This window comes from Balaenoptera physalus, assembly GCF_965194825.1.
Source record: "Balaenoptera physalus genome assembly, chromosome: 10".
Classification (NCBI taxonomy): Eukaryota; Metazoa; Chordata; class Mammalia; order Artiodactyla; family Balaenopteridae; genus Balaenoptera; species Balaenoptera physalus.
Window position 1 is genome coordinate 21,628,256 of NC_138889.1, and position 72,089 is coordinate 21,700,344.

The following is a 72,089-nucleotide window of genomic DNA, read 5'->3' on the forward strand; positions in this document are numbered from 1 at the left end:
AGTCTCCCGTGGACCCACACAAAGGGGCTGGTGACACACTATGTAATAGTTACCCAGCTTGTTGACACATCCCTCTGAGCAGTTTATCTCCCAAAAAGACTGAAAGAGAAAAATGATGGATTGTTTTTAGAATGCTTAAAGCAGACATATTTCCCCACATGGAGGGGAAAAATCAGGTTGAACAACATTTTTCAAATGCTAAATTATATCTGTTTCTTCGTTTATTTAATAATTATTTATTGAGCTCCTACTATATGCTAGGCACTATAGAGAGTACAGACAAGACAATGCCTCTGCCTTCATGGAGCCACACTAGCAAACTCTGTGTATAACTAGTTGTAAACTAAATGGAAATATACAGTAGGCTGTGAGACCCCCAGAAACTCAAACTATGATTGGGCAATATAACAAGTCCTTGAAAGACTCAATGTCAAAAAACACTGGTGTGAACCATAAGTGTTAAGAGAAGGTCAGAGAAAGCTCAGGTTGGTGGGAAATGGAGCAGCAAGGAAGACCTCATTGGGAGATGTGGCTTGATCTGGACTTTGAAGAGTGGGCATCACTTGGACAGAGAAGAGAGGGAAGGTCATTTAAGACAAGAAGGAAACAGTAAGGACACTGAGTGGGGAATGAACATTGTTTGGAGGACAGGAAGGAAATGAGGTAGCTGAAATGTAGGGTGGAGTATTAGATGAGGGTGGATGAGCAAGGCAGTACCCAAAAAAGAGAGGCCTTAGTGCTGTGCTCACACTTGTGGACTTACTTGGTCATTGGCAATGGGGAACCACTGAGTTTTAATCACAAATGGAGTCTTTATATATACTCTATATTTTTCCCTGCTTTGTGAAAACAACATTTTTTTTTTTTTATTTCTAAGTAATGACTTCAGACTAAAGTAGAGAAAGCATTAAAAAGTTAAATCAACCATACTCACTCTGGTATGAAAAATGTAAGAAGGAAAAAGTCTGAAAACAATGGCTAAATTGACATGGATTTTAACGAAATTCTATCTCCCTTGTGTTCATTAATATCTGTTTTTATAAATAGGTGGGCACAATTCAACCAGAGAATAGCTATGAGCTTCTATAGAAATATTGTAGAGTACAATTTGATTAAATTTCCACCCACCACAACTCCCCACTCTTCTATTAATGAATTCTGGGCTCCTCCATACTGGTGTTTCTTAGTACAAAAAGAAAACAGAAATGAAATATTAGAGTTTGAACGAAAAAGAATTGAACATCCTGAAATTAGTCTAGGTAAGTCCAAGAAGGTGAGTTTAAGCACTTTACTTTATTATCAAGACTGACAATGTGATTGTTTTAGAGCGAGTATCTTGGAGGGGAGGCAGGCTCCTGATGGCTAGAAAAATATTTACTTTTTTACTGATTCATTGTTATGTTTTCTCATTTAATTCTGATATTTTGCATGAGCTATTTGACTTAAACAATAAAAGTTTCATTAAACTCAACTTGGTAGAATTATGCCATATTGCTTTACTTGTTGGTTGATAGTAATGATATTAACATTAATAATAGCTACCTTTTATTGAAACTTTACCAAATTCCAGCTGCTCCAAGCACTTTATATGCATTATCTCATTTAACTCTCACAATATTCCTATGAGTTATCCTCTTTCATTTCACAGACAGAGAAACTGAAGTTTAGAGAAGTTAAGAATAGGCAGTTGCCACTTTGCACCCTAGTTTGGGGTCATAAAAATGACCATATAAGAAATCTTGCAAAACAATCTTAATAATCAATGGAACATATTACTCTTATTTTGTAAACTTTAAAAATGTTTTTCAAAACATTAAGAACTCTATAACTGTCTGTTATAAATGTATAGCAAAATGAAAAATAGTAAAACAATATTTATTTAAGACACTGTAATTTAAGAGAATTAAAGTGTTTAGTTTCTTCAAAAAATGTATCAAGAGTAGTTTGAACAGTGCTTACCCTCTTGTTATATAACTTATGATACAGAGTGAGCATCTTTTCTATTCCTTGTAAATTGTCATACTCTGTTTCTGTTTGGATGACCTTCTAACATTTCACCTTTTCCTCATTTTGTGTTGTGAAATATCTCCAAGAACTCCTTTAATGTAAAGTTTATTGCTGACATCATGTCCTCTGGGATATCTTTATCCTTTTCATCACCACCAATTTCCTCATTTTTGTCCGTAAGCTCATCTTCACTAAGTTCCTTGGACTGTATGTCTGGAGTCTCTTGAATAGTGGCAGTGTCAGTATTCTCAAGGTCAGCTGTTTCTTTAATAATTCCATTTATGCTCAGTTCAAGATTTCATTTCCAGAAATATCATTTTATTTCTTTGCTGCACTTTCATCTTTCTTGGTCAGTTTCCTCTTTTGCTTATTCATTTTTGTAAAAACTCATGTTGGTTTATCACTAGAACACAAGAAGTCAACACAACTACTTGATTTGTAGTCTGAGAAGCTAGTAGTGAATTTTATAAGTTATGCAATTACTCACAGTCAATATACTGAAGTAACTTAAATTTGAACCATGTTGTTGAAGGACTAGTAGTATTAAACTAAACTGTAGGAATTTAAATTTATGCATATCAGAACTGAGCAAAGTAAGGACTTCCTGCAATTGCTTAGATTGATACAACTGGTAGAGACAAGGCCAAGATTTGAATTCTAGTTGGCTTAGCTCCTAAGACCATGCTTTGACTAATGCCTTACCATTGATTTAGAAATGCATGTCTCTCCAGAGAGAGACAAAATTTATTTTTTCTGGAGGAGGCATGGGTGAAGAAGAGGTAGAGGGAGGGAGGTTGGCGGAAGAAAGCAGTGCTGACAGAGGCAGAAGGAAGAAGAATAAAGAGGGAGGGAAAGATAAAAAGCAGGAAGGCGGGGAAAAGGGAAAGAATGAGGAAGAGAAAGCAAGCCAAAGAGCATGCAAGAGCAGGAGAACAAAAAGAACAGGCAAGAGCAAATGAGAGTGACAAAAAGAAAAGGAAATAGAAACCAGAGGAGAACAGAGTTCAGTTTCCCATCATAGTGACTCAGTGGTCAGTGTGAAATACCAGAAAATTGTTATGTAGAAACTGTTCCCTGACCTCCTTCCTCACTTAAACTCTGAGCTCCTTAATGACCAAAATGAGACCATTTTCATTTCCTTGTGCCTAGAACACTACCTGACTCAACAGTGCATATTATCAAATAAGCTTCAAAAATATAATACTTCCAACAGGGCATTTTAAATGATCTTTTGTTATTTAATAATTGATGTAAGAATAAAAGTACATAATATGAAGTAATCATCTCACCCCTTTACCACAATAAATTCTACGTGATGAGACAACTATAAAATTTTGATCAAAGAAAATCAACAGACTATAGGATTAAAAATATTATGTCCATTTTTAGAGAAATGACAATTGTAAACAATAAATAATCTACAGATTCAATTGCATAAATATTTAACTCCCTGGTACAATAAAGAATAACATAACTAAAATATGAAAGAAAACAAAAGACTAAGAAAATATTTGCAGCAAACATGAACGCTCATAAAATTTGACACAAAATGTACCTATACCCAATGAGTAAACAAAGGATATGAAAAGCTAGTTCACACAAGAGGAAAGACAATTGCTAAGCAAACATTTAATAGTCTCTGAAACCACCAAAAATACCAAGAGAAACAGGGTATTCTTTTTCACATGGTACATTAACAAATATTTTAAGTAAAAATCCATAATCCTGACCAACATATTTTTAACTATATACACCAATAGGGGCAATTTAATTTGTTCAACCCTCTTGAAAAGTAATTTGGAAATGTACTTTATGAGGTTAAAAAAATGTCATACAATTTGACCCAATAAAATTACTCATAGGAATATCTTAATAAAAGAATAAATTATATGAAAAACACATAGGCATAAATATTTCCATTGCAGTATTATTTACAAGATGAAAATGGAAGGGACAACTATAGAATTGTATGAAATATTATACTGTCATAAAATTAATATAAAAACAAGAAAATGTGATAAAATGATAAAAGAATAAAACAAAATACATTTTATGAATGTCATTCTAAATATGTATTCTAAACAAATATGACATTCTAAATATGAAGACATAGAATATGTACACATAGAAATAAAATCCAGAAAACAATATGGCAAAATTGATTTGAGGTCAGTGGAATTTAGATATTTTTTTTAATATCTCATAAATATCTCATAATTTTTTAATATCTCAAAAATATCTCATAATTTTTATAATTATTTTGCTCAATGCATTAGAAAATGGTATATCTTGACATCATACATCTTGGTGAGCTCATTCTTGCCAGAAGCTGACAGTAGCCACTTATTGAGTAATATGAACTGAGAAAATGATCAAAAAAATATTTCTCAAGGTAAAAGTGTAGCCACAAAGACAAATCCATGATTAAAAGTTCTCTTTTCCTATGCCTTATCATAATAATCTGAATACCAAAAGACAAGGACCTAAGTTAGATTTCCCCTACCCCCCAAAAAAAGGGATACTCTGTTTTTGAAACTTCCTAAGAGGGCACAATATTAAAAATACCCCCAAAGAACATTATTTTCAATGACCATATTTAAGCCGTTTAAAACCCAAGCTCCGTATTTTTAATCAGTGAGTTAGTCATTTCAAACAGATTTTCTTCATTTTGCCTCAAATTAACCTCTGTTGTTAACAACCAATCAAACTATTTCTTCTGGATAATCATGTAAACACTAAATAAAGATGGTTATATGGTTTGATGAGGTGATGCCCAAATCACCTACTTGCTGGCTTAGTTATGAATGGAAATGAAATGCATGGAACTACCACATAAAAATATTCTGAAACACGTTATGTTTTCAATCAATTGTTTTATTATCCCCAAGGCCTTAGAGTTTCATGTTATTAATACCAATATATTTTCATCAGTTGCATCAATAAGGCTGTGGTATAATGAATGTTTCATGCTCAGTCTTGAGGATAATAGAAAAACTGACAGATTGAAAAACGACTGGAATTTCCTTCTGCTCTAATCTAAGTCATTATGGTAGCTACAGGGTTGTTATCCAGGCAGCTCTCCCATCCTTTCACAGCTCAGTGGCATTTATTGCTTCCTACAACTTCACAGGCTCTCACATGACAGTCATTGCAAGACGGTAGACAAAGCTCAGCTTTTCTGGAGATTGGATGGCTGAGCCCTGGCAGAGTCCCTGTAAAGGAGCTCCTTGGCCACAGAAGAAGAAGGCAGCTCTCCCTGTCCCATGGGAAGGAGAAGACATTGTCTCCTCCTATCTGCAGAGTAATGGAGCTCTTCTCATGGCCTCTTCCTGGGGAAATGGTTCAGAGACAAGTATAGCCAAGCACCAGAAAGCCTGTCTGTGTGTTGCTCAGCTGGAGAAACAGAAAACTGCTGTACAATGTAGTGAGTGCCATGATAAGGATTGGAAATGGTGTTTCATGAACCCATAGAAAACATACCTAGAGAAGATTTCCCAAAAGATGTGAATAATAAATTAACTGACTTATTAAGAATGAGAAGGAGTTAGGCAGAAGAAAAAGAGAAAGGAAAGATCTAGGGAGAGATGAAACTGTACGAATCATTCATACAGTGGTAGGTAAAGCATACAAATTCTCTGCCCATTTGGATACTAGCTAAGAGTGTGTGTGGGAGAGAAGATACATATATATATATATATATATATATATATATCTACAATGTATATTTAAGAAATATGTGCTTGAAAGGTCATTTTGTACCAACCACATGCCAGACCTCTGGCACCAAACTGTTCATTTATTTAACAAGTAGTTATCAAGAATTTTAGTGGTCATTTTAAATAAGTTAATACACAGAGAAAGCTTAAAGGATAGCTTGACATATAGCAAGTACTCAAGATAAGTTAGCTATTATTATTACAGTCAAGAGGTACTAAGGTATTGGGGGTTTAGTAAAAAGGCCCACCAGGGCACCTGACAACACCCCTCCCTGAAAAGTCATTGACCCACTCAAAACATAATAACCAAATATTCCCCTTAAAGCTTATATTTTAGTTAAGACTGCCAGGAAACTACATTTAGTGCAAAAACCCAAAACTACTGCTGAAACCCGGGATTGAACCAGGGACCTTTAGATCTTCAGTCTAACACTCTCCCAACTGAGCTATTTCAGCTTGTTCAGGTGACTTCTCCTGAATAACTATAATGGAATAATACTTGTTTTATAATAATAAAAAAAAAATCAATACTCAGAGTCAGCTGGAGGTAGGCATTTAAAAAATCATACTCAGTGGTGAAAGCTGAAAGCTTTTTTGCTAAAATCAGGAATAAGACTTGTATGCCCACTCTCACCACTTCTAGTTAACATAGTATTGGAAGTCCTAGCCACAGCAATCATACAAGAAAAAAATAAAAGGCATCCAAGTGGGAAATGAAGAGATAAAACTGTCACTATTTGCAGATGACATGATACTATATATAAAAAACACTTGGGGGCTTCCTTGGTGGCGCAGTGGTTGGGAGTCTGCCTGCCAATGCAGGGGACACGGGTTCGAGCCCTGGTCTGGGAAGATCCCACATGCCGCGGAGCAACTGGGCCCCGTGAGCCACAACTGCTGAGCCTGCGTGTCTGGAGCCTGTGCTCTGCAACAAGAGAGGCCACGACAGTGAGAGGCCCACGCACCGCGATGAAGAGTGGCCCCCACTTGCCGCAACTAGAGAAAGCCCTCGCACAGGAACGAAGACCCAACACAGCCAAAAAATAAATTAATTAATTAAAAAAAAAAAAAAAACACTTAAATCTCCACAAAAAGCTATTAGAACCAAGAAATGAATTCGGTAAAGTTGCAGGATACAAGATTAATATACAGAAATCTGTTGCTTTTGTATACATTAATAATGAACCATCAGAAAGAGAAAAAAAGAAATTTAAAATTATGTCAAAAAGAATAAGATACCTTAGAATAAACCTAAGCCAGGTGGTGAAATACCTTTTCATTAAAAACTATAAAACATTGATGAAGGAATTTGAAAATGATACAAAGAAATGGAAAGATATGTTGTGTTCTTTGATTGGAAGAATTAATATTGTTAAAATGTCCATGCTACACAAAGTATACTACAGATATAATGCAATCCCTGTCAAAAGACCCATGACATTTTTCACAAAACTAAAACAAATAACCCTAAAATTTTTATGGAGCTATGAAAGACCCTGAGTAGCCAGAAGAATCTTGAGCAAGAAGAACAAAACTTGAGGTATCATGCTCCCTGATTTCAAACTATACTACAAAACTACAGTAATCAAAACAGAATGGTATTGGCACAAAATCAGACACATAGATCAATGGAACAGAATAGAGAGCTGAGAAATAAACCTGCACACCTATGGTCAATTACTTTATGACAAAGGGGGCTAGAATATATCAACACAACAGAGAAAAGACAGTCTCTTCAGTAAGTGGTGCTGGGAAAACTGGATGGCTATATGTAAAACAATGAGATTAGAATATATTCTCACACCAAATACAAAAATAAACTCAAAATGGATTAAAGACCTAAATGTAAAACCTGAAAAGCTAAGACTCTAGAAGAAAACATAAGCAAAACACTCTTTGACATAAATCATAGCAATATTTTTTGGATCTATCTCCTGGACAAAATAAATAAAAGCAAAAATAAACAAATGGTACCTAATTAAACTTAAAAGCTTTTGCACAACAAAGGAAACCACTGACAAAATGAAAAGACAACCTACTGAATGGAGAAAATATTTGCAAATGATGTGACCAATAAAGGGTTAATATCCAAAATATATAAATAGCTCATAAAACTGAATATCAAAAAATCAACCCAATTTAAAAAATAGGCAGAAGCGCTGAATAGACATGTTTTCCAAAGACGAAATGCAGATGACCAACAGGCACATGAAAAGATGTTCAATATCTCTAATTATTAGAGAAATGCAAATGAAAACCACAATGAGATATCACCTCACACTTGTCAGAATGGGTACAGGAAGCCTACAAATAACAAATGTTGGCAAGTATATGGAGAAAAGAGAACCTTTGTATACTGTTGGTGGGAATGTAAATTCTATATATTCACACATGCAATGGAATATTAATCAACCATAAAAGAGAATGACATTCTGCCATTTGCAATGACATGAATGGACCTAGAGAGTATTATGCTTAGTGAGGTAAGTCCGACAGAGAAAGAAAAATACTCTATGTTAACACTTATAGGCGGGACCTAAAAATAAAACAAATGAGTGTATATAACAAAACAGAAACAGACTCACAGATATAAAGAACAAACTGATGGTTACCAAGAGGGAGAGGGGCAAGATAGGGATATGGGATTAAGAAATACAAACTACTATGTATAAAATAGATAAGCAACAAGGATATATTTTACAGCACAGGGAAATATAGCCATTGTTTTTTAGTAACTTTAAACGGAAGACAATTTATAAAAATATTGAATCACTATGTTGTACACTTGAAACTAATATCATATTGTAAGTCAACTATACTCCTATTAAAAATACAATAACATAAAAATAAAATAAAATAAAATATTGTGAGTGAAGTGTGTTCCAGGCTGAGGGAACAGAAAGCACTGTTCTGAGGCAGGAGCATACTTGATGTGTTGGAGGAATAGCATGAAGACCAATGTGGTTGAAATGGAGGTAGGAAAGGTAGCCTGGATCTGGATTACATAGGGTTTTATAGACATTGGTAAAAACTTGAAAAAGATAGCTTTTGTTGCTGTGTAAAGCAAAGAATGTGGTGCTCAGGACATATAAGAAGATGAGAAGGCAAGCTTGGAAGTGATCGAAGCATCATGAAACAGAGAGGATGGTGGCTTGGATTAAGGTTGTAACAGAGGGGTCAGATTCTGGATATATCTTGAAGGTGCAAATGCCTGGACTTACTGATGAACTGAAAGTGAGATGTGAAAGGATGATGATGACAATGTCAATGTTAGTAACCTAATCAACTGAGTGAATGGTGATATTATTACTGAGATAAACAGGAAAGAAGAAACAGGATTGGGAGCACTGGGGAGGAGGACTGGGAATCATGAGTTCAGTATTAGATAAGTGAAGTTCGAGATGCTGATTGAACATCCAATGTTTGACTACCTCTTAGTATATACAACTTTGGAATTCAGGAGAAGAGTCAAGGCTAAGAGTACACACTGGGAAGCCATCAAAGTAAGAGAGTATTTAGAGAACTAGGTCTGGATGTTATCACTTAGGAAGTAAGAGCAGATAAAGAGAGATCTAAGAACTGAGTCCGAGCCCACCCCAGCCACAAGTAAAGACTGAGTAGAGGAGAGAGTTTTAACAAAGGCACTTGGAAATAAGTGGAAACCAAAAAAGTATGAGCTAGAAACCAATTGAAGAAAGTGTTTCTGAAAGGAGGGAATTTATCAATTGTGTCACATATCTCTAAGATGGGGATTGAGGATTGACCATTGGTTTTAGCAACATGGAGGTCTTTGGTGGTCTTTGCAGTTGTGGTAGGGTGGTGGGGCAAAAGCTTGACTAGACTGGAAAAATGGAAGGAAAGAAAGTGGACACTGTGGATATAAATAATTTGGTAAGAATTTTTGTAACAAAGAAAAGCAGAGAAATGAAGTATTCGCTAGAGGGGAATGTTTGGTCCAGAAAGATGTTTTTTAAGATAGGAAATATCACAAAATACTTTATTGCTAATAGAAAAGAATAAGTAGTCAAGGGAAATTGATGGTTGAAGAAGCAAAGCCTTTGAGAAAATGAGAAGTGCTGGGATCTGGGGCACAAGAAGATAGGCTGATCCTAGATGTGAGCAAGGCTCTTTCTTCCACAGTATTGGAGAAAAAGCAGCATATACAGGCACAGATGCATGGAGGTGTGTAAAGCAAAAGTCAGTGCATTGAAGGAATGGGAAGTAGTTTAGTTAGGCTGGAGTCTAGCATGTAAGGAAGACAGTTGTCAAGTGGATGAATGACACCTTCAGTTAATCAATTCAAAAGGTATTGTGAGTTGCTGATCTTATATGATTATGACTTGGATTTGAAAGACTACTTGGAGGAATTTCCCAATGTGCTTCACGCCAAAGTAGCAGAAGTGGAATAATTGTACAGCCTCCCAACATGCCTGCTTTAAATAATAACAATAACTCAAAACCCATGCCATGTGTCAGGCTTTACTCTAAGCATTTTGCATATATTAGCACACTTAATCCTTACAGCAAATCTGGGCTTAAGCACTGTTATTATTCTCACTTTAAAAATGAGAAAGTGAGACACACAGAGGTTAAATAGCTTGCCTGAGTTCACATAGCTGACAAATAGCAGAGCTGAGACTTCAACCCAAGGATAACGATACAAGAGCCCATGTTCTCAATCGTTTGCTATATTTCCCTCTGATCCACAACCATTTCAAAGTATAAATTCTGTTAAACTTCTTTTTAAAAGCCACGTTCCTTAATAGTCATTCCTTTACTGCATGACCCTCACAAGGTTTGTGCGGAAAGTGTGACTGGGAGATGGGCAAGTGAGGGGTGATCTGGGAGGGTGTATCAGACGTCTGGGAGGTGCAGCTTCCCAGGCCTGGGGAAGAAGGGTCTGATCAAGCCAGTCTGTGGCCCGGCTCTTTGAGAGTTCATGCTTTTACCTGCTAGGCCTTGCATTCTCCCCTGCTGTCTTTTTGAACAGCTGTACTGTCTGCAGCACACTGCAGTAACCCAGAACAGGGCTCACCCTCCAAGCTTCCCCACAGCCAGTTATCAGGGCACCCAACTAAGCCATTGGATGCAGTAGGCAAACACGAGTACAGCATAAACAGCTGGGACTCACCCAGAGTTCTGTGTGCCCCCTTATGCTTCCCGCATGGCCATAGAGTTAAGGTGAGTTCTGGACAATGGCCTGTGATTAGAGGCACCAGTGGCATATGTCATTCCCTACACAAGGCAATTCAGAGTTATTCTGCCTCCTCCATCTCGCTCCTTTCCCACCTTGGCAACCACAGAGGCCCTGTGTTCCAGATGATGCAGTTATTGGATGGAGGAGGGCCTCCCAACCCACACCAGATTTTAGGTGAATGAGAAACATACTTTTTGTACATCTGGGGGATTGACTGTTGAGGCAGTTATCATTAATTTCTTTGATTAACAAAGTGGGCAAGTGATTCTCAGTCACAAGCATTGTCCCTAGGGCAATACTGCTGCCTCAATTGGAGCAGGTGATGAGGAGAAAGGCTGAGCCCTAGAAGACACGCAGGCAGCAAGGCAGGATGGCAGAAAGAAGAACGTGACTTGGTTAAAGGATATTTTGTTAAAAGAAACAGAAATTATCTCAAGGTAACTTAAGTAAAAGGGGAAGTTAATTAAAGGTAATATTTCTCAGGACTATCAAAAGACAAAATGAAGTATGTCTGGACAAGACAAGGACAGACTGAATTCCAAAAATGGCAGAAGTCACCATGTTCTCGGAAAGCATGTGGTTTCTCCCGTCTTCTCTCCAATTCTCTTCCTTCTTTCCTAGTCTGGCTTCATCTCCTTTGCATGACCCCACTTGGGGTGACAGCTGTGACTTTACCTGGTCTTGCATGAGTGTCTGCCACCATCCAACTGGCTCAATTTTTGGGTCACAATTCTAAATTCCTGTGAGAGAGAATCACATTGGTTCATCCAACCTACCTGTGGTTCTCCCAAATCAGGTGGCTATGACCTTCACTCAGTTCAGTTAGTCCTGGCCAGAAGCAGGGGTCTTGTGGCCTCAGAAGTGGCTTATGGGCGGGGCAACTTCAAATCAGGAACTGGACAGAGACCTTAACATAGGTTTATCACAGAAGAGAATTTCTACGGGCCTTAAAACAGAATTGTCAAAATATCCAAGAGGATAAGGGAGGCACTGTGAATTATGGAGGGGAAAAGACAAAGTACAAGTAGAAAGAAAAAATGTCAGGCCAGAAGTAGGAATGAATACAGAAATGAGCCCCAGGATGAAGTTAGAGCTGTATTCAAGAAGCAAGCCAGCTGCAAAGTGTGCCAATCCACCACGGACACTAAAGCATCATTGAAATAGGTTGGAAACATTGGGCCAGTTAATTCACACATGACATCCACACAGGACAACCCATAAAACCAGGGAAATGTAAATTGGTTCCAGTGCAGCTGATTTGAGCAGTGTCCATGAATGAAGATAAAAAAATAAAATTCCTCACCAAGGATACATGTCTCTTTTGAGCATTTTTGCAAGTTGCACAGAGCAGCTATGACCCCCAAACCAGCCCACTGACAGTTGCCTGAGATCAATCCTCAGAATCAGCAACATCTGAAAACTGTATCATGGATGACATAGAACTATTTAACAAAAACAAATGGCGTCTTTTTATACACATTTCAAATCCTTAATATGTCTCCCAAGGAAGGCACATCTGCTTCAGGAAATCACAAATGAGAGCTGAAAAGAGAACAGAACTATAGAAAAGTGTTTTTTATAGAATTGTTTTCACAACATTGAGTTGTTTCTGCCAGGGGAAATGACTTAGTAAGTGAATTTGTTTCAGGATATAATATATGCTAATAGAAAATCAGTTTATCTCAGGTCCATTAAATGTTTAGAGAATATCAGTTTGAAAGAATGCCAAATTATTAGCCTATCTGGGTAAGTATCTTGGTTCATCTGTGGCTAGGGCTGTGCCGAAGCAGGAGCTAGTCGACATCTAGTCCTCAATGATCACACAGGTAATGAAGAGAAACCAACCAACCCAAGAAAACTATGACAAAAAAAATGCTAGATTGCAACTGTGAAACTGTGCAGTGTAAAATGTCAACCTGCCCAGAAAACTCCTGAAGAGGAAAAGGGAACACTGTTATTAAGAGATGCTTTCTACACAATTAATAATTTAATCTTGGAGTCATGCTTAGTTTAGACTTAAAGAAAAATTTTATGAATGAGGAAAAAATACCAATTTTTTGTGACATATTTAATCTGTCTTCATCCTCACATCCTCACATGATAAACACAGATCCAAAAACATCTCCACACTATACGAACAAACTAACTTCCAGAGGCATTTAAGTGACATTTTCTTATCAAATTTAATTTTTCCCACTCTCTTTCTTTCTAGAATCTTCTATATACACTACTTAATGTTATCCTGGTGTAGTGAATGATAACTTCAATTATTTGTTGAGTATTTGTTACTTAAATTGAACTATTAATGGAAAATCTACTATGTGCAAGACAGTGTGCTAGGTTATAAAGACTGCAATGTTGAAAGAGAAAGTAGCATCTGATAGAGGATGTCACCTCTCAGACGTGGCTAGGAGGGGGATCAGGAGGAGGCATGACTTGGAATTAGACAAATGCACACAGTGGGAGAGCCCCATCTCGGGCTCTGGAATGAAGTCCAGTGCATCAAGAAAGCACCAGACAACAGATGCTGGCCAGGTCATCTTCAGGATCAGGAAGGGCCAGCAAAATAACGTGTCCAGCAAGACAGAGGGAAGGGAACACAAAGGAATTCCAGAGCAGATGAATGTCAGACACGGGGAAAGTCAGAGTCTGGGAAGTAGGGGCCTGACCCCCAGGGCAAAGGCCCACGGTAACCACAGGCAGGGGTGCTCTAGGCTGTGGGAATCTACGTGCTAGCCAGAGGGCGGAGTATGTCCAGAGAAGCTCAGGAAGCCTGAGACAGAGCCTTGGAGAATGCTATCATTTTGGAGGTGTAAGAACAAAGAAGTCCTAATGCAGAGCCAATGAAGATAGTGCAGAGTCGCAGAAACCAACTGAAGGAGCTGGGTTTAGGGAGGATGTGTTTGTCACCAGAAAGATCAGGGAGATCAGAGAGACAACGAACCATTGGGAACCAATTAAGATGTTAGGACCTGGAAAGCCTGGGTGAGGGTTGACTGAAACAGCTGCCTCAGCAGTTCTTTGTGCCTCTGCTTGGCGATCCTGGCAGGTCTGCATGACGGGCACCTCATGGCAAACACTACACTCATACAAGATGAATCATGTTTTCTTCCTGAGAGGTAGCTCACATGACTCCCAAATGGTACAGATGTAGGTCATTTTTCATTTCAACAGGAACTGGAATTTGTTTCCAAACAGAATGGGGATTTTTTCTAACCTTGCTATTGTGAGAGCTCAAAGTCACCCACTGAATTTAATTCTTTTCTGTGATCAATTATTTGATGACAGGGAGATGTCTGAATTTCCATTTGGATCAACTACAGAAATCAGGTTACAGCAACAGAGGCAGCTGGGGGTCTGCACGCAATCAGAGACAGGGCAGTGGGTTGACCCCTGAAGTGTGGGCACAGCACAGCTGTGTGTTATTCAGTCTCAGCTCGTAGTGCCTGTAGACACAGCTCAAGGGCAGACTGTCTGGGTAACTAATGGGGGACAGAGAGTGCAGCCAAGTCCCAGGACACACCCACGTGATGGAGAGTCAACTCGCCCCCTCCTTGGGCCTTTTGGTGTGGGAGTTCTAAGGTATCTTTCAAAAGGCCCAGCTCTTGCCAAACTTGCAGCATACCATACCTGTACTTCTTTAAAATTACAGTTTAAAACTTTGCCCCATTTCTTGTAGCTGTGTGATTCTAGGCAAATCTATTAGCCTGTTTTGGTGAGGCTGTTGCCTCATCTATAAACAGGAATAAGAAAATCCAATCTTGCAAGTAAAATATTCTTCACAAGCAGATGCTTGAGAAATGGAAGTAGTATCATTATTATGATACTCTTCATCCCTCCAGCCTTAGCAAAGAAACATTCCAATAAAGGAGAGTGCACAGACTGTACAAAGGGAGATTTAACCCTTGGATGTTTGATGTATCTCCTACAAAAGAACAGTAAAATGAGTGGAAAGAGGCTGGCTGTTGAGCCCCCTGTATCACTTACAGAAAATGCCGAGGGAGGATAATTGCCCGGGGACCCACCAGAGTTTCAGTTTCCAAAGTGTCAAATCGAGAAGTCAGTCTTTGTTTTGATATAGTGTTCCTAATGGATTTAAAATTTTTTAAAGAAAGAAAGAACAAAAGCCTTAAACTACTAGATCATTAGTGGGGAAGATGAATCCCACATAAACTGGACAAACTTGAAATTAAAGAAGCAGTTGAAGTATGAAATCCAACCAAGCAGAATGAAATCTCAGACATCTTTTAGGGTCAAATGTGTCCAGTTACTGTATGAAAGTCAGGGACAAAACTTGCTGAAAAAGTAAAAGAAAATTATGGTTTCTGAAAGCTGATTGTGCACCCAATCTATTGACATTTGCTCCAGGATTTTATATACCACCATCTGAGAACCATGAGTATTTCTCACTATAAAGACCTGAGTGGATGTCCTGTGTCTCCTGCCTTTGGAGGCCAGCAAGTCAGCTTAAATTACCCAGGGCTTAGCCGGGAGCCAGGGTGGAGAATAGGAACCAGCTGAATTTAAAATGTCTAGCTTGGAGTTTACAATCCCTTTAGCCTTAAGGGATGTTGGCTAAAATAGACCTGAGCAAAACTGGTGGATGCCTTTGCCAGCAGAGAATAAATCTGAGAAGAAAAATGCATTGGAGAAGAGGAAAGTGAGAAAGAGAGTACAGACAACATTAGTCAAGTGATTTGGTTGCAAGTGAAAAAAAGACCTCTTTGAGCTGAACTAAATCAAGAAAAGTGTGAGAAATACTGGAGGGAGCTGAATACACGAACTGCCACTTGAGGGTCACCATACCTCAGGACGGGAAACCTTGCAATGGGTGTTTGTGGACCTTCCCACTGGACAGGACCCAGCTATCAATGCCCAGTGTCTGTGTATTTCAGTGTTGACCAGCCAAAGTCAGGTCAAGTGTTGATTTTGCTGGAGAGTGGGGGTGGGGCAGGAGGTACCCTGAGAAGATGACTGGGTTACCGGGGACCTTCCCTGAGGGTAAGCAGTTCCCAGAGAACAGGAGTCAAACTGCTCCCCAGTGTTTGTCTACCACTTAGAAAAATGGAGAAAGAGATGGGCCAGAGAAGGAATCCTCTGTTGACAGTGTCTCCAACAACTGATGATTACTTATGGCATAAACTTTTTTTATCTAAAAATGGCATTTAAGAGATAAGGAAGGTGGAAAGGACCCAAATGTTCATCAATACATGAATGCATCAACAAAATGTGTATACAAAAAAATGGACTATTATTCAGTCTTTAAGAGGAAGGAAATTCTGATACATGTTACAACATAATGGACCTTGCAAACATTATGCTAAGCAAAATAAGTCAAATACGAAAGGACAAATACTGTATGTTTCCACTTATATGAGGTACTTAGAGCAGTGAAATTCATAGAGACAGTAGAATGGTGCTGATTAGGGGCTGAGGGAGAGGGAAGAATGAGGGGTTGTTGGTGAATGGGTACAGAATCTTAGTTTGGGAAGATACAGAAAGTCCTGGAAATGGATGGTGGTGATGGTTGCACAACAATGTGAATGTACTTAATGCTGCTGAACTGTACACCTAAAGCTGCTTACCATGGCAAATTTTATGTTGTGTATATCTTGCCACAACACAAAAGAAAGAGACAAGGAAACTACTATGTATGTTATGGCGAAGGGAACTGTCAAATAAAGAGAAAGCAAATATACATGCATATCTCTGAAATAGTCCATAAGAATGTTTTCTGTAAAGAACAGGCAAATGTTCTGCCTAGGTCTGCACAAACCTGTCATCACATGCTTTGTTTAAATCCAGGCACCAGTCATCTAGGGTTTACATAAGCCATCATTTCCTGTTTTCTTGTGCTTTCTTTGGTACCCTGGAGAGTCTGCAAAAGCTCTCCGCAAAAGACAACACCAGCACTTGAGTGTCTGTCACACAGAGAGCCCGGAGCTATATAAGTAAGTAAAACTTTTCCTTTTTCCTTCTCCCATTACAGTCCTGAAGAATTCAGAAGCCCCAGAGCCTTGCGGGAGGAGTCAGGCAGATTTCTAAAGACTGGTCAGGCCTGATCCAGAGGAGAGCAATGCTTCAAATTGTAGGAGAAAAGAAAGCTTGATGTAAGATTGGGGTGGATTTCTTAAGCTGATTTTTTAATGCCAGGAAGTGACAACAATGGAGTGGGCAAGGGAGCCTCAGCAGATCAGATTGAAAGGCAATGTTGACCAAAAGCAAAATTGCTTCCTACTTGCACCCTACTAAATGCAGCTTACTCAACAGCTGTGGTCAGCTCACATCTAATCTTTACAGTAATCCTAAAGAGATAGAGATTATTAAACCTTTTTACAAAGAAACCAAGGTTCAAAAAAGTAAATTAATTTACCCAAGATCTCATTAACAAGTTAAAGGGCCAATGTCTAAAGCTTATATTTTTCCCATTATGCTGTGCTACCTATATTAACACACTCGAGTGTGTTAAGTACTTGTAATAAACCAGTAGATGAGTATGCAAGGGACAAGAATCCTACAACACCTCCTTTGGGGGTGTTTGCTGGGAAGGAAGCTTGGCAGTGACTGTGGGCAACACAGTGCTGCAAAGGAGATCAGTTTGGCCTCCAAAATGAATTTTTCTGAAATGTAGGGTCTGAGGGGTTATTAGTATTAAGCAGAGGCTCCAATTGCGCTGCAAGTGTTTATAAGGTTTATCTTTCTATTCCGTCCTCATTTAGTGGGTGAGTTGAATAATGGTTGGTGCTTTGCGAGCTTGTATGGCTAGAGGGATGGATGGCCTGAACAATTGGAGGTCTGCTCCATCCATTCGTTAACTCTGAATTATATATTTTCCAGGCTCAACTCTGAACTTAGGTATTTTCAATAGATGGCAGATCCCCCTTGTTCTACATACTACCATATTTATAACCCTCATCTCCCAAATCCTCACTTTTCCTTCTGATATCAGTGATAGCTCCATTATCCCCAGAAAACTACCATGGAGGAGGAGGGGGAATAATGAGAGTATTATGACTTTTTTTTTGCCTTCAACTGCCTGCTCTGTGTCACTCTGCCTGTGCAGTGGAGTAACATCCCATCTACCGATTCACTTGTTAAATTCAGATTTCTTAAAGCCTCAGGTTCCAAACAACCTGTAGGTGTTTCTTCCCCCCACACGTCACCTATCTCTTAGTAACTCTGTTCAGTTCTATTTCCTTTCCCTGAATGGCTAATAAAAGATCCAAGAAGCAAGAAGTTTTTCCAAAGACAAGCTCCTCCACTTATGTCAGCTATACTTATCTCTCAATACTTTGCCAAAGGTCAGCATTAATAATTCACATGTCTCCCAGTCCTGCTACAACTGAGGCTAGTAGTTCTTGATCCTGACTGCACACGAGAATCACCAGGGGTAATGCTAAAGCATACTGGATACCACCCCGAACTCACTGAAACAGAATCTCTGGATAAGTTCCTTGTGCGTTGGTAAATATATTATAAAACCTCCCAGGTGCTTCTAATATATGGCCAGCATTGCACACCACTTTTCAAGGCCTTGACTGCTCAAAGGGCAGTTAGAGACTAGTGCTAGACAGTGAACTTGTTAGCCATTTGAGACAAGATAAGAAGTGTATGCCAGCATCAACTATGTCATTACACATTTTGGTTCAGCTGCCATTTTCTTTGTATAGCAAGACTGCCTCAGTGAAAGAAGCAGTTCATCAATCTACTCTCTGGTGAAAGCTCCTCATCTTGTCACACATCTGTAACAGAGAATGTGGAGGTTTGTTTCTTTGAGTAGCACTACCATAAGCCTTTACAGCATATCCAAAAATCTTTGGAATTCTTCCTTTTCTGTAGCCTCTTTTGAGCCTGGGTATTTAATCTAAACATTTATTGTTATAGTTCTGAGCAGTACATACCAAGTGTATTATCAATGTCCACTGGGCTGTCTAGCATCACTTTACTAGGTTGAAAATCTTCTGCCATTTAATGGATATTGTCGTCAGACCATTACAATGTGCAGACGACCAAAATGCTGGGTGGCTGGGGCACTGTGAGTGGGAAGGGGGTTTGAAGCATTGAGGACTTCAGGGATTCCAGATCGATAACATAGATGATTTCTGTTTTCTCCTCCCCTCTCCCAGTCTCTCTTATTCTTTCTCCTCTTTCCTCTTTTACTCATGGATGGTTCTAGGAGTAGACATGAAAGTCACTGACCAATATAGAAAAGTACAGGCAATCTCAAGAGAGACCCTTCCCATACATCCCCAAACCAGGGCCATTGCTCTAAAATATGTTCTTTATTGCTTTATTGGGGTGAAGGAGGTGTGTTTCAAGTGTTCCAGGTAAGGATGAAAATATTCCTGGAACATGTTAAACCTAATGAACCACCAGTTTAATGAAGGGTAGAAGGGAGTATAATGCTGTAGGAATTGGAGTCAAGATAAGCATTTTATAGGGAAAGGAGAGAGTGCAAATAGACATTTAGGAGGCCCTTAGAAGGTGGCATGAGAAAAGGAACTCTGCATTTGGAACAAGACCTCATTTTATGTCCTGGATCTCTCTCTCTTTATATTCATTTGACAATGTTTCTTTACATATTCATTCCTTAGTTTCCACATTTGTAAATGGATCACAGAGTGTCTGCCACCAGATTGTTGTGAAGTTTAAATATGATAATATATGTAAAAGCACATAGCACAGTGCCTGACACCAAGTTATTCTCTGTTCATTCATTCATTCATTCAATAAATATTCATTGTCAGGCACTGGGCAAGGGACCAAGCATGCGTTGGAGGATACCACAATGTCCCCTCATGGGACTTAGAGGTACGTGGAGAAGACAGAGAAGAATCATGTAATCATAGACATAAAAGCATAAGTAAATATATAATTACAAATGGAAATAAGTAGTATAAGCAAACATAAAATAGATACCTTATCTTGTTTTGAAGATTAAGAAGCACTTTCCTAAAGAAGTAATGTTTAAGCTAAGCTCTGAAGAAATTAACTTAGTGTGAGGTGAGGAGGAGATATGGATGTAGAACAAAGAATACGATTCCCTCTTATGAAGGAAACTTTTAGTTATGATATTAACTCAATTTAAATTAGCATAGATCAAAAGAGTGTACTGACTCATGTAATTGAGAAGCCCAAGTACTGACAATAGCTTTCAGCACTGGCCCGAAAACATGTTCCCAGTCATCTGTTTCTTTTCTTCATTTCTTGACTTACTTCTTCTCTGCATTAGCTCTATCTCAGGTAGACTTTCTCTGCATGGTAGAAAAGACTTGCACTAGAGGCAGACCTAAGAGCTCTTTCCTCAGAAGACAAGAAGTCTTTCTTCTCCTAGGTTTCACATTAAATGTCTGAATAGGGCTCTCACTGACTCACACTTTGGATATAATGCCCAACTCTGAACCAGTCACTGGAGTACTCTGATGTGCCAGGTTGGGTCGCTTGTTCCTCCTATGTAGAAAAGATGGAACTAAGTGATAGATAACCCACCAGATCAGGGAGAGGCATTTCTGAAAGCAAAGAGCGGATGGAGGGAAGGAAGAGGGAACCTAATAAATATCCACTGCAGGTAGATTTACAGGATGTTAAACATTTTGGTCTTTACCATAAGAGCAATGGGAAACAATGCAAGGATTTTAAAGGGTGAAGTCAAATAATCATATTTGTGCTTTGATAGAAATCACCCTAGCTGCAATGCAGACGATAAATTAGAGGGGACATAGTAGATGTGGAGAGACTAGTTAAGCTCTTTCAGGCTGGAGATGATGATAAACTAGAGTGGTGAAAACATAGCTATAAATAAGGAAGTAGAATAAAAATATTTAGGGATAAAACCAACAAGCAGCTGAAGATGAATTGGGAGTAGGAAAGTGAAAGGGGAAAAAGAGAACCGGCTTATGAGGCAGACCAAGAATGTGATCTTGAACATGTTGAGGTTGGGGTACCTTGGAGACATCCAAGTGGAAATGATGAATAGGAAGTTGGATATATATGTATAGAGTTCATAGAAGCAATACAGGCCGGAGATGTAATTTTGGAAGATATTTATCAATTGCTGGTAGTCAAAGCCATGAGTATAGATGAGATTGACTAGAGTGATACAAGGCCTATAACTGAGCCTAGAGGAAATGCAATGCAATAAGTAAATGTTTGCACAGTTTGGGCCAGGGTCAGATTGGTCCTACTCATTTACTCAGATTCCCATTTTTCTCTTCTTAGTTGCATGTCTTTCTGTTCTATACACTCACATACAGCATGTATCCTAATTTGACCCTTTTAATGGGAATGTTTTCACAGATTATTTTAAATTGCTGTATGAACAACAAATTACAAAGATTGAATATACACGTATAGAGGTTATTGTTGTAATCAAACAAAGTTTGCAACAGAGTTAATCAGGTGCACATTTTAATGCTATGCATAATTTTTATTATGCTGCATACAAATTAGTCTTAACTGGCAGGCAGTTCACAAAAATGACTATAATCAGCATTACTATTACAGCCAAAGCAAATTAAATTTTTAGTTTTTTTCTTTTTACTTCATTAGTTCTCAATATTTGTCATCTTTGTTACTGTTGACCTTTTTTCATGTGTATTTTTCTACCACACACAGGTATATATGCACACACACACACACACGCACACACCCTAAATATTATTCATCAGTGACTACGATTACCTTGTTACTGGCACTCTCTTATAACAGTATAATAGGTTAGGCTAGGTTGAAGTAAGATAACAAACAACCCAAATCATAGTGGCTTGCAAAAGAAGTTTATTCATTGGTAAATAGATAGATAGGGACCCAGGCTAATGAAGAAATCTCTGTTCTGGATCAGTACTGGTCTTTGTGGCAGAAGAAACAGAGAAAGAACATGGATTACCATATGCTAGCCTCTCGAGATTATTTTCAGAAATGACACCAACCACTTCCACTCATTTCATTTACCAACACAAGTTGCATGAGTGGCAGTGGGGCAAGGAAAGCAATGCTTTCCCAGGAAAAGCAGCAAATGTTGTGAAAAATAGTACAGTCTATTATCACCCCACTTCTGTAACTAATCCTTTGAGCCCTCATTCTGAGCATATTTTGCTCTTTCTCTTACCGTCATCTCACCAGTCCTAATATCAGATACTCTCTAACTCTGCTCATTATCCTGACCACCAGGTGGTTTATGGCAGCAGAGAGTCTGGGCCATGAGGCTCTGGGTTGTCCGTCCAGCAGTCACCAAGATATGGAGCTGGAGGCAGTGGTGGTGGTGGCAGTGACTGACAGTGATGAATCAGAGGAAGAGTATAAAGCTGTGAAGATACAGGGAGGGAGTACATGGAGAGAGACGTCATGGTTAAAATATGGAGTCAGTGCTCAGTGACAACAAGATTATCCCTTTGGCTAGCCTAAAATAACTATACTCTATATTTTTAGAGAATCCCTAGGTATAGGATGAATTTAAGGTCAAGCACAATATTTCATCTATTTTATAGCAGGTATTGGAGCTGCTATTCAAACCCACATTAGCCCATATTACCTAATCTTGGGTTTGCTACCCGCCTCCTATGTACTCAACCTCCTCAATCCTTTCTATGCCTGTTGGATTCCATGCCCACCTGGCAGACTATTTTATTTGCACTGCACCCCTTTTCCCCATGCCTGCCTTCCCCAAGAGGAAGTTCCAGTTCTCTAGGTCCTGGCCCTCCTAGCTTGCTCTGAAAGTCTATAGATAACTATCCCATGGAATAAAGCATCTTTCACAAAGAAAGGTGTGCTGGCTATGGGGAAGGGCATAGCTCACATCTCTTCTCAGACCGGTGAATGAATTTATGTCAAAGGCTAAGAGTGATATAGGTCAATGCTTGCTTTTCTTGGAAGAAGGCTCAAAAAGCAGTGAAGTCTTTGTACCCAAGAGTGGAAGAGAACACTCATGAAGATAAAAAGAGTCAGAGAGGGAGGCCAAGCAAACAATTATCTTACTGATATGACCATTTCCCTGGCAGAGGTTGGTTATTTTCTCTGTGTGTGTGTGTGTAGGGGAGGGAGGTGTGCTATGAGTATGTGGGGGGTGGAGGGGGGGGCAGTGTAGCATGTAACAGATTAGGGTGCAAAGCAAGAGCTTTAAGCCTCACAGAGGGGGATTAGCAGAACCTTGAAGGTCACAGAGCTTCAGACATTCTGTTCTATGGGCAATTTCTTGTGAGGTTGTCCAGTCCAGTGTTTGACTGACCTTAATTCTAAAATCTCTCAGCAATTTCTGTTCATGCCAGTGTAGCTTGCTTGGAGTTCCTGCCTGAGCCTGTTAGGACTTTCTCCAGGGCTCTCTGCTCCCTGTAGATCCCAGTGTGTTTGGTGTATACAGGTTTATTATCAAAGGGGACTGGCTTTTGACAGCCCAATTTGTGGCTTCTGTATGTATGATGCTGACGAGTCTCAGATTTGTCTGGTGTTTCTGTCTGAAGCTGTTAGACACCCAGTGAATTGTCTCTTTCATGCACATAGTTAGATGACCTGAGTTTTCATGTAATTGGATCCCTGGGACAGTGAAATTTTATAGATCAATTTTAGACATTTGTTGCATATGTCTCCTCTAGAGATTAGTTTATAAAAATACTTTTCAGTTTTAAAAAATACAGTTCAGCCGCCTTCAAATTAGGAAACCTTGGAATTACTGTGTCAAAATACTCCCATCTGTTAAAGCAGTTTCCATCAATATCAAGTTCCATTTCGTGTCATTTCTGTAATATTGTCCAGTTAAGAACAATGTGAAACAAGAAGTGCCCAGAGATGCTGATTCTCATTTTCATCAGTCACAAAGGTCAGTGCTCATTTCATCTAATTCCCCTTCTCTGGTCTGAAACCTAATGCTGCTCTGCAATTGAGCAATCGAGTTATACAAATGCAGTGCCTTGTATAAAAATCTAAAATGATCGATGGTGAATTTCACATTAATTTTTAAAGTGCTTTGGTGGCTCTAAGTTATTATAACATTGTGTCAAGTCATCTTTTTTGAGATAGACATTATCCTTCTAATTTCCCATTGATTCTTTAATTTGTTGATCAGCTGATCTGTTCGTTCATCTTAGAAAATCACTAGGTAGAGCAGAGGCATTTCACAATTAAGTCTGTCAATTTTACTTTATATTGCTATTCAAATGGTCAAACCTGTTTCAAACCTGTTTCTCCTTCTGAATCTGACAGAGATTAGCCTGGGTCTAATCTCATCATTTCCCCAAAGTCAATGCTGAGGCCTGTAAGGCCAGGGTCACGCAGCTTGCTAGTTCCAGATCCAGGTCAAAACATGATGAAGGATAAACGACCAGTTCCAACATCACAAACAGCTTAATTCAAATCCCAACTTTCCAGTTATTAGTTGTATAACATTTGATAAATTGATTGACCACCTTGAACATGCTCTCTAGTTTTTAATTATTATGGGGAGCTTATGTGAAACATCTGGCACATAGGAGGAGCTTAATGTGTTATTTCTCTTCATTTTCTTCTCCGTCCTAGGTACCACAGGACAGATATAAAAGAACATCCTTATTTTCTTTGAGCTCAAAATCTTATACTTCTGTTTCAACTTTCTATCTCTATCCTATTTCGTATTCTTGTTTAAAGAAGCTGGATCAAGAATAAGAAAAATAATAAGAAAATCTGAATGAGATTAATTAATTATAGCCCAAACAATTATTTTCTTAGGAACTGTTCTATTAAATTTTAAACCTACTAGAAGAGGAAGGTGGTGTTACTACCTGAAGGACAGTGTGAATGGATATCTCTTTGTTCTCCTTGTCCCTCCTAATGCCCCTGAGATAAAACGAGACAGAATTAAGGAGGCAGCAGAGATAGGGGCTATAAGTTCCAAGAGTCTGAGGAAATCTCTGAGTGGGATGCTTTAAACTCCAAGTGGCTATATGTTGCTGTGTGGGGATGGGTAGGGCAAGCGTGATATTGTCAACTTTAATAGGAAAAGACAGGACTAGAGAGCAGCAAATCTTGGAAGAATAGACTTTAAATAAATAGGGTCTAGGAGCCTGGCTCTGGGACGAGAGATAGAGAAAATGATGCATTCCTGGGGCAGAGCCCAAAAAGCTAGCAAACGACCTGCAAGAACAGCAGTGTGCTGTCAGAGTCCTACGGGGTGACGTGAAGTCCAGCAGGAAAGAACTTGTTCCTTGAATAATTAAAAAGGGTTTGAAGGAAGTAACTCAGCCTGGAATTAGAAGGCATAAGTTCCTTAAAGTCAGGGACGAGTTGCTATTTATTTTTGTATCTTCAGACCTGCCACAAAATAGCTATTCAATAATTGTTTGTTAAATGGATGAATGAAGGAATGAATGAATGAGAAAACAGCTCTGAGGTCCAGGGCACAAGGTCTGGAAAGATCCTTATGCTCTGGGCCAAACCAAGCAAGTAATATGTTTGCTAAAAAACGTTTGCATCCTACAGTAAAATTGGTCAGACAATTAACCCATGTTATGTGGGTAACAAAGGTAACAAAGTGACCATTTCCACTCTGAGCAGCCAACTTTATCCCCAGCCCTTGATAAGCCTAGAAACTGTACTTCCTCTCTGATACTCTCCCATTATTCCCACACCTCAGCTTTTTATAGAATGCTTCAAACTAGAGCTGATCCTTCTGGGATTCAGCTGGTTCTTTTATCTCATCCTGCCTGACTCCACTGACCACCCATCCAACATTTCCAGTGTACCTGGCACACCTGTGAGACAGACATACAAGCCTTAAGTAGTCACAGATATCAGCCTTTGGCTCAGGAACTGTCCCCAGTTCACCACCCCCTTACTCCATGCCCTGTGAGTCTATATCAACACTCCTCTCACGGGCTTCCGCTCACAGTGGCTCCTCACATTGGCTCCTCTTGCAATTGGATCTGTTAAATCTCACAGCCAGCTTTAAGACTGCCTAAATAGCCCAGACTGTGGCCCTATCGGGACAATGTTTCTGAAATCTCTTGTTTGTTTCAGCACTAAACTCTTGCCTTACCTCCCACTCCTATTCCCTTACCCTCAACCTAGATAATAATTTAGCCAGCTCCTCTGAGCTGATGCCAGTGACACAGCACCCCAAGGCAAGCACATGTCCACTTCAAGCCTCTGCACATGTGTTCTCTATGCCCCCAAATATTCATGTAGCTTACATCTTTTCTAATTCATCTCTATTTACATACTGAATGTAATCATATAGATTATGTCATTTAAAGTTTCTGCTCAAAGGGCACCTCCTCAGAGAGGCCTTCCTTGGCAGCCTTTTAAAAACAGTACCCCCTTCCCTCACACTCTATCTCCTTACTCTGCTTCATTTGCTTCATAGCACTCATCCTGAGCTGGAAACATGGGACATATACACATTTCCTTCTTTCTTGTTTATCATAAACACTAGAGAGTAAGTTCTGTGAGAGCAGCAGCTTTGTCCATTTGTCTCATCATCATGTCCCCAGCACCTAGAACAGCCTGTCACAAAATGAACATCAAATAACTAATAATAATAATTAATGAACAACCCCAAAGCCCATATAGAAGTGATCCATGACTATTCAATTGGAGAAGAAAATCGGTGGGTTCACTGACCTGATTTGATGATGGTCAGAGTAAACAAGGTAGTTATACAACTTGAAGACAGACAGTTAACCTCAAGCATACATAAGATACAGTAGGCTATTTTAAAATATTCTTATAAAAAATATTAGAAAATATACTGTTAGCCTTTTTCCCAATTTACCCTTCCTCGGTTGAGAAACCCTGGTGACAAAATTAATTAAATCAGTTCTTTTCTACTACTGACCTGGCATAAATCATCATTTGCTACAGGCAGGTAGAAATCTGGCTACTTTCCAGGAGGCATTAAATGTGATTCTGGCTCATGTGTTTGAATGAGTAATGATAAACATGTATACTTGTTGTATGGAATATCAAGATTTATAGTTTCTTTGAGCCAGTATTGATTTCCACTTCCCTTGAATCTAATTTCTTTTCTTTGTTCAGTCTATTTTGAGAGTTGTCTTACCAGTCACCGACCCCTGCTTTAATTAGGACCTATGGATCTGTCTTCCTAAAGCTCCTGGACATTATAAGGAGCTGCATTCCATTACGGTGGAGGCTCCTACCTTGAAGGAAAACACTGGCCTGGCATGGGCACATAGGAAGGCTCACGGAGGCCCATACACAGATGCATAAATCCTTCTTCTCTGGAAGCATTTGCTTCCTTACATAAATTGTCTTCATCTGCTCAAAAAACATGTAATTCAGTTAATCATTGCAATTGGAGAACAGCAGCAAATGACACAGAGTATAAATTGTAAATTTAAGACATAACATCAGGTAAGTTTTCCAACATATAAACCACCAGCAAATCTATAAATTGGGACTCTGGATGCACATCTTTTCTGAAAAGAATCTGTGATTGATTGAAGTCAGGTATATAAAAATTAGAAGTGTCAGCATGCAAACAAAGGCTAAATGGATTCTCTGTTTTGGTTATATAGTCTCCTTTACTCACCATAGTTATTTCTATCTGGGTAAAAACTTCTGACTTGAAACAACCAATTGGTTGCAGCCATCAAAAATACAAGGTGAAATTAATTGGACATCGCTCCATGAAAAATGGGAGGAGAGGAGATTATTCAGTGAAGCGTGGCGTTCTAAACTGCTATTCCACACATTAACTGCAGAATCTAGGATTCTGGAAGATACATACAGCAAGGGAAAAAAATCATGGTGACACTTCAGAAGGGAAGTGTCAGCATTTAGCATTCTTTTTCTGGCAAAGACACAAAATAGGTTTCAAGGACTTAGAAAGCAGATATCTTCCTTTTTTTTTTTTTTTTTTCCCACACCTCTCAAGACTTGGGAAAGAAATCTCCTTTAAAGGGATCATTTACTCTTGGGAAGACTCTTTACAAAATTTGACCAGGTGATTGGTTTAAGGAAGTCATTCTGGGAGGACTGATATTCATAAACAAATTATTGAAGCAATTATTTAAATTGTATATTGACTGGAATTAAATATTTGCATATAGAAAAGTTAATGAATTATAAGAGTTTCCTGTATTGTCATATTTGCAGTTTGAAATGTACAGAGGTGGGAAGAATCTTTATTACTTGTGAGAGTAAGTTTAAAATGTGTTAAACTGGTTCCTCTTTCTGTGGCCCATGTGGAGACTGTCCCTAAGCAATAGAATGTCACTTATTGACTCCAAACCAGAGGACGTCTGTCCTGAAGGGCAGATGCTTGAAAACAGCTTTGCATTCCAGGAGCGATCATCATCTGGAGGCACTCGCACCGGCAGGACCCCTGTCTCCCCACTTAGAAGTAGGAAACACAGGATCTAGAGAGCCTTCTGATGTCAGCACCTGAGCTCCCCAATCTCCACCTGCTGGGCTGTTATCAGAAAGGTAAAAATGTGTTATGTTATGTTTGTGCTATAAACCTCCACAACCTCCACTGAAGAACTGGGACTCAGGGGTGGTTGGAGCGCTCCCTGCCATGAGTCTGGAACAGAGGACCCCTTCAGATCTTGCTGCTGTTGTACCCACCCCTACCTCCTTGGCTTCTTGAGACCCCCCCCCCACCAGGAGGTTAACTCTCTTCAGGGTGAGGGGACTGATATGCAGCATAAGAGCCTGGGCTGCTGGCCTCCAGGTGGGACACCTCTGTGTGTGATTTAGACTCAGAGCCCTCAGGGATCAGGCCTGAGACCACACCCTTCCTGGGCTCTCACCCCTTCCCTTTCCAGACCGTGTTTGCTCCCTTCCTTAGGTGTTTTCAAAGAGCACTTTGTCCCAGGGCCTGTTTCCAGAAAACCTGACCTGAGATAAAACTATTCCCTCCCAGTGCCAGGGCAGACAAGAGCAGATGGCAGGGTTCAGCTGAGAGGAACGTTCCCTTGGGAGGAATCCCTAAAATACCCCAGGAGAGAAGGAACTCACCGATGACTGCACAGTTTCCAGAGTCACATCTGGCCAATGAGACTCAACCCCACTGGAACCCAAGTGAGCAGTGGCAGCTAGATCTGTACTCCCACATTCTGCCTCTGGCTCTTCCCAAAGGAATAGCACAATCAGGCAGGTAAAAAAGACTGGGAATCAGAATTCTAGAAGTGCCTCTGTTCTCTTGCACACCTGAGAAGCTCAAAATGGCATAAAGGTCAAGTAGACAAACCAGCTAAAAAGATATACTTTTTATCCAGTAGACATTTAAGGCACAGAAGATGATAATATGCACACTGATAATGTATTTTCTTCTTCTCGAACTGATAATCAGTGTACACTCTAAAATATGAGTTGGGATGGGAGGGATGAACCTGAATTTCCTAACTCATTCTATTTGTACAGGTGTACATAAGCTGGTCCCTAAAGCTGTGGACAGAAGCAGAATGATGTAGGGTGTAGAGCATGGGTTTGGTCAAGGGTCCCTGTGAAATGCCCTGACAGCATCCTGCACTTCTCTTTCTCAGCCCCATATACCTCTATAAACATCTAATTAACTATTTGAAATACTTTGTCTATCTTCCGTGCTTGAGCATAAACTCCATGTTGGCAAGAAATATGTCTTCTGTTTTTTTTAAATCTGTTTTACCCCCACACCCCAAATAATATGATTCATTATCAGCACAGCTTTTATTTAAGACCTCCCATCATTAGAGTCTGAAAACCAAGCTGTACTGTCAACAGGCTGTGTGATCTTGAGTGAGTTACTCAACCCCTCTGAGCCTCAGTTTCCTAATAAGTAAAATGTGGATTATAATAGTGCCTATTTTAGTGAAAATTAAATGAAATGTAGCCTGTGGGGCCCTTAGCACAGTGCCTGGTACATCCTAAGCACTCAATAAATGGTTATTATTATTATTTTAATTATTATAATATTACTGCATCTAGGTTCTGTTATTCACCGTACAAACAGCTCCTGTATATAACCATAGAGTCACACGTATATGTGAATTCTTCTTCACGCCCCTCCATAACCTCTTCCTTCCCCTTCAATAATGCTTTTACTACATCACACCAGAATCTTCCCCACTTAATTTGGATGATTAATTTTTCCTTCCAAATACAACACTTATTTCTCCAGTGCACTCAGCTCCAAGTAACAAGATTTGTGGAGGTCATCTGAGTGGGCAGCTCTCAGTGCAATATATAAGAGCGCATTAGGGACCCAGTGGCCCCGAGGCCACACTGGCTGTGATTTACAACGTGCAGTGTGGAAGGCAGGGACTGCAGCTCCGAGCCCAGACACTCCCCCAAGGGAATGGTAAACGACAGCAAAGCTTGGAGCAGAGCGTGGATCTCTGCTCCTGACCCCTCAGCCCAGATCGCGCCTCTAGGCAGTGTCCCCTCCCCGCTCCTGACCATGCTCCTCCTTCATCTCCCAACCAGCCTCTCCAGCTCTGCCCAGTGCTAAGAGGCGACTGTGGAATGGGATTGGCAGATTCTGAAGCTCCCTGCTCACCTGTGAACACGTTAACGCCAGCAGCCTCAGAGTGAGCACGTCCCCCTTTCGGTCCTGCTCACCGAGCCCAGCTGCGGTATTTTGGGTTGTGAGCTTGCCACACTGCAGGCTCCATTGTCCTTTTCATTATCGGTGAAGATTTCCTGAGAAGATTTATTAAACACTGAGCTAGAGGTCTGCTATCAATTTGGTGTCACAAGAATACAAACAAAGCAGAGAAATGTCTAGGCTGATTTGATTATTAGTGGTCTGAAAATATACCATAATTGAGTATATTTACCTAGCATACGCGGGGCGAATTATATAGCCATTAATTTTACATTATTCAGGATACCCTTTCTGAGGCGGAACTTGTTCTTTATCAAGTCTCTGATTGGGAATGTGCTGTACCATGGCTGCAAAAGATTACGGGGGATGAATATTTAAACTATTGAACAGAGCATAGACCCTATTTCTTAGGTTATGGGGTTTTTCAATGAAGTTTTTGAGAATATCAAGGCTCTTGGAATTTAAGTCTTCTGAAATACAAAGTAGTATATGATATGTCAATCACTAGATAACTTTTCTTTTCATTCAGTGCCTCGTATTTGGAAAACTCTTCCATAAATCTGCTACTTTTTCCTTCACATGACTTGAAGGACTAAATAGAAACGTGAAGGAAGCCAGAACAATACCCGCCACATATATGGAGGTTTTGATGAAAAAATTCAAAACCGAGGTACTATTCTCACTTTATACAGGGAGCAAACGCAGGTAAAGAACTCTTCATGGTCTTAAATAGAGCATAGAGATTTAACTAATCTCAACCATTTGTACAGTGCTAAATTGTGTGATTTTGTCCTAATTATTCCTAAAGTACTGCACAGTGGCCTTTTCCAAAAGGGGTATCTGCAAAACACTAGTCCAAAATATACCCTTGCTCCCTCTTCCCCTAAATGCTTCAGACTAAAAGCACTCCTTAGTCAAATAAGCTTTGGGAATACTGTATTTTATATGCTGTACTCACATATCCATAATTCATATCATAAATTAAAGACTATAAAGTCCTTTAGTGAAGAGACCTGTTTAATTTTGGATTCCTTGTCAAATGTATTTGACAAGGAAACTTTTATTGAGTTACACTTATAATGCACTATGAAACCAACTTTAGAGAAAGCACGTTTAGGACATATGCTCGTCATTTACTTAAATGTGAAATAATTCTTAGCATTCTTGGGAAACACTTGAAGAATCACTAAACTAAGTAAGATCAACAAGTGACTACTTTTTCTTTGACAAAGGGATTAAAAAATGAAGGTATTTTTTTTTATTATTCAGTCTCGTGATGAAGGTAAAGTGTTCATATCCATATTGTCTGCACAGACTACAGAAACCATCTGCTGGGCTTGGTGGTAGTCACTTCTAGCCTCATGCTTCCTTTCCCAAGTGATGTGTGGTCCAGGATATGATTCTCAGAGTTGGCTATGGTTACCATGGCTACTCCTGAACAGGCCCTACAAGACTGGTGGACGGGGCAATGCACCTGGTACTGATCCATGGCTCCACAGCCAGCCCCATAGACCACAAATGTCTTAGATGGTTCTTCCCCTCCAGTGATATAATTGGATCCATTGCTCATCTGTCATGCCCAAAGTAGAAACAGATGACAGGCCATCTGTTCTACCTCTTCAAGTTCTTCCTCAGCATGAGGCACCATCTCTGCTGTTCATTGTTACCATGGTAAGGTGCACCCATGGTAACAATGAACTGTGTGGCCTCAGAGCTGCCCACTTAGCTGCCTGAGTGACACTCTGACTTAGCTTTAACTCCTTCGTTAGTTAGAGGGTCTGTTCCTACCCAGATTTGGGAGTAAAGACCTAATGCAAACACTTTCCATTGCCTGGAGGCTCTTTCCTTGGGCTCACTTAATGCATTTTATGGTCCATGTGTCCTTGCAAATGACTGGATTTGTTTTGCCCAAGTGTGAAGAATAATTAAGATCATTCTAAGTCAAATGAAGTGTTGAAACACATTGTCAGAGGACCTCAGCACTGTAAATGTCTTGTTACCTCTGACACTTTGTAATGGGGTGTGTAGCTGCTCTGTTCATTTCCACTGAAATGCCCTTTTCCTTCCACACCACCTCTCCCTCCCTGTGTGTCAGGAACTCCCCCCCAAAACACATACACATCTGTGATCCAGGCGTCATAAAAATACATCAGGCTGATGAGAAAGAGAATGGTGCTTTGATGGTGCTCAGCAAAGCCATGAAGCACTTTCTGTTGACTCATCCATGGGCAAAGGTGATGGGCAGCAGCTGTTGAGAGAAAACTCACCGCCACAGCAGCAAGACAAATAGCAAATGTGTCTCCTCCACCCAGGTCGTATGCATCCTCCTTCACATGATGACAGGTGGCCTGTTGATCTGGCTGAGCTATCTTCCCCTTCCTCCTCTCTAAGAGGATTTGCGTGGTCCTAAACAGCGAAAGTGACACTCTCCACACAGCTGAAAACAATTGATTCTGATTTGAAAATAGCTCTCCTAAAATATATACGAGCTAAGAGTTAATGAGCACTCCCTACTTGTCAGGAACTGCGCTAATGCCTTACATACACTGTCTAAGTTTGTCTTAACAATGACGCCTTCAGAAGGTTGCTATTGTCTCATTTGATATTTGAGAAACTTGAGGCTTAAAAAGAGACTTTCATGGATCCCAAATCATACAGCTTTTGATTGGTAAAACTGAAACTCAAATCTATATCTCTGTGACCCATGGGCCAAGTTCGTAACCTCTATGCTGCCTGATCCTATACTGTCTGTCCCCATCGTCTATGTATTTCCCGATACCCCATTGTTCAGTTTCTATACACATGGATTGTGTGTTCTATATGTCAAAATATTTCCCTGACTTACTTCCCTCACTTCTGTGGCTTCCCCACCCTCAGGGACAGATCTTTTTCCAGGCCTCAGCCCTTTCTGTCTGCCCCAACCTGCTCTTGTCAACCAGACCACATCTAGTAAAACCCCAAGGTTTGACACCTCCATTTACCAAAAAGACATGCTTGAGATTTAAAAAAGTATGGTGCATAAGAAATTACACACAGAATACTGTGGGCCACTGCCCGTAAGAATGACTGGTAATGCTTACTTTTGTGTAGCACTTTAGAGGAGCAAGGCAATTTAACATAATACCTCATTTAATTTGAATGAATAGTTCAAGGTTCAAATAGCAAAATGATTCTCTGCAAGAGAACAGTCCGTTTACAAACTGGCACTTGAGACATTCTCCAATCAAGGAGGTAAATATTTGCACCAACAATAAAGTACATTAAAATATATATTTAAAAGTAATTAGTAGGCTTTTTCTTTTTTTAATTCAAAGTTTATTTTTATTCATTGACTGATTACATAGAGACATACAAATTCAAATATGCAGTAAGAACAATTGGCAAATTCATTAAACCTCATGATGTTTCTACTTCTCTTTCCCATAAGTAACCAATTTTGAGAAAATAGCAAGCTTAATCACTGCCAGTTGTTAGCTGCAAATACATTTGCACTTTCACAAACATGGCATGTTTGCATTTCACATGTCTTCTGTTTTATAACCTGGAGCAAATCTCCATTAACTTTTTCTGAACAGAATAATTAGAAAAGGCAATGGTTTAGCAAATAAACAGTTACCTTTGGTTAAAAGTACTCTTTTAGACCCAGTTTGGAGATGTGCTGTTATTCTTTCCCATAGTGGACATTAACCTCCAAATAACCTTCAGCTACATCATCGGTAAACTATTTATTCTGATGTTTATCTGTGTTGACATTAATGTGCATCCAAATGTCCTCTGTTAAATCCCAGAGCAGCCTGTCTTGGCCTCTTGTAAGTTGTGTCAGGTTGACAGTCAATCGGTTGCCTCCACTCCCAGCATCTCTTAGCATCCTTTCTGTTTTACTTGGCTGGTTTCAAAGGATTCATCTGTGGGATTATTTCTAATGCCTCTTCTTACCACTTGGAAGCTTTGTTGGGGGTCCCTAAGACCACCCTCAAGTTCAATGATTGCACCCCATGAAATTTTTCTTTGATCAATGCAATGTGAGAGGAAGTGACATGTGCCACTTCCGATAGATGTCTCAAGAGCTACTATGTTATTTGCTGTGCATCATACCCTCTCCTGTGGTGGTCATAGAAGCATCTTTTAAAATGTAGAACCCATCATCCCAGTACACTGATGAGCAGAGTTTCCTCCCAAGCCATGTTGGATATATGGCCCAAACACAAAATAAACCTTTGTTGTTATAAATGACTAAGATTTGAGGCTGTTTGTTGCCACAACATAACATAAAATTTAACCTATCCTCATTGATATATCTCTTCGTCCATAATGGTCAAACAACCATCTTAATTCAACCTTGTTATCCATTCTCACCCCGACCCTCTGAAACCCAGTAGGATCCTGCTAAAAATTTTAAAAGTTTATAGTTGGTTTTTATCCCCATTAAATAGTTTTGAGTCCCCCGTACTAAAGGGCTAAAGTCCTCAAGAGCTGCCTCATGTATCAATCTACCAAACTCCCATTCTCACATTCTTTTCAGATTTATTGGTGTCCCATTCCTTACCCCAAAACAGTGATTCTTAGGATGGAAGAGCCTTGACTTATACCCTATCCAGTTGGCCCTCATTGCTGCCAGTCCTATTGTTTGAGTTTCCTAGGTTGCCACAGAAAAGCACCATAGACTAGGCAGCTTAAATGACAGCAATCTATTGTCTCAGTTCTGGAAGTCCAAAGTCCAAGATCAAGATGTTGGCAGGATTGGTTCCTTCTAAAGACTGTGAAGGAGAATCTGCTCTCCTAGCTTCTGGTGAGTTGCTGGTAATCTTTAGATCCCTTGGCTTGTGGAAGTATCACTTCATCTCTGCCTTCATGTTCACATCACGTTCTCCCAGTATGCTTGTCTTTAGGTCCAAATTTCCCCTTTTATAAGGACACCAGTCATATTGGATACTCCAGTATGACTCATCCTCACCGATTCCATATTCAGTGACCTTATTTTCATAGTCATATTCTGAGGTAAGGGGGGTTAGGACTTCAACATATGAATTTGGGGGGATACTATTCAACCCATACTACTGATTCTTTCCTAGATCCACTGGGAACACATTTTCCTGAAAGACCCAGCTCTGTATCTGATAATCCTGTCATTACAACCCTCCACTTCCAAAGTCATACCTTTAGCCTGTTCCCAGGTTTATATTCCTCCTTGGATCTTATACCTTGTTGAAACTAGATTATTTTAGAATTTAAAACAAAGTATAATGCTTTTTATCATAGAATTGATTTGTTTACTCAACAAACATTTATTTTAGTGTCTACTTTTATCCATTGGGAGTTGAATGCATTCCCTGTTCCCTAGGAGTTCACAATTTAAATAGGGAGCAAACCCATTTATATACAATTAAGAGAAAGAGTCTTTCCACAGTTAATATTATGTAACCCTCAACAACCCCTGGAGGTCATTATTTTCACTATTTTATTTTATTTATTTATTGTTAAATATTTATTTGGCTGTGTTGGGTCTTAGTTGCAACACGTGGGATCTTTTTTGACATGGGAGGGATCTTTGTTGCAGTACGTGGAATCTTTAGTTGTGGCATGTGGGATCTAGTTTCCTGACCAGGAGTCGAACCCAGGCCCCATGCACTGGGAGTATGCAGTTTTAACCACTGGTCTACCAGGGATGTCCCTATTTTCACTATTTTTAAAATGTGGGAAGGGAGGTCCCAGTAAAAAGTTCTCAGATGTCATTATGATCCAAAGAATCAGAAGGCACGAAAGAAAGAGTTGGAAAGCTGGACCTTACACCAGATGGGGAAAATGGAGGAAAAAACTTAGTACCAAAACTATTGTCAGAAATGCAATCCTCAGTTATAGCACTGTTTTTATTGAAAAAAAGAATCCACCTTAAGACACTGGTGATATTGTGATAATTTCCAGAAACACAGCATGGTCTGTACTTGCAATCATTTTTTCTACGTACTCTGCTATTGCCACTGAAAGAAAAACCTCCCCGTAAAAACTCTTATTTTTTAGGATAAAAGTAAATCTACTGGACAATTTTTACTTTGTAAGGTGTTATGAACTGAACTATGCCCCTGCTCCCAAATTCACACGTTGAAGTTCTAACCTCCAATATCTCAGAATGTCACTATATTTGGAGGTAGGGTCTTGACAGAGGTAATTAAGTGAAAATTAGGTTATTAGGGTGGGCCCTAATCCAATATGCCCAGTCTCCTTATAAAAAGAGGGAATCTGGACACAGAGACACAGAGAGAGAAGGTGATATGAAGACACAGAGAGAAAGTGGCCACCTACAAACCAAGGAGAGGGACCTGTAACAGATTCTTTCTTCATGGCCCTCAGAAGAAACCAATCCTGGTGACACCTTGACAGCAGACTTCCAGCCTCCAGAACTGTAAGGAAATAAATTTGTTTAAGCCAGCCATTCTATACTACTATGTTATAGCAGCCCTAGCAAGCAAATTCATGTGGTTAATTACTTTTAATTAAAAAAAAAATTAGTAATAGATCAGGATTTAAAGGCAATGCCACCCCCTTCTTCTTTTTTCATTTTAAGAAAATTTCCACTAGTAAGGTCACTAGTTTGTATATCTACACTACAGCAAAAAAATTATAGATGTGTCATATTGTGATTGATAATAAATGTATATTTTGTCTTCTTCCAGTTCTTGGAACCCTTGGAATTTCCTAAGTGATGAGAGCCCAAAAGTGTCCTTTGTTATGTTAATGAAGTGACTTTTGGAAAACCCCTAGGTTACCTAAGGATGGGGGTTGGTTGCCAGGGGAACCAACCCTCTGACTAGAGGGTTGGCACTTTCAACCCCACTCCCAACCTCTGGGGAGCAGAGAGGAGCTGGAGATTCAGTTCAAGCATCAATGACCAATGATTTAATCAATCATGCCTATGGAATTCAGCCTCCAAAAAAACCCAAAAAGATTGGGCTTGGAGACCTTCCTGGTTGGTGAACCACGACGCATCAACGTGCTGCCATGCTGGCCCCCAAATTCTACAACTCCGTGCCACAGGGCCAGAAACTCCTGCATTCAGGACCTCACCATATGTATCTCTTCACCTAGTTTATATCCTTTAATATCCATTGTAATAAACTGATAATCTGGCAAGTAAACTGGTGTCCTGAGTTTAGTGAGTCACTCTAGAAAATTAATCAAACCCAAAGAGGGGTTCTTGGGAATTTCTGATTTATAGCCAGTCAGTCAGAAGCACAGGTAACAACCTGGACTTTCAATTGACATCTGAAGTAGGGGGTAGTAGGTAGCAGTCTCGTGGGACTGAGCCCTTAACCTGTGGGATCTGATGTGATCTCCAGGTAGATAGCTTCAGAACTGAGTTGAATTGTAGGACACACAGGTGGTGTTGAAGAATTGTTTGGTGTGGAGAAAGAACCCACACATAGAAGCTGGTGTCAGATAGGTTTAAATGTTGTTGATACATTTGACACACACCCCAAGTATAGTAGAATGATTCCTAAAGAGTTAATTTGTTGCTTATTTCTAGGAAGAAGGTTAATTTGTGCTACAGCACAATAGCAATAGGATGACAAGTTGACAGGGAGAACAAAAAAAAAAAAAATAGGTGAGAGAATACAAAAAAAGAAAGAAATTTGAGGAGCTATGAGGAAAGGAAGAAATTACCTAGAAGGCAAAGGAACTTAAAAGGCCAGGAACACAAGATGGAGTCCATCATTCCAATAAAGGGCCTTAGCCTCTCCATGACATGAGTTAAAATAATCTTAGAGACTGAAAATATTCTGACATCCAGTTTGTCTTTCAATCTTGTGGAATTTTAATTAAAACTATTATGGAGGTGATTGTTAATCTTAATTTAAGTGATGTTTACATGCTAGCAACACAAAACCACAAGAACGCAAAGTCAGTTATCATAAAATTGTGGTTAAAGATATACAGTTGACAGATAATCTGGATTTGAATCCTAACTCCATAGCTTCCTAACTATGTGACCTTGACCACATTGTTTAACCTCCTTCCCTATGGCTCAGTTTCCTCATCTGAAAAATAGAGTAATAATATTACCTCATTTCTAGGGTTAAGATCAAATGAGATAGCAAAATGTAAAGTCCTGAGAACATTGCCTGGAATAGTGAGTACCGTATAAATGTTCTTTTTGTTGTTGTTTTTGGTTTTTTTTGTTTTTAACTTAATTATTTTTTTAACATCTTTATTGGAGTATAATTGCTTTACAATGCTGTGTTAGTTTCTGCTGTATAACAAAGTGAATCAGCTATACATATACATATATCCCCATATCCCCTCCCTCTTGCATTTCCCTCCCCCCCTCCCTATCCCACCCCTCTAGGTGGTCACAAAGCACCGAGCTGATCTCCCTATGCGATGCAGCCGCTTCCCACTAGCTATCTATTTTACATTTGGTAGTGTATATATGTCAGTGCTACTCTGTCACTTCATCCCAGCTTACCCTTCCCCCTCCCTGTGTCCTCAAGTCCATTCTCTACATCTGCATCTTTTTTCCTGTCCTTCCCCTAAGTTCGTCAGAACCACTTTTTTTTTTTTTTTAGATTCCATATATGTGTGTTAGCATACGGTAATTGTTTTTCTCTTTCTGGCTTACTTCACTCTGTATGACAGACTATAAGTCCATCTACAAATAACTCAATTTCGTTTCTTTTTATGGCTGAGTAATATTCCATTGTATATATGTGCCACATCTTCTTTATCCATTCATCCGATGATGGACACTTAGGTTGCTTCCATGTCCTGGCTACTGTAAATAGTGCTGCAATGAACATTGGGGTGCATGTGTCTTTTTGAATTATGGTTTTCTCTGGGTATATGCCCAGTAGTGGGATTGCTGGGTCATATGGTAGTTCTATTTTTAGTTTTTTAAGGAACCTCCATACTGTTCTCCATAGTGGTTGTATCAATTTACATTCCCACCAAATGTTTATTATAATCATCATTACCAACATGTATTTTAAAGAAATTAGTAGCCATTAGACAACCATCATGTGTGTCAATTTTGGGGAGACGTTAACATTATCTTGTTAATGTCCAAAGGGTTTGAGGGGATCAGATTGCAGCTAGAGCAGGAGCTTTTTATTAATTTCAAAGATTAAATTGAAAGAACAATACAATTGAAGGAAAATTTTCCTCAGATCAATAGAATAAAGTTAACAAATGGTAGAATGAATGGCCTGGCCATATATACCTGCTCCATGCTCTGAAATACCTCATTAAAATTTTTTTTCTTCCTGTTTCTTTAGTATCTTCAAATGAAAGTCAACCATTTGAACCTGGATTTCAAAAAGGAAGAAGCGAGTTCTCATTTTTTAGCTTACAATTCACTTTCCATTTGAAATGCTTTTTTCTCTGTCTGGAATTACATTACAAATATCACAGAGATTTTGCTCATTTTAAGCAACAAGCCCAGTTATTTAGCCTTTGTTCATAGAGAGAACTGATTGCTGCTCAGTTCATGTGCTCAAATGGAAACAGGCATTGAGGTAATTATGACCACTTCTGAGCCATATTCACAGCCAAGTTCAGGCATCCATTTGCTGTGGGCCTGCTGACACCCAGAGTAACATAAACCAAAAAGAACAACAAACGTAAAGTGGGGGTGCTGCTTAGTGGGGAAAGATGCCGGCAGGAAAGAAGGTAGAGCTGTTACGGACCCAGGTTCTTGGACTGTTTAATCAGTAGAAATTGATAAGAGGCCAGACAAGGAATTCAGGCAAGGCTTTATTGGCACTTGTGCCCCACAGAGTGAAAACAGGTAACAGGTTCCCTTGCTCGCTTCCTGAGGGGGGCGAGCAGGTGTCTTAAATGGAGTGAGGGTAGGAGCAGACCCATGGGTCCAGCCAGAGGGGTGGCTTAGGTGGTCTGCCCACCCCCTTGGTGGTGCTGTGTGCAGGGATCATGGGCAGTATCCTGCTTTTGCTCCCGACACCTCAGAAGTGGCAGTTGGGTTTTGGTCGTTTGTATCTTGTCATTAATTTGCCCCAACTGTGCATGCACGCAGTTATTTTTAGTCCCATATAGTTTCCTTGTATTCTGTTGCTCAGAGATGTTTGTCCAGGTTCAAGCAGTACAGCAAAGGGTCCCAGATCCCAGGTCTCAGCCTGTCTCAGAGCTGCCAGGGCCTAATTCTAGACCCTGTGAGTGCTGGACGTCTTTGTCTGGGAGATCTTTACTGGACAAGCCCTATCTGTTGGATCTGAGATGAAAGTGAGCTGGGGACCAGGAAAGATCCAGGCTTGGAAGAAATACCTCTTCATTGTTATCCAAGATTATTATAATAATAATAACTAAAAATGAAGTGTTTTGCTATGTGCCAGTTAAAAATTTAACTCTTTGACAAGCATTACCTCATTTATGCCTCACAACAATCCCATGAAGTAAGTACTATTTCCATCATCATTTTAAAGAATAACCCTTGGAAAATGGAGTCAGTTTTCCAAAGTGATATAAATAGGGACAGAGGCAAGAAATGAAACCTTGTCTGTCTGACTCCAAAGCCTAAGCTCTTATCCACTGGGCAGCCCTACCCTTATTCCCCTATGTCACCCACCATATCTTCCCTGGGCTGTCCTTTCTCTACACTGCAGTCAGCTTTTATCCTAATTCCCAGCTCCAATCATGTTATTCCTTTGCATAGGACATTCTGATGGCCCCACTTCCTCTCCAGCTCCTGAGCCTGGCCTCCAGGGCATTCCGATTTGTCTCTCCAAAGTCATCTGATGGACACTGGGTTCTAAGCGAACCACACTGCTGCTCCTCATCATAACACACAATTCCCTGCCTCCCTGCCCTTGTCCCACAGCCCTCTTAGCCTGGACTCTGCTCCATCATCTCCCCTAATTAAACCACTACCACCACAATGTCCTCCTTACTCTGTACCAACTGTTGTAACCAGCCTTTTACACTGTGAGGTAGCTACTATTGTTATTCAAGCTCATCAATGCCAGGTTCAAGGCCCCACAGCTAGAGAGTAGATTGGGGAGGATTTGAACCCAGTTGGCTGACGCCAGGGTCTGAGTTCCCAGCCACTATGCTATGCAGGTGAATGATGTTGTGCCAAAGCTTTGAAGACTCACGTGTGTGCAAAGCACTTTGCTCAGCCTTCCTGATCCCCTAGTGAGAATCAGGCATCAGCTCCTGCTTCCCACAGGGGCCCACACTGTGTGCCTCTGTTACAAAAATTACTCCACTCTGTTTCACTTTAGCCATGTGTCTCGCCTACAAGATGTGCTCTGTTTGAGGCCATGCCATTCATTTTGTGTCCTTCATGAACCTAGTGCCATATCTAAAGCTCAGCAGGCACTTACTTGATGTGTACTGAATTCATTCAATGGCTGTTTATTGAACTCCTGCAGAAGTGATCTCACTCCTGCCTGCAAACTCCCTGGTGCAATTGTTCTTATCCTTTCTTGATTCACACCCCCCTTGGACAAGCTGATGAAAGCCATGCATCTTTACAACAGAAAAATGCAACAACCGGTAGAATTTTACATCCTTCTTGTTGGCTCATGGATTCTGGGTTCAGAGTCTAATTGATTTGAATTCAATTATCGGTGAATTGAATTGTTTCTGTTATTTCCTTTTTTCAAGTTATAGAAATCCAACTTAAGCCAGCTTAAACAGAGAGAAGTTTTTTGAGCCTAGAGAGTCCAAGAAATGGTTACATTTTAAAAAAAATAGATGTGTGAGCTTGGCTTCTGGAACAAATGGAACAAGAGATTCTAACATTTTCAGGATATGCTTCTATCTGCAGATCAGTACTAATCTCTCAAACTCACTTCCTCCACAAATTGGGGAATAAGCTTGCTGATAGCTCCTGTGCCTCACACCCCACCAGAGAGGAGTTACCCCTTCTCCCTCTTAGTAATATTTTTTTTTTTTAAATCCCAAGGAAATATTCTGATTGGCTAATTTAAGTGACATGTCAGCTCCCAGACATGGGAGTCATTGGAGAAAGAAAAGCTCCACAAAAGGAATGATATTCTGAGAAGAAGTGAAGAGCAGAGCATCACCACCACTTTTCTCACCATCAACCCCTGGGCACCTGCCCCTGCCATCTCTCCCTGGAAGCTCTCTAAGCCCCCATTCTTCTGTGCCCTCCCATCTTCATTCCAGCACCATCAAAACTTGCCTGCTCTATGCCACATCTTTTCAGGACCCAGCTCTTTGCTTTCTAAGAGAACAGCTAACAGTGAATTGATCTGGGCTAGACTATGAAGGGGAAAAGCAAAACAAAACAATTATCTGGCTCCCCCTCCTGCTTCAATAAGCTATTTTATCAGTGGCTATTTATAATAATCACCTTAACCTACAGTAGTTCTAACATGGAATTTTGCCTAATTTTACACATCACAGATTTAAACAACACTGACTTTTAGAGCTGGGAGAGTCCCTTGAGATCATCTTGCCCAATACCTCATTTTATAGATGAGGAAACTGAGGATTAGAGAGTCACTTATATAGGTCACACAGCAAACTGGTATTAGGCCCTAAGCCAGAGTTCATGGACGCTAATTCCCAGTCTAGTTATCTTCTTCCTTCATTGTAATGCAGTGAAGAAAATGTTTGGTTTGTCACAGGCCCAGCGAGGCTCACTAATCACTGTGCCTGTGTGTTTCCTTACTGGAACAAGTCATGACTTCAGTATTCCAGGAAACATATAGAATTAGTTGGCTTTATGGGAGGCTTGTGCTGGAGGTGTTGCAAATATGGGTTTGGGAGCCAGGCTGGTTATGTTCATTCTCAGCCTTACCACTTACATGCTTGGACAGGTGAGTTGATATTTTTGTGCCTCAGCGTCCTCATCTGTAAAATGGATCCTCCTCTGGCTCTTCTAAAGCAACAGCCCCACTTAACATTTGTTGTTCTTTTGGTTCATGTTCCTCTGGATACCAGCAGGCCAAATAGATGCCCAAGAGTTGTACCTTCCACATTAGGTTTTAGAAGAATAGATTAATTCATGAAAATCACTTAGAATATGGTCTGATGAACTGTAAGCATTCCATGAATGTAACATCTATAATTAAAATGAACTTGTCAGGAAAAAGGGAGTATTTTAAAGGCAAAGGCCATAAAACAGAATTTCCTGTAGGTCAAGTAATTCAAACCCTTAATTAGCCTCAATTTCCTTTCTGTCGCACCTTCTTATGAAAACAAAGCAAAGAAAACTGTTACCAGGAATTTCATTAAAAATAATAAAGCGAACAATCCAATATAAATAAACCTAAAATAGTCCTATACGTAGCCCAATCTGCTAAGCAGGTTATCTGGATCAGCTGCTCTTTGCAATCAAAACTGACATTCAGAATAATGATTTGTGTCCTCAAAGACAAAATAATTATAATCATTGCTATCATTTGAGGACTGCTTGCCACACAACAGGCATCATGCTGAGTACTTAACATACATTATACACCATGCAGACACAGGCGTGCATGCAAACACACACACACACACTCATTCATTTATTCATCTTAACAACTTTGGGGACATGGGTTTATTCTAATTTTACAGTTCAAAGTACATTTTATGCTTAATGAAGTTGAAGCTTGGAGAAGAGAAGTGAATTTCCAAGTGTACAATTGGTAAGTGGAGCTTGGAGTTGAACACAGAGCTTTCTGAATCCACAGCCAGCACTCTCAACAGCTCTGTTTACAGTCTTAATACTCCAGTTACCAAACAAAGAGAATATGGCGATTTATTTTCCATTTTCAACCAGACAACAACAAAGGTTTCTGCTTGGCTCTTAACTGACTAGAAACTGAAGCAAATTCAATAACTTCATCCTCCTCTAAGAATCTGCTTACAAAGCTTCTATTTCCCAGTGTTTTTAATTATTCTTCATCCTACCATTAGCAAGGAAAGCCAAGAATTGACTGGAGACTGTGGACTTTGACTCCATATGAACAAGGACTGTGTTTTATTCATTTCTGTTTCCTCGAAGGAACCAGGTCAATGACTTAGTAGTTTTAACAGAGAATAAATATTTATTGAACAAACAAATGAGTAAATAAATGTGTATATCAGCCTTTCCATCATGGAGCTATGTTTGAAAGAGGAAAAATGTTCTGTACAGAAAAACAGATTGTTCAATGAAAGAAGTACTAACTCAAGTGCTTACTAGCTGTGTCATCTTAAGCAAGTTACTTAAACTCTCTGACTTTGGTTTTCTCATTTGGAAACTGAGGGACTGCTTATCATTTCATTTACCTTGTAAGGAGAATTAAATGTGCTAAAAAATTCTAAAATGTCTGTTACACAGTGACCACTCAAAAATACATTTTGTTTTCCCTCATTCCTTAGTTTTTTATTTCCATCATAAGCCTATTATTTTCTTATACTTATACCATTGATAAATAGAATCTGTCATTTGCAAAATCCTTTGCAATGTACAAAGAATATCATGTTATCTTTTTTGAACATCACAATAGCCCTGAAAGATAAGAAGGATAGAATAAGCTCATTTTATCTCAAGTTACAGAGGACAAAACCTATTCTGTTCTCATTTATACAGTGAGTAAATCATAGTACCAAGGCTCATATCTAGATTCACTGACATGAATTCTGAGCTTTCCTCAGTTCTCCAAATTGCTTTTGGAGAGAGTGAGAAAAACCAAATCTTAAATCTTTCCATTAGCTATTATATATGTTCTAAATGTAGAATTCCATACTACCACAATAATCATAAAGCCATATGTATTCTTCAGGTTTAACCTATAATACCCTTCCTTGTAGAAATACCTTCAATTGGTTCTATTAAAAAACAAAATTCAGCCAAGTAAGTTTGAAAATCTAATTGCCTTATTCAACTATTCATGAATAGGGCAGCATCCTATCTAGCAACTAGAGCAGTGTTCAGAGGAGTTGTACAAAATGGAAGGCTTTTATAGGAAAAATGGTGGGGCAAGGGAGCTACTAGCAAAACAAAAGAAATGATTCTTTTTAGACCAGGACATCTTTTGTGAAAGGAGGGAAGAGCAAGGGTTTTCTCATACTGATGCCTCTTCTTCCTCCTGGGGATGGAGAGGGTCCCTGTGACAGACTACCTTACTGATGCTTGACCAGAAAATTCCAGACTGGTTGATTAAGATTAAATTTCTGTGATAGGCTGAAACTGCAGTTAGATCAGGTATTAAATCTAGGTTTGGTATCATGGGCTTCTAGCATGAGTGATGCCACTAGGGGATGGTGATTTTCTTTTCAGCAGTTCAGATAACCAATTATAGCAATTTTTCACCAGGTGTCACTCCAATATTAATACCTGATAAGAACAGATTATCAGGTGTCCTTAACATAGCCATGAGTAAAATTCAGAGCTCAACTCTAAGTAAAGCCAGCTATTTTTCTGTGGAGCAAACTGGATATAGATAGATAGATAGGATAGATTTTTTTAAAAATAAACTCTGGTTTTTACACATTGATCAAGAGAATTTCACTTTTCTTTCTGACTTTTGAAAGTGTAAGAACAAATGGGAAAAATTAATGTTCAAATAAAGTTTATTTTGAACTAAAAGGTTATTCCATTTTTATATGCTTTGTTGAAGAGCAAAATGCTTTTGTACAATTATTAAATTATTCACCACTCCACATCTTTCTAGGGTGCCATTGTACAGGCAAATAGATTTCTCTGTACAGAAGGAAAAATAAGTCAACTCTGAGTCACTTCAGGAAACTAACATTTTTAATAACAGCATATTACCAGTATTTGACATCTATTAAACATCAAGAGATGTTCCAGAGTGTCTATTATTTAGTGAGTATTTCAAAGAACAGTGAGTTATGCTAATCCCAGTTTAAAGATAACTCAGGATATAAATTTGACTGAAAAGGACACAAACTGGAAAAGAAGGAAGAGGATTTATAGACAGAGATAGAAATAATGTCAACATCTCCTTGTCTCTGGTGTCCAGTGTGCTGAACTCTCACACTCATGGAATGAGTGCTTCTGTCAGGAAGACTTTCCTCTACCCTTGTAGGTTCTCCTGGTTGGTCTAAGAATTAAATCAACATAAGACATATTAACAGAAGAAAATCAAGTTTAATTTCATATATACCAAAACACCACATACATGAGAGGTTCAGAAACAGAAAGATAAAATGAGGAATATAAGCCATCCGAGCTAAGGAATGAGATAGGGGTCTGGGGCTTCCAAGGACAGGAGGGTCATTCATAGGATGATAAGAAGAGCAGATGTTTGGTACTTAGATGTCTGCCCTGCCATATAGATGGGACCACTTAGATAAAATTTAACTTCAGTAATAAGTCTTTTCAGGAAAAAATCCCCAATTTAAATTCTCCTAAGTAGTTCAGGGCAGGGCAGTAGTTTCTCTTGAACCCACAGGGTCTCAATTGCCTTTAGCACAAAATAATCCTCATACAAAAGTGACACATTCTGGGGAGTTCTGAATCCTTATTTTTCTCTTTAACTTTATTGATCTTAAGAGAAAGTCCCCTTTTTAGGATAAGAAAACTGAGGCACACGAATGTATACAAAAACAAGACCTGCAAATATGCTGCCTACAAGCGACTCAATTCAGATCTAAAAACACACACAGATTGAAAGTGAGGGAATGGAAAAAGGTATTCCATGAGACTGCTACAAACAACTCTATGTCAATAAAATGCACAACCTAGAAGAAATGGACAAATTCCTAGAAATGTACAACCTCCCAAGATTGAACCAGGAAGAAATAGAAAATATGAAGAGATCAATTACCAGTAAAGAAATTGAATCAATAATTTTTTAAAAACTCCCAACAAACAAAAGTCCATTACCAGATGGCTTTACAGGTGAATTCTACCAAATATTTATAGAAGAGTTAACACCTATTCTTCCAAAATATTCCAAAATATTGCGGAGGAAAAATGCTCCTGAACTCATTCTACAAGGCCAGCATCACCCTGACACCAAAACCAGGCAGTGATACCACAAAAAAAGGAAAATTACAGGCCAATATCACTGATGAACATAGATGCAAAAATCCCCATAAAATATCAGCAAAGAGAATCCAATAATGCATAAAAAAGATCATACACCATGATCAAGTGTGATTTATCCCAGGGATGCAAGGATTTTTCAATATCCATAAATCAATCAATGTGATACACCACATTAACAAACTGAAGAATAAAAACCATAGGATCTTCTCAATAAAGGCAAAAAAAGCTTTTGACAAAATTCATCATCCATTCATGATAAAAACTCTCCAAAAAGTGAGAATAGGGGGAACATAACTCAACATAATAAAGGCCATATATGACAAACCCACAACAAACATCATACTCAATAATGAAAAGCTGAAAGCATTTCCTCTAGATCAGGAACAAGACAAGGGTTTCCACTCTCATCACTTTCATTCAACATCATATTGGAAGTCCTAGCTACAGCAATCAGACAATAAAAGGAAACAAAAGGAATATAAATTGGAAAGGAAGAAGTAAAACTGTCACTGTTTGCAAATGACATGTTACTGTATGTAGAAAATCCTAAAGACACCACCAGAAAACTACTAGAGCTCATTAATTAATTCACTAAATTTGAGGATATAAAATTAATATACAAAAATCTGTTGCATTTCTCTACACTAACAACGAACTATCAGAAAGAGAAATTAAGGAAACAATCCCATTTACTATTACATCAAAAAGAATAAAATACTTAGGAATATACCTGACCAAGGAGGTGAAAGACTTATATACTGAGAACTATAAAACATTGATAAAGGAAATTGAAGAATATTTAAGAAGAGATGGAAAGATAGCCCCATGCTCTTAGATTGGAAGAATTAATATTGTTTAAATTGCCATACTACCCAAAGCAATCTAGAGATTTAATATGATTCCTATCAAATTACCCATGACATTTATCACAGAACTAGAACAAATAAGCCTAAAATTTATATGGAATCATAAAACAACCAGAATTGCCAAAGCAATCCTGAGGAAAAAGAACTAAGCTGGAGGCATAACACTCCCATACTTCAGACAATACTACAAAACTACAGTAATCAAAAGTGTGGTATTGGCACAAAAACAGACATATGGATAGGATAAATGAAACAGAATAGAGAGCCCAGAAATAAACCCACACACCTATGGTCAATTAATCTTTGACAAAGGAGGCAAGAATATACAATGGAGAGAAGAGAGTCTCTTTGGCAAGTGGTGTTAGGCAAGCTGGACAGCCACATGTAAATCAATGAAGTTAGAACACTCCCTCACACTGTACACAAAAATAAATTCAAAATGGCTTAAAGACTTAAATATAAGACATGACCTCATAAAACTCCTAGAAGAGAACATAGGCAAAACATTCTATGACATAAATCATATATCAATGTTTTCTTAGGTCAGTCTCCCAAGGCAAAAGACAGAGAAGCAAAAATAAACACATAGGACCTAATCAAACTTACAAGCTTTTGCACAGCAAAGGAAACCATAAACAAAATGAAAAGATAACTTAACGAACTGGGAGGAAATATTTGCAAATGATGTTACCAACAGGGACTTAATTTCCAAAATATATAAACAGGTCATATAACTCAATAAAAAACAAACAACCCAATCAAAAAATGGGCAGAAGACCTAAATAGGCATTTCTCCAAAGAAGACATACAAATGGCCAATAAGCACATGAAAAGATGCTCAACATTGCTAATTATTAGAGAAATGCAAATCAAAACTACAAAGAGGTATCACCTCACACCAGTCAGAATGGCCATCATCAAAAATTCTACCAGTAATAAATGCTGGAGAGGATGTGGAGAAAATGGAACCCTCCTACACTGTTGGTGGGAATGTAAATTGGTTCAGCCACTATGGAGAACAGTATGGAGGTTCCTTAAAAAACTAAAAGTACAGTTACCATATGATCCATCAATCCCATCCCTGGGCATACATCCAGAGAAAAGTCTAGTTCAAAAAGATACATGAAATCCAATGTTCACAGCAGCACTATTTACAATAGCCAAGACACAGAAGCAACTTAAATGTCCACCCACAATGAATAGATACAGAAGATGTGGCATATATATATACAATGGAATACTATTCAGCCACAAAAAAGAATGAAACTATGCCATTTGCAGCAACATGGATGGACCTAGAGATTATCATACTAAGTGAAGGAAGTCAGATAGCAAAAGACAGAGACAGAGAAAGATAAGTCTGTATATAAAATAAACAAGGTCTTACTGTATAGCACAGGCAACCATATTCAATATCTTCTAATAAACTACAGTAGAAAAGAAAAAAAAGAAAGAAAACTGATACACAGAGTGACTAGGGATCTGACTCTTATTCACATGGCTCAGGGCTGGAACCAGCTGGCTGAAGGCACAGCTCACAGGGAAAGTTAATCCCCGAGGCAATTCTAACTCCCCCATCTTCATCTTACCCCTTCTGGTACCTCACACCCCAGCACCGGCCCCAGAGGTAATTCATCTGGCAAAAGCCCCGTGACTACTCTTCCAAACCAGACTTTCTGATCCCCTTGAAAAGTACAGGGCATCCTCAACTTCCCCCTGATTATTCAGCTCAAAACAATTGTTAAATGACTCTGAATATTCAGGCATAGGTAAATAGAAATAAAAGCTGAGAGGCAATTTGTCATTAATTTTGCCTCTGGTTCCAGTGTGAGTAGAGTTACATCAATTTTGCATATCAGAAAGGTTATTTTTCAAACAAACTGAGTCAGACTTCCCTCACACGTATCTCTGTGGGCCATGGAATCCTGTAGCTGTTAAGGCGTGAAGGCATTGCTCAGTGCTGAGAGCTCACCCTAAAGTGATTAAAACAGACTGCAAAATTATCTGCCAAATCTGATGAGCAGGAAAATGAAGGCTAATGGAAGAAGTGCACAAAGTCATATTTCCAGACAAATCACACCAGATCTCACTCATTAGGGGATGAATCTACAAAGTGCGCACTATAGTCAACCACCAGCTGAGATTTATGATATCAGCCTAATTTAGTCTTGAACCCAGCTCATAGGAATAATGAAGTTAATAGAAAAGATAATGCTATGTGTACAGTACAAGATGCCTGAATTTTAAGTAGAATAGTCACCTATTCTACTAAAATAGTCAGTATAAGTGATGTGACTGTCGGCTTCCTCTGCCCTCAAACATAAATAAGACAGGTGACTTTATACCTGCAATGCCATGATTTGAGACCTATTTCTATAGTTTAGGCATCGTCCCTATAAACAACACTCTCTTTTAAAATGCAAGAGCTCCTGCAGGTGGAAAGCAAGAAGTCAGTAAAATACTAGTGTGAATCATTATAGGAAATGTTTTTGTTTGTTGTTAGAGGACCTTAAGCACCCTATGAAGTGCTGGACACCCTGGAGAGTAGAGGACCTGAAAGAAGTGAGGGAGAGGAAGACAAAAGTTGGGCAATTTTTCATGTGGCTGTTTATCACATCAGAGGACACCCATTTTCTAACTCCTGGACAGAGTCCTAAAGATGAGGTTAACAATAAATAGTGTTTACTCATATACAAATTACACTTGCTAAAAGTGTCAAGAAACATGGCTGCACCCTTGTGGCAGAAGAAATATATACCATTTTTCCATATAGATGGTGATGATTTTACGACATTCCTCTTCTTTGTAAACATATTGTCATTTGGGGACTTCTATAAAACAGTTTCAATCTGATTTGTATAATTCCACTTAAAAGCATTAGAGGAAACATCTGATACTGTCTCACAGGCCTCTCTGGAATCATCTGTTTCTCTTCGTTCTTGTTCTTTGGGCTTTTGTTGCTCCTGCTTCAGTGCCTGCAGTTTGTAGCTAAGTAAACAAAACTGCTGTCACTCCCATCCCCACTGTGCAGACTTCCACACCTCAAATGCTGCTGCAAAGGTGTACAAGCAGCTCACCAACTGCTTGCACAACTTCAGAGATGGCTCCCTGCATGGTGCCAAGACAGCCTGTAAGAGGGCAGCCCAGTCTGAGCCACGGTCGAGGCATCTGTATCAGCCTCTTAGTTATCAGAGTTTATCAGATGGAAGAGATCAAATTGTTCAGCTGCCTTTTTCATTTTGAATGCTGAGCATCTGGTGTTTGATTGTGTATTGCCATGTAAGAACACAATAATCCTCAAACATTTTGATCACAAATAAATCTGTGGGTGAGGAAAAATGTCTCGCTGCTGGTTAATGTCTCCTTAGCTTTGATAAAAGGTGTGGAAGACATTACACAGAACCACAAATTGCCAAGGAAAGCAGTGGGTCATAGACTTTTTGGAGTTTGGAGAAGCCTGCAAGATAATCTAATTAAATTCCCAGTCTAATTTACCTCTTTCAACTTGCAAGTGAAAAAGCTGATTCCCAGAGGGGAAGTGATCACCTCCTTAGGTAATGGTGGGTAGTAACATCAGCGCCAGAATCAAAAGTCTGCTCCAACTGATAACTGGAAGACCAGGGTGGTCTTGCCTCTGGCTGATCCTGTGGACAAAAGAGCTTTCAACTCCCCCATAGGCCAGTGTGAACTTAAGGGACAGGGCAGAATAAAGAGAAACCAGGATTGATTGTAACGGAGGGCACCATTATTTTCCTGACTCCAACATTCCCAGGGATTGTGAATTGGCATTTCTTATAGGTGTCAACTGTTACTCTTCATTAATTGCTTAAATTGGCATGACTGGTCTGAAATAATAAGAAACAAAGTGAGATGTGAATTTGAAAACTATTCAAACAGGAGAAGCAGTACTAATTAAAACTTTAAAGTGGGGAGGTTTAAGAAGTATGATTTAGACTCTGAGCTGTTGACAAATAACTATTTTTTTCCCTAGAGATCCAGCGCTAATTAACTAGGGACAGCATTCGCTAGTATAATAGGGGTGGTGCTGAAGGCTGTTCTGTTGAAAATCTCTTCCCCAACCAAGGAACTCTCAACCTCTGAGCACTTGAGATCCTCCTCGTAAAACCCCATGTCCCAGATTTGATGTGGTTAGACTGTATAATCCACTAATTCATGAGTAGCTAACTTTCACAAATTAAATATCTGAGTGAAATGAATGGAGGAAAAGTAAGATATGGTGATGTTGTATATATGAGGAGGTTAGGAGGAAGAAAAAAAGTTACACATTAATCACATCAATAATGTGCTCCCCCAGTGTAAAAAAGTGTAGCCACTATGGAAAACAGTGTGATAGTTCCTCAAAAATTAAAAATAGAATTACCATATGATCCAGAACTTCTGGCTATATACTCAAAAAAAATTGAAAGTAAGGACTCCAAGAGATATTTGTCTACCCATGTTTATAGTATCATTAATCACAACAGCCAAAAGATGAAAGCAACCCAAGCGTCCTTTGACAGATGAATGGATGAACAAAATATGTATACACACAATGGAATGTTATTCAACCTTAAAAAGGAATGGAATTCTGACACATGCTATAACATGGATGAACCTTGAAAACGTTATGCTAAGTGAAATAAGCCAGACACAAAAGGACAAATATTTGTATGATTCCACTTGTATGCAGTACCTAGAGTAGCCAAATTCATAAAGACAGAAAGTAAAATGGTGATTTCCAAGGTCTGGGGTTGGGAGGAAATGGGAAATTATTGTTTGATGGGTACAGAGCAATTTAGGAAGATGAAACAAGTTCTGAAGATGGGTGATGGTGATGGTTATATCACAATGTGGATAGAATTAATTCCAATGAACTGTACACTTAAAACTGCTTAAAATGATAACTTTTATGTTATGTATATTCTACCACAATAAAAAAATTGTGTTTCTTCTTCCATACTATAGAGTTATCATTGGGGAACAGGTATCCAGCCAGTAATGACATTCCCAGATCCCCTTGCATCCTGGTGGGCCTTATGAATAGCTCTCACCAGTGGAATGTGTGTAGGAATAACATACATTGTTTCTGCATCAAGGCAGCTAAGAAGCAAATGTGCCTTCTCCAGCCTCTCTTTCACCATTTGCCAGATATAGCAAGAGAGTGCTGAGACCCTAAAGGAATAAGGAGCCACAAGGTGGGTCCCTGAATCACCATGTGGCAGAGAATTGCATAAGACTTAGGAGAGTGAGAAATACAATTTTATTGTAAGTTACTGTAAATTTGGAGTTTATTGTTACAGTGACTAGCATTTTCCTAAACAATACATCAAAGAATTTGGTCCCTTTCCTTTCTAACCTAGGAAAATGAAAGGTAGACCCTAAGATTGAGCACCACTAATAAAGAAAGGCCAAGAAACACTGCTATGAGAGGACAAAATTAGCTTGAGATCACTGGAAATCAATAGACACAAGGATGGACATGGAGGTTGGATTTTGAACCAAGGGGTGGTCTGATCCATTTGTGATATAAGAGGACTTTTGCAATAAAGATGGGACCAAAATAAAAATTAATGTGACCTCGGGAAGTGCTAAGAATTAGCTTCTGAATTACAAGAAAGAAGGTGATGGTGACGCCACCAAGGATGTCAGTCTCTAAAAATGAATTGTATAATCACTAAAGCTACCATAAAAACAACCCCTAAATGTCCTTTCCAACTCTACTCTTAGACTGTGATTCTCACTTAGTTATACAGAGTTTTAGCTTATTTATAAGATGCCTGCTGACTCAGATAAACTGCCTCAAGTTAGACCACAGGGAGTTTTGGAACACAAAAGAACTGGTGAACACTAAATTTCACACAATTATAAGTGAAAGTATATGCTGCAATTCTTCTCACAGAATATTATAGTCGACTCTGAAGCTAGGAAGCAAGGCCTCTATGTTTATTGACCCCAAAGCTTCTGCCAATGGGTGTCAGAGTTATTCATTTATTTGTGAGCCACATAGAGTATCTTTATTCTGTAAGAGCTTATATTTGTAGCTTAAAATAACAAATAGAGTACCCATGTGAATCAGAATCAGAGAAAAGAATGCTTGAGTTAAAAAATGGAAAACAAAGCATGACTGGGTGCTGTGATGCCCCCAAGAAGTTTCCAGTGCTGTCTTTGCCAGTGCCTGTCTCCAGTGGTCCTTGGAGAGAAAGTTAACAAAGCAAAAAACAAACAAACAAAAAAACAGTCTAATTCAAGACAGTAAACCAGCAGGAGCTTCCAAAGGTGGAAGTTATGATGATTCTTCCAGGATTCCTTACCCCAGAACATAATGCAGGGAGAAGTAGTTCAGAGATAAAGAAGCCCATAGCATCAGAGATTCCTTTTTTCAGTGATACAGTGGAAGAGGAATAAGCAGAGACCCAGTGCAAAACTAGGTTTTGATCCCATATCAGACACAGAATTGTACACCCCTTTTTAACAATGCTCTAGATGTGAAAGTACTCAATAAGGTTACAGGTAGGTCACAGCTGAGGTCAGTTATGTCCACATGTGCTGTTGGAGACACTCCACTGATGCACATCCTTGAAATCCAATTCAGCTGGAACACAGGAACCTCAATGGTAAAAACAGCTCAAGCCCTGCCATTAATAAAGGCTTAGGCACATATACACAAGTTTAATGGATTTGGGGAATTATGTAAAAGAATCCAACTTTCAGGAAGAAACAAAGGCACCTCAGAATGGGAAGTCCCCATTTGTGAGGGAGTCAGGCAGGAGGACCCTAGTCAGCAATCACAGTGAGAGGAAGGGTGGCCATGTTTCTAGCAGCAATGTGAGCTGTTCTTGAACTTACTTTGGATTCACCTTTCTAGGGAATATCCAGGCATCCTGGGGCAGAGAGAACTGAAAGAACCCTGACCTTGGGTGACCAAATAACCACACTGGGGCATCACACACAAAAAACATCCCCACAGGACAGGAGAAGAAGATGTATTTCCCTACCTGGTAGAAAGAAAGGCAGCATTTACTGTTTGTAGAATTTTTTTATGAAGGCCATTCTGACTGGTGTGAGGTGATACATCATTGTAGCTTTGATCTGCATTTCTGGTGTGGAGAAAAGGGAGCCCTCCTGCACTGTTGGTGGGAATGTAAATTGGTATGGCCACTATGGAGAACAGTATGGAGGGTCCTTAAAAAAACTAAAAATAGAGCTACCATATGATCCATCAATCGCACTCCTGGGCATATATCCAGAGAAAACTGTAACTCAAAAAGATACATTTACCCCAGTGTTCATAGCAGCACTATTTACAATAGCCAAGACATAGAAGCAATGTAAATGTCCACTGACAGCAGAATGGATAAAGAAGATGTGGTACATATATACAATGGAATATTACTCAGCCATTAAGAAGAATAATGCTATTTGCAGCAACTTGGATGGACCTAGGGATTGTTATACTGAGTGAAGTAAGGCAGACAGAGAAAGACAGATATCATATGATATCACTTATATGTGTAATCTAAAAAATGCTACAAATGAACTTATTTACAAAACAGAAATAGAGTCACAGATGTGGAAATCAAACTTATGGTTACCAGGGGGGAAAGGGGGAGACGGATAAATTGGGAGATTGGGATTGACATATACACGCCACTATATATAAAATAGATAACTAATAAGGACCTACTGTATACCACAGGGAATTCTACTCAATTCTCTGTAATGACCTATATGGGAAAAGAATCTAAAAAAGAGTGGATATATGTATATGTATAACTGATTCACTTTGCTGTACACCTGAAGCTAACACAACATTTTAAAGTAATTATACTCCAATTATTATATTATACTCCAATAAAAATTATACTCCAATAAAAATCCCCTCTCTTTTGCAGATTTTTGGTTTTCCTTTGTTGACAACAGAAAAATTGTGAATTGAATTAAGTAACCTATATTGCCACTGTCACCCATGAAAAAATTGTATCTTCTTTAGATCCCATTTTTCTTAGAACATAAGGGAAGGGTGAATTACAAATATTTTGTAATTTAATGTTGATGCTTTTTTACATAACACTATGGTTTTCAACAGAAGATTCAAGTAAAATTATTTGTTCTATTCAGAATAGAATACATAATACCTGTATTATGTGAAGCGCTTCTGCATTGTCAGTTATGAACGTTGGAAGCATTATTCTTTTTTCTTGCTGTGTAAGCCTATGGGTTTCACACTTACAATTTATGTTGGTCACCATTCAACCTACATGTCAGACAATTAAGTTTTATCCAAATTAAAAACTGAAACTCGAAAGAAGGGAGGAAGAAAGAAAGAAAGAAAGAAAGAAAGAAAGAAAGAAAGAAAGAAAGAAAGAAAGAAAGAAAGAAAGAAAGAAGGAAGGAAGGAAGGAAGGAAGGAAGGAAGGAAGGAAGGAAGGAAGGAAAGAAAGAAAGAAAGAAAGAAAGAAAGAAAGAAAGAAAGAAAGAAAGAAAGAAAGAAGGAAAGAAAGAAAGAAAGAAAGAAAGAAAGAAAGAAAGAAAGAAAGAAAAAGAAAGAAAAGAAGAGAAAGAAAGGAAGAAAGAAAGAAAGAAAAAGAAAGAATGAAAGAAAGTAGAAAGAAAAAAAAAAGGAAGAAAGGCAAACACCTATTAGTGAGTGGAAGTCAGGAAGGTGAGGGGGTAAGAGGTGGTACCTCAAGGAATGTTTGAGGCTGTCACTGGATCAAGACCACCATATGGATGCCTGGAGTTCGTCCAGTAAGCAGCACAGAATCAATCCTGGATAGGAGCCATAGGTCACAGGGAAAATTAAGAGTCAAGAAGCACAGAATGACCTAGGCAAGCAATTCACAAACTTTGAGGTTTCAGGGCCCGTTTCAGTCTTAATTATGGAGCACCCCAAAGAAAGTTTGTTTATGTGGATTACATCTATTGATATTTACTATGTTAGAAGCTAAAACTGGTCTTTTTAAAATATTTATTTATTCACTTAAAATAATAATAATTAAATCCATTACATGTTAAAATTTTTATAAAAAATAGCTATATTATCCCTAACAAAAAAATTATTGAGAAAAGTGATCTTATGTTTCATTTTGCAAATCTCTTTACTCTCTGACTTAAAAGAAGAAGACATCCGGACTCTCAAGTCTGCTTCTATATTCAATTTTTAGGATATACTGTTCTAGTTGAAAGATATGAAGAAAAACTGTCTTACACAAATGTGTACTTGGAAAATGGAGTAATATTTTAATATTTTTTTTGGAGAACTGTGGATAGGCCTTCTTTGATACCATACCAAAACTGAACAAGTAATGGTGTCTTACAGGTTAATTGCAGTGTGGAATCTGAAACATATCATTGAATTTATCCTACTCTGTTCCATTAAAATCTATTGGTTTGTCTTGCACAATGAATGGATCTTTTGCACACACATGATTTTGTAACATCATGTATCGGTCATTTGGAAAAGGTTTGTATGTTGAGTTATGCCACTTTTCCAAATGTTGACTACATTTTATTATTCACTATCAAAAAAATTACTTTTTTAATGTTTCCCCTCATCCTTTCAGAAAAGTCTTTAAGTATGAAGAAGCAGCCAAACTCACAGTAGCAGATGAAAGTTTTCTACAATTTTAATTTTCATGTAAAAGCTGAAATTTTATCATTGGCAATGAACAAAACTATTTGTCAGTTGTCTTCCTTGAAAGGAAAGACTTAAAGACTTACTTTGTTCATTTTTGAAAAAATGTCTGTCAAATAACCAAGTCTAAATAACCGTAATTTGCCTGGCAGTCACACTTTCAAGAAAAAAATGTTGTTCCACAAAAAAAAAAAAAAAGTCTAGTTAGGTCACAACTCAAACAATTGCACAAGTGCTTTTTCTCAAAATGAGCACTGTACTTCAATACATAACAGAGTGCTTTATGTATACATCCCATTTCATCACCCAGAATATTAAAAATAATGTACACTCAAAGTTCAAGATTTAATAAAATTAATACTTTATACAGCTTCATTGAGAACATTCTTCAGTAAAACAGATTTTTTAATGTGAATTTGTGTCAGTGAAAAAAAATCTCTAAAATTTTGTGTCACTGCCTTGATTCATGCTAAGCCACCAGTGCTTTTATCCACCTTTAATCTTGTACCATCAGTACAAATGTCAACACAGTGGAAAAATAAAACAAAACAGCTCATACAACTCAATATCAAAAAAATAAACAACCCAATTTAAAAATGGGCAGAACACCTGAATAGACATTTTTCCAAAAAGGACATGCATATGACCAACAGGCGCATGAAAAGTTGCTCAGCGTCACTAATCATCAGAGAAGTGCGAATCAAAATCACAATGAGATATCACCTCACACCTATCATCAAAAAGAACACAAATAACAAATGTTGGTGAGGGTGTTGGTGGGAATGTAAATTGGTGCAGACACTATGGAAAACAGGATGGGGGTTCCTCGAAAAACTAAAAATAGAACTACAATACGACCCAGAAATTCCACTCCTAGGTATATATTCGAAGAAAATAAACACACTAATTTGAAAAGATACATGAACCCCAATGTTCATAGCAGCATTATTTGCAATAGCTAAGATATGGAAGAAACCTAAGTGTCCATCAACAGATGAATGGATAAAGAAGATGTGGTATATATCTATACGCACATACACACACAAACACACACAATAGAATATTACTCAGCCATATTGGATGGACCTAGAGAGTATCATGGATGGACCTAGAGAGTATTATGTTTAGTGAAATAAGTCAGACAGAGGAAAACAAATATCCTACGTTATGACTTATATGTGGAATCTAAAAAATAAAACAATTAAATGCATGTAACAAAACAGAAACAGACTCAGATGTAGAGAACAAGCTATTGGTTAACAGTGGGGAGAGGGAATTGGGGAGGGAGAACATAGGAATATAGATTAAGAGATACCAACTACTATGTATAAAATAGATAGGCAACAAAGATATATTGTACAGCAGAGGGAAATATAGCCATTGTTTTGTAGTAACTTTAAATGGAGTATAATCTATAAAAATATTGAATCATTATGTTGTACACCTGGAATTAATATAATATTGTAAATCAACTATACTTCAATTTAAAAAAATATCCAAAAATAGATAAGATGATCAAGTGTACTTGCTGTGGTTTTTGCAAATTTTAGAAACTACTTTGAATCTAAATTTCCTATACAATTGTGTTTCTACCACTACCTATTGCCAGTTCACCAAACCAGACCTTCCTTTCTTACTCATACTGTGCACTCTGCCTGAAAGGCTCTCCTTTCTCTTTCTTCCTACCCAATCTCTCTGTTTTCTCCCAAAGCCCAGGTCCCGTCCTAGCTCCTCCATAAAACTCACATATATTTCCTCTTTTCTCAGCTCTTACTGCTCTATGTCTTGTAAGATATATTTATTTGTACATTGTCATATTCTTTGCTGATTGTTTTTGACTCTCTACACTGAATTCTCACAGGGCATGGATTCTCTTAATTTATTTTCAAAATGAAATGTCTTATTGTACAATTTGTAGTAAAACTTATAAATAAAATAAAATATGAAGAAGGAATTAAATTCAAACAATGTCCCATCAACCAGAGAAATAACCATACTAACATTTTAATATGTTTATAGACAACTCACCCTTTACACACATGCATACATATGTACGCCTACATAAAATTTTAAATAAATTGGTTCACATAATAAAAGCTGTTTTTAACCTTTTTATTTTGTTTGAATCTTCTTTTAGTAATTATTTATGGATATCTTTTCATATTGATAAATATAGCATTATATCATCATTTATAATGACTGTGAAGTTTACAATTGTATGGATAGGCAATGATTTATTTAGTCAGTCTCTCATTGATGGGCATTCAATTGCTTCTAACTTTGTTATTAGAAACAATGCTGAGATAAACAACTTTATACAGATGCTTTTTCATATTTTTCTAATACTCTCATTAGAATAAATTCCTAGAATTATAACTGTTTGATGAGATTATTTTGTTTTCTTCATTTCATTCCCTATAACACCTGATATAGAACTAAGCACAAAGAAAATGCAAGCCAGAGAGTCTAGGGGTAAATTCATCCTGACAGATAAAGGATATCTCCAACATATAAACATTGAATACCAAATAGAAATGTAGATAAATTTCTCTTAGAAAGACCTACTCAGTGTAAATCCAAACACCCTGTGTCTTCTGAAGAAAATGTCCTTTTTTTCACTCAAGGTAGAGTTTTTTAACGTTGATTAAGAAATAGAGCGAGTTAAAAATTTGCTGTTAAAAAAAAAATGCTTAAATGGCACTTCTATCAACTAAAACCACTGACAGAACCTACAGAAGCCAGAAAGGGCAGATGATGGCTTTGTATTCTGATTTAGAACCCAAATACATTTTTCTCTAGTAGCATCAGTGACTGATTCAAATATCAGTTTACAAAAACCTATTTAACCTAAAGTGTACCCGTCTGTGTTCATAATACAATGTTAACAATATAGACTCAAATTCACTGCATTGTTTCTATGGAAAATATATCCTGCCTCACAACCACTTAAATTAAAAATTAAATATAACCCAATCATAAGCTGGGCCTGCTAGTACAATATATCTATCATTTACTTTGGCCAGATGTCTGTCACTGTTGTTTTTTGTCAAAGCATCTCTGCAGTATGGGCCTCAGTATCATCATCATAAAATAAGATTGGCCAAAAGCAAATTCAAATGAACCTTCTAGTAATAAAATGTTATGATCCTATGAATCCTTAAGAAGCAGATTTCTGGGAGAAAACTGTTCATTGAAGAATGTTTACTCTTTTTTGGGAACCAATTAGACTAAATGAAATTAGATTTTAAGTGACTTGGGAGGAGCCCTGTGTAACATTAATTGCTAAGTACATTTTTATGCTAGTTATAATTATTAGAATGTAGAAAGGAAGAATCACTTGTCTGTAGTGGAATTGAATTTAAAAAGACAATGTTTGTAAATATTTTCTAAATAAAATTGTTTGACAAGACTCCCAGCATCAACCAAGATAGAGAAACAGGGACTAGGTTTACCCTACCAAAAGAAATAACTTTAAAACTGGGAAAAAAATATGAAAAGACAGTTTTCAAGATATTGGACATAAAGAAACAAAGTATAATGATCTCTGAGAGTTAGGAAATCAAATAAGTGAGCCCTATGATTACACCAACTTACTGCTTTGAGAGAATTCACATGCAGTAGCACAGGGAGGGGAAAATGAAGATTCCAGCAAGCTCTCTGAGTTGAAAAGACAGAGCTGGGAAGTTGGGAAACAAAGGAGGCTAGACTTCACAAAACATCATATTGAAGAGAAGAGAACTGCACAGAGAGAGAACTCCAGAGATCTATAGAGAATCTTCTTTGAATCTTCATCTGAGTACTTATCAGCACATGTGTGCAAAGAGACAACCCAAGACTTGAGAGTAAAACACACAAAATAATTTATTATAGGAACTGGCTTACACAATTATGGAATCTGAGAAGTCCCAAGATCTGCAATCTGCAAGCTGGGGAATCAAGAAAGCCAGTGGTGTAATTCAGTCTAAGTCCAAAGACTGGAGAATTAGAGGGCAAATAGTGTAAGTCATGGTCCAAGTCTGAAGGCCCAAGAACCAGGAGCACTGATGTCCTAGCATGGGAGAAGATGGATGTACCAGCTCAAGCAAAAAGAGCAAATATGCCCTTCTTCTACCTTTTTGTTTTATTCATGTCCTCAATGGAATAGGTGGTGGTCCCCACCCACATTGGTGAGAGTGATCTTCTTTATTCAGTCTACCAATTCAAATGCTAATCTCTTTCAGAAACATCCTCACAGACACACCCAGAAATCACGTATTACCAGCTATCTGGATATCCCTAATCAAGTTGACACATATAATTAACCATCACATATAGAGTAAGCAAAAAAGATTTTGCGTCAGTGGGAGAGGAAAATTAACCCTAGCTTAAATGAGCTCTGCTCCACATTTAAAATCATTACCAGAAAGGATTGAACTGTTTCAAGGAAAATTAACTGCATCATGGAACTACAACAAGGACATTTATAAGAACAAAGAGTATCCAATATCTAAAGTTCATAATGTCTAGCATCAAATAAAAAATTAGTTAGCCATGAAAAGAAGCAGAAAAATGTGACTCAAGGTGAGAAGATCAGTAAATTGATACCAACCAGAAATGACAAAGATGACATAATTAGTATGCAAGGACATCAAAACACTTATGAGAACTGTGCTACATATGTTCAAGAAGCTGGAAGAAAGATTGAGCATGTTAATTTGAGATATGGAAGACATAAAAAATACCCAAATTGAACCTCTAGAATTCAAAAATATAATGTCTGCACTGAAAAATACACTCAGGTAGATTAACACTAGATTTTGCCCCACAGAAGAAAAGACTGGGAAACTTAAAGACATAGCAATATAAACTAGGCAAACTGAAACACAGACAGAAAAGACACTGGAAAAAAAAGTAGCAAACACTCAGTGAGCTGTGAGACAACTTCAAGTGGCCTAATAATCTCTGGAGGAGAGAAAGGAGAGGGAAGAAATAAATATTTGAGAAAGTAATGGCTAAAAAAACTCTTTGATAAAAATCATAAATACTTAGATTAAAAATCTGAACAAAACCCAAGCACAAGAAATATGAAGAAAACTTTATTAAGATACATCATCATCAAATTACCGACAACCAGTGATTAAAGAGAAACTCACACATGAAACAAGCGAACAAACAAAAAGCCCCCTCCCCCAAAAAAGACATGTTATATAAAAAGGAACAGAGAGAAGGATGGCAGCAGATTTCTTATCCATTGAAACTGCAACTTTCCTCCGTCCCACAAGCACTTCTGTTTACACTTACCATGTTCTAGTTCTTTTCTCCATAGCACTTAACACCTTCTAATATACTGTTTAATTTATTGTAGGTTATGTTTATGTATTTACTTTCTCTGTCACCAGAACGTAAACTCCATCAAGGCAGGAATTATTTTCTGTTTAGATCATGTGTATATCAATTGTCCATAAGAATATCTGGCACATAGTAGGCACTTATTATATGTTTGATGAATTAATACATATACATCAAAAACTTTATTTTTTTCCCACCTGAAACCCCACAATTTATGTCTTAGAAGCTTTATCACTAAGAAGTATCCAAAAATGGGTACAAACTTACATGTTAGGCTATATAGTGAAGCATTATTTTTAGTAGTAAAAATATTAAACAACATAAATGTCATTAGGAAAATATTGATAAGATAAATCTTGCAAATATGATAGGGATACTATACTATATTCTTTAAAGTACCTGATGGTGAATAGCATGTTCAGTATTAGTTGAAGAAAAATGTTTTAAAAAGAAATATATAGGATTTTCACATGTGAATAAAATGTGGATTATGGCATATCACCATTTCTATGCAAGAAATAAAAGATGATTCAGACTATTTGAAAAAGAAAAGGTATTTTTAAAGACATTCAAGAGCAATAGCAACAAAAAATATTCAATAAACTAAAATTCCTAAGAGAGAAGAGTCCTTCTAATGTGAACAGTCCTTCATCAGCCATTTCCTTCCATTACTAGGTTTGCTGATTCTGGGTATGAGCTGAGGATCAGCTTTAGTCCATGAAGAGGGAATCTACTAGAAGGAAAATAAATCAGTAAACCCTTTTAGTAGTCATGGATTTGGAAGCTTCAGGAACTGTAAGTACCCAACTTGTTTCTCCAGAGTATTTTAACTAAGTTTTGAGTCTATTTGGAATGTTTTCAGGATCTGTAAGGCAGATTCAAATCTCCTGCAGTCTCAAAGTCTTTAGAAAACAAAGTTTCACTTAAGGAATGATTCCTGCTTCAAACATACTGCTGTCTTCTCCTCAAGAATTTTGCTGAAGTTGGAAGTGGCATTGGGCAGGGAGTCATAAGGCATAGATCAAACCCTCTGAAGGACAGAGTGTTCTTTCCCACTGCTTTCACATCTAGAGAATTGCCAGGTTTTCAGTCCCCCAACCCCCCAAAAAAGAGAGACACACTTGGTAGAACAGGGAAGAACCAGAGATAGAGGCAGTCTTTTTCAACCTGAAAACCAGTCTTAACACAACTCAATCACTGATTAGACTGAGGAAATCAGCCTCTAGCTTCTACTCCATAATGGGGGAAAGGAGCAACTTTCCCAGTGGAAAAATGCCATCTGGCACCTCTACAGTTTCTTTATATATGAAATACAACATAGAGTTTAGTAGACATAGGACGAAACAGGAAAATGTAATTAATATTCATGGGGAAAAAAAATTAGAAGCAGACTCATGGCTATTTCTGATAACAAAGTTAGTAGATAAGGATTTCAGTCTAATTATATCCAATTTCTTAAAGAAATTAGAAGAAAATATGGGCAAATATGATGAAAAGATGAAGAATTTCAACAAAGAATGAAAATCTATAAAGTGGGACAAATGTGTTTCCTAAATCTATAAAATGGGACATAATAAGTGAAATTAAAGACAGGTCAATCCAAACTGAAGCACAGAGAAGGAAAAGAATGGGAATAAAGAATATAAGAGCTAGGTGAGACGACACGGGAAAAAAATCCAACATATAAGCAAATGAAGTCCCAGAAAGAGAGGAAAGAAAATTAAGAGTTGGTGGGGGAGCAATATTCGCATGGATAATCATGATTTTTTTCCCAACAATTAATGAAACACTTCAACACACAAATTTAAGAATCTCAGGGAATTTCAAGCTAAACACAGTTGATCCTTGAACAATGAGGGTTTGAACTGCATGGATCCACTTATATGCAGATATTTTTCGATAGTAAACACTACAGTACTACACAATACATGGTTGGTTGAATCTGTGGATGTGGAGGAACCATGGACACAGCGGGCTGACTATAAGTTATTTGCAGATTAACCCTCATGTTGTTCAAGGTTCAACTGTAAACACAAAAAGAACCATACCTAAGCATATAGTAGTCATGCTGCTAAATTCAAAGCAAAGAAACAAAGTTTTAAGAGAAAAAAAGACATTAGTCCTCAAAGCAGCAACAATAAGATTTATTTTGACTGTGAAACAGAAACCATGAAATGCAAAAGGCAATTCTATATCCAGTAAAAAAAAATCTTTAAAAATGAAAAAAATCAAGATATTTTCAGATGAACAAGAGCTGAAAGAATTCTTTGAATATCCACATTACAAGAAATACCAAGGGAAATTCTCCAGGTTGAAGAAAAATGAAACATATGGAAGCTCAGAGCTGCAGGAAAGAATTAAAAGCACTAGAAAGGGTAATTATGTGGAAATTATAAAGTAATATTGATTGTTTACAACAAAATATCATGTTTATAACATTGTAATAAAAAAACAGGGCAAATGGAGTTAAATTGTTATAAGATTATTGGATTGCTAAGGAAATGATTAAAATATTAATTTAAGGTAGATAGTAAAAAGTAAAACAGAGTAACTATTAAAAGAAGTTGTTACTAAGGAGTAAATAAAAGTATACAATAATACAAATATGTGATTAGTCCATAAAATGCCAAAAAAAATTATAAGAAAGAAAATAAATGAGGCACACAAAAAAACAAATAGCAAGGTGGTAGACTTAAACCCGATTATACGAGGAATTATATTAAATGTAGACAACTACACACTCTAATTAAAAGACAATTGTTGGACTGACATTAAAAAAAAAAAAAAACAGAACCATATGCTACGTTACAGGCTATACAGCTTAAACCTAAGGACACAAAAAAGTTGAAAATAAAAGAAGATACACCATGCAAACACTCATCAAAGGAAAGCTGATGTAAGTATATTAATATCAAACAAAATAGACTTTAAGTAAGAAGTATTATGAGAAATAAAGTAGTATATCTCATAATGGTTCACAGATTAAGTCATTAGCAATGTATAGTATCAATAAATTTGTACTTTTCTGATGACATAGTTTCCAAATTTACAAAGCAAAGTTGACAGAGTAAAATAGGAAATAGAAAAATACACAACCATCTTTGTAGGTTTTACCACACTTCTCTCAGTTATTGATAGAAAAAGCAGACAAAAAAATCAATAAGGATATAAAAGATCTGAAGAGCTCAGCTGAGTAAAATAACAGTCCTCTCAAGTGGTTATGAAACATTTATCAAAATAATTTATGTGTTAAGTCATGAAACAAGTATTGACTATAGCTATAAAACTATAAACTACAAAATTTTTAGAAAAAAACATAGAAAATCTTCAGGATATAAGACTTGGTTAAGAGTTCCTCAACAAATTGTACCTGACTAAAATTAAAAATTTTTGCTCTGCAGTATATCCAGTTATGAGAAAGAAAAGATGAGCTATAGACTGGGAGAAAATATTTGCAAATCACATATCTGACAAAGAACTTGTGTCTAGAATATATCAAGAACTGTCAAAACTTAACAGCAAAAAAAACCACCCAAAACAATTAGAAAATGAACAAAGACAGGAACAGACATCTTAATGAAGAGAATATGCCAAAGGCAAATAATCACACTAAGATATTCAACATCATTAGCCATTAGAAAATGCAAATTAAAACCATGAGGTATCACTACAAAAGTGTCATAATGGATAAGATAAAAAATAGTTATAACACCAAGTGCTGGCAAACATGCACAAAAAGTGGATCACTCATACATTGCTGCTGGGAGTACAAAATGGTACAGCCACTCTGGAAAATAGTTTGTGAACAAGTGCCTCTTAGGCATTTATCCCAGTGAAATGAAAACTTATGTTCATAAAAAAAACCTGTAAATGAATGTTTTTAACAGCTCTATTCATAATAACCAAAAATTGGAAGCAACCCAAATGGCCTGCAATGGATAAGTGGTTAAACTAATTGTGGTAAATCCATATCTTGGAATATCATACAGCAACAAAAAAGAATGAACTATTGATACATATAACTTGGATGGACTTCTAGGAAATAATGCTAAATGAAAAAAGCAATGCTCAAAATGTTATATACTACATGATTCAATTTATTTAATATCCTTGAAATAACATAATTATAGAGGTAAAAGAGAGATTAGTGGTTGCCAGAGGTCAGGGATTAGGAAGGAGAGGGTAGTGTGGCTATAAATAACCACAGAGCCCTGTGGTGATCATATAGTTCTCTATCGCAATCATAAAGGTAGTTACACAAAGCTGCACGTGATAACATTACATAGAATTTACAAAGAACATGGTCCCATTCTAAATAAGTGATGGTAGGAGATGTGAAGTGTTTAAAACATGTCTGAAAATTATTTGATACTCCTCCCATACAAAAGATTAAATCTAATTTTCTTCCCCGTGAATCTATAGGCCAAAATAATGACTCACTTCTAACAGACATTACAGTGGAAGTGGTGCTGCATAACTACAGCAGAGTGTGTGTGTGTGTGTGTGTGTGTATGTGTATACAAGTATATAACTTACAACAAGTTAGAAAATGTGATACAGCTCCCTCCCCCACCCCAGATATTACCTATTAGCATCCCATGGGAAATAGAATTGAGGCTGCCTCAACAATGAATTGATAATACCATGTGTTTATACTTTCAAAATTGTTTAGAACTTTAATTTTAGTTTATTAGAAACATGAATTAGTTTTCTTTGGCTGCATAACAAATTACTACAGACTTAGTGACTTAAAACAATACCTATTTATTATCTTACAATATCTGTATGTCAGAAGTCCAGACACAGCATAACTAGATTCTTTGTTCAGGGTCTCACATGGCTGAAATCAGGGTGTCAGATTGGCTAAATACCCACCTGGAGCTCAAAGTCTTTTTCCAAATGCAGTCAGGTTTTTGGCAGAATCCATTTCCTTGTAGTTTTAGGACTAAAGTCCCCCTTTTTTTGATGGCTGTCAGCCAGGGGTCGCTTTCAGCACCTAGAGATTCCTCTTGGACTTCCCTGGTGATCCAGTGGTTAAGACTCCATGCTTCCACTGCAGGGGGCGTGGGTTTGGTCCCTGGTCAGGGAAGTTCCCCATGCCACGTGGTGCATTAAAAAAGAAGAAAAAGAAAAAAAAAAAAAGAGATCATTCTCAGGTCCCAGCCACATGGCCCCTGTGATAAGAAGTTTGCAATATGCTGTTTGCTTTCTTCCCTGAGGTTAGCAGGACACTGACACTTCCCTTTATTTTAAAAGTTTCACCTATTCAAGTCAGACCTGCCCAGGTTAACTCCCCTTTTGATTAAGTAAAAGTCAACTGATTACAGACCTGATCATGGAGAGAGAAATCCCAGTATTTTCACACATTCCACTTACTCAAGGGGAGGAAATTATACAGAGCAAGTATATCTATGGAGTGGGGGTTGGATTTTACGGACCATCTTAGAATTCTCCCTACCACAGTTCACCTTTCTCTAAATGCAGGGTCCATCACTGTTAATGTAAACATTGATGTGTGGTTAAAGACTGATAAGATGTTTTTTCTGTGCCTAATACATTCATTTGTTTATTTAGAAATTGATTCTTTAGGATTTCAAAAAGCTATTTGAGACAGATTATAATTAGATTAATATCATTAAAAATGAAAAGATAAAAGGCAAATAACAGAAAGAGGAAAGATGATAGTAGGAAAGTTCTGTCTGAACATAAAACCCAGCTCTATACCTCTTAGTTTCTAAAGCAGAGATGGAAAAACAATGAGCTCTGTTCAAGTATATCTTACTTGCTAGAAGGAAACATCAGATTTCATAGGAAAGACAAACTCTTTTCTGTTTTGAGATGTGAAAGATTTTTCCCTACCATTCTTCACAAAAGGAAATTTGAATAACAATGTTCTCATTGGCAGTTTCCATTTTACAAAATTCATATTTTTTCAAATACAGCTTTCAATTCTTTATGAAAGCCTAAAGCAAAGAGAACTGCAGTCTCACAAATGTAAATCTATTCGAGGCATTGCAAGCATTTATGTGGGTTAACTCATTGAACCTTCATAGTAACCATATAAGGTAGGTATTATGATTATCCTTATGAATAGAAGAAGAACCTGAGAGGTTCTTCTTGCTTGATTTCCCCTTGCTTGATTGGATAAAGGGATGAATTTTGGAAAATAAGAAAAAGCTAATATTTCATCAACCTCTTGGACATTGTCAAATATCAGCTGCTTCCATCAAGCTTTTGACAAGAGTTGAATGACAGTCAATTTGTAATTGAGACCAATAGCACTTCTTAAAGAGCTGATGGTCTCTGCTGTTGACTGAATGGAAATCCACGTGGTCTGTCATGGAGAGGTAAGATGTAAGGTACTTAAATGGGCAAAGATGATGTTTATTTGGAAGAATTGAAAAGCTAGACTTACTTACATTATTGCCTTATTGGAAAAGAACCCCATTTCTAGATGGAGGTGAAGAGGTGAGCAAACTGCCAAATGAGAGTAGAGATGGAGGAAAACATAAATTTATGCATGTTTGTGTGCATTGAGGTGCAGAAGAGGTATAAGAGTAACCCTAGGCCTCTTTCAGAGAGTGACTTGATAGAAAAGGAGGTGAAAAAAAAGAGAAGAGGACCACTGAAGAGAAATGAAGCAAAGGTGTAAAAGCAACAAAAACCATAAAAGTTGTGGCACTAGTTTGTCCCCTACTCCTACCGGACTAGGAGACAAATATTCAGATCCTGATTTTGTCACTAAGTGGTGAGGGTCCTTCAGCAGACCCATCCAACCTGCCCAAGGTTCATTTTCCTCTTCACTGAAATGAAGCTTTTACTAATCCTGGCTGTTACTTCACAGAGTTTTACTGATATTGTTCATTTATTCATAACACTTTACCTGACACATTTTATGTATCAGGAGCTGTTCTAGTAGTGGAAATATGGAATCTAAAAAAAAAAAAAAAACGGTCCTGAAGAACCTAGGGGCAAGATGGGAATAAAGATGCTTACCTACTAGAGAATGGACTTGAGGATACGGGGAGGGGGAAGCGTAAGCTGGGACAAAGTGAGAGAGTGGCATGGACATATATACACTACCAAACGTAAAATAGATAGCTAGTGGAAAGCAACTGCATAGCACAGGGAGATCAGCTCGGTGCTTTGTGACCACCTAGAGGGGTGGCATAGGGAGTGTGGGAGGGAGGGAGCTGCAAGAGGGAAGAGATATGGGGACATATGTATATGTATAACTGATTCACTTTGTTATAAAGCAGAAACTAACACACCATAGTAAAGAAATTATACTACAATAAAGACGTTAAAAAAATTAATTAATTAAAAATAAATTAAAAAAAAAAAGAAAAATGACTCAATATTTACCCTGATAGCCTTAAATCCCTTTCAGAAGAAGGCAGATATGGATAGAGAGAGGATTAAAAAAAAATGATATATATGGACAGTCTCTAACTTCATGGTATTCACAGTCTTGGAGGGTAACAGGGAACGGAATGAAAGTCTAAAAGAAGCACATAAAATAGATTGTGACATGTTGAATGTGTATGCAAAAAGGGTGGCTTGGAGAAGCTGACTCCCAACTAAAATACTGAAAATGAGAAGGAATTGATGAAAAATAGGAGGCAGAGTGAATGGTTGAGGGTGTGGAGAAAATGCTGGAAGAATAACAGTGAAAGAGCTAAGCTTTGGAATTAGCAATGCCTGGATGCAAATATAAGATGTATTGTTTACTGCCTGAATAACAACAGGTACTTTGCAGGATTATTATGAGGATTGAAGACAATTTACGGAAAATAGTAAAATCTCAATAAATGATAGTTGGTAAAATGATGCTTATTTCAGTGGGTGAGAGTCTGTGCAAAGCATGAGGTCATAAGAAAGCATTATCATGGATTGGAGAGGTGGAAACAGAGGTGAGATTACCAGGATTCCAGGTAAGAAATGGGGAGGGCTCACCTTAGGTAGTGGCAATAAGATTGGTGACATGGGGGAAGACATGAAAAGGTAACATCTCTAGGACTCAATGAGGGTGACATCCGCTTAGGTGTGGCCTCCTGGTTATATGTTGGTGCTCTTCATAGAGGTGGAAAATAAGACAGAAGAAACAGGTTTGCTTGGGAGGTAGAGGTAGAGGGCAGGAGCAAGGGAGAGAAATAGAATTTGCATTTGTACCTGTTGGATTTGAAATGGCTCTGGGACATCTAGTAGGAGCTGTTCAGGAATGAGCATCTGAACTGGGGTTTGAGTTTTAAGAGTCATCAACATGCAAGTAATAATGGAAGCCACAGGTATGGATAAGATCACCTTGGGAAAGCATTTAGAGGGAGATGAGAATAGGATCAAGAACAGAGCACTGAATAAGAACAGTCAATGGTGGGTTGAGAAAGAGAAGCTTCCCCAAGGAGAAAAGACAGTCCATATATGAGGACTTGGTATAGTCCCAGGAGCTGATGCTTAGCATCTTTCTCTTTTCCCTTTCTGGATTCTTGTCTCCTATCTTAGACTCTTAGTCTTCTTTGATTGTTCTACCATACCTCTTCCAAGGGCAACATCTCATTTACCAACCATCCCTCCTTACTTCCTTCTCCCCCTCGTCACTCCCATTTCCTCCATGTGCAGGTTTTGGGTTATGTGGTAAGTTAAGTCACAAGCGAACCCCAAAGGAACACTAACCAATGGTGTAATACAGGCCCCCATGATAAACAGGGCTGATAGCAATCTGTGCTTGGCAGACTGTCCTTCCCAGGACACTTAAAATCATATCATTTAGTTCTCCCATGTGCATCTCCAGTCCTTGATAAAAGCATATGGAGAAGCAGAGATGACAAGAACAGAAAGCAGCAAATAGACCAAAAAATATTGCTACAA

At 38.2% G+C, this 72,089-nt stretch overlaps 1 long non-coding RNA gene across 4 annotated transcripts; it reads left to right on the plus strand.

Moving 5' to 3' along the window:
* Window positions 1-6,799: 6,799 nt before the first annotated feature.
* LOC309667919 lies at window positions 6,800-54,496 on the plus strand. Of its 4 annotated transcripts, none has more exons than XR_014267993.1 (3): window positions 6,800-27,255; window positions 28,189-28,329; window positions 30,310-54,496. It is a non-coding gene; the product is annotated as an uncharacterized lncRNA (long non-coding RNA). The 4 variants fall into 4 exon arrangements; XR_014267994.1 differs by having other exon boundaries at window positions 6,800-23,731; window positions 26,993-28,329; XR_014267995.1 differs by having other exon boundaries at window positions 6,800-18,682; window positions 23,668-28,329.
* Window positions 54,497-72,089: the final 17,593 nt, after the last annotated feature.